The 70566-nt window shown below is 48.4% G+C and overlaps 1 protein-coding gene across 3 annotated transcripts; it reads left to right on the top strand.

Moving 5' to 3' along the window:
* The first annotated feature begins 18292 nt into the window (after positions 1-18292).
* On the top strand, positions 18293-43937 carry SERINC2 (serine incorporator 2). Of its 3 annotated transcripts, none has more exons than XM_077965021.1 (11): positions 18357-18499; positions 21242-21307; positions 29146-29307; positions 30454-30644; positions 31063-31142; positions 31508-31645; positions 32396-32565; positions 34729-34819; positions 35146-35287; positions 42230-42451; positions 43322-43937. In XM_077965021.1, the coding sequence occupies exons 3-11, from the start codon at positions 29272-29274 to the stop codon at positions 43455-43457; spliced, it is 1206 nt and encodes a 401-aa protein (XP_077821147.1). In that variant the 5' UTR covers positions 18357-18499; positions 21242-21307; positions 29146-29271; the 3' UTR covers positions 43458-43937. The 3 variants fall into 3 exon arrangements, with proteins under 3 accessions (XP_014989216.1, XP_077821147.1, XP_077821150.1); XM_077965024.1 differs by having other exon boundaries at positions 18376-18499; positions 21242-21331; XM_015133730.3 differs by lacking the exon at positions 21242-21307 and having other exon boundaries at positions 18293-18499.
* The last annotated feature ends 26629 nt before the right edge of the window (positions 43938-70566 follow it).

Raw genomic sequence — 70566 nt, 5'->3', positions numbered from 1 at the left:
TGGGATTACAGGCTCCCGCCACCACGCCCAGCTAATTTTTGTATTTTTATTAGAGATGGGTTTTCACGATGTTGGCCAGGCTGGTCTTGAACTCCTGACCTCAAGTGATCTGCCTGCCTCGGCCTCTCAAAGTGCTGGGATTACAGGCGTGAGCCACCGTGCCTGCCCGGCCTTCTGTCACCCCATATCAGCGTCTTTGCCATTTACCAAACATCGTCACACATCTGATTACCCTCTTTTTCTGCGTAGAGAGGAAGGGTGGCGCGGCCTGGGGTTAGACCTGAGCTTCAGTCTTGGACCAGCTACTCAAACTCACCTGGTTACACAATCACTTTGTGCCTCGGTTTCCTTATTTTAAAGCAGAGATCATAGTTCTTATTTCACAGGGTTGTTGAAAGGATTAAAAAAGGTAGCACAGCAAGTCCTTGGGAACTTTTCTTTTTGAGACAGGGCCTTGCTCTGTGTCCCAGGCTGAAGTGCAGTACCGCGATCGTTGCTCACTACAGCCTCCACTTCCTGGCTTCAAGCAATCCTCCTGCGTCAGCCTCCAAGTAGCTGGGACCACATGCGGCTCCATAATGGCTAATTTTTTATTGTTTTATAGAGGCAGGGTTTTACTTTGTTACCCAGGCTGGTCTCCAACTCCTGGGCTCAAGCGATCCTCCCATCTCATCCTCCCAAAGTGCTGGGATTACAGGTGTGAGCCTACTCGCCTGGCCCTTGGGAACTTTTTTCATGATTGAAACCTGCACAAGCATCGTAGGAGAGAGATGGAACTGCCTTCACCTTACACTGGCAGAACTGAGGCTCTGAGAGGCTCTCAGTGAGGAGCCATATGGGAACTTTTTATTTGAGCGCCAGGTGTGATTGACTTACGGGTATAAGAGGTAGAACTTTCTTTCTTTTCAATCCGGAGCTGTGTCTAAGCTGGGATGAGAGATAAATTTGTGTGCAGCTAAGGCTTGGTAGGTCCATATGTGTTCTCAGGCATGTTTTCTAAATGGGTCACCTTGCAACACCCATTGTCCTTTTTGCTCTGAGTGGCTCTTCTGGGGCTGACATCTCTCTCTCTCTGCTTCTTCTGGGCATTACTAGAAAGGCAAGAATTGTTCTGCGGAGTTGGGTTCACAGTACAGCTCAGGGTCATTTGGTCACTGGGCTCTGGCCACCATCTGCAGAGCCAGAGGTGTGTCTGCAGTTACCATTCACTCCATCTTTCCTCCCCTTCCAGCCTGGGAAGCCTCTTGTTTGCCTAACAGACAATCTGCTTGAATTGGGCGAGAGAGAGTAGCAAAAGGGAAAATACCGAGAGAGAAACAAATGCATCAATGATTTAGATACCTATTTCTGGAGTGCCTTTTATGTAGTACTGTTTTAGGCCCTGGGGTTATAGCTCTGTGCAGGCTGACACAGTCTCTTCTCCCAAAGTGACCTCCAGGGGGCAGACAGTGATTGTCATAGTACTTAATATGCATGGAGCCCTACTATGTGCCAGGCCCTGTGTCATCTCATTTAGTACTTCCAACAGCATAATGATATAAATGCTGCTGTTATTGTCATTATATAGGTGACGAAACAGAGGCACAGGGAGGCTCTGTAACTTGCCCAAGCTAGTAGCTAATAGAGGTAGGATTCCAACTCAGTCTGAAAATTAAGCAAGGCCGTGGGGTGCAGAAGGGTTGACTTCTTCAGGGAGGAATTGGTCTTCTAGCTGAGACCTGCCTAATGAGAAGCAGCCATGCCTAGATCTGGGGGATGAGTGTTGCAAGCAGTAAGAAACAGCATGTGCAAAGGCTGAGACAAGAATGAACTTGATGTGGTCAAGAGATGGAAAGGAAGCCTCTATGGCTAGGAGGGCAGGAATGAAGAGGAGAGAGTGGAAGGAGGTGAGGGGAAGGGTGGATGGACCCAGGTTGGCAATCTAAAACCCCTTAAGGGGTTTGCAGCCATTGGGCTTCTTCCCTTGCTTGGGGAAGGCCAAGCCCTATGCCCATAAACCCCAAGGGGTCATTATCTTTCTATCTCCATGGGTGGCTAGGGCACCCATTGAGGGGCTGCCTCTAATCTCCCACTAGTCTCACTGGTCCTGGGACCCTGATGACCATCCACTTTCTGGAATGTTGGGGAGGACACCAAGGAAGGGCCTAGGGCCCAGCGAAACCCTTTAAACTAAATGCGGGGTGGGCAGGAGGCATTGACCCCAAGTCAGAGGCCAGGTAGTGCAAAGGCACTTTAATTGGGGTCATTAAGATCACCAAGCTTTGATGCCCCAACCCTGAGTCAAGCCGTCCCGTTGACCCCCCTTAACTTCCTGGCCTGACTGCTTGCTACCCCCAGTGACAGGAGAAGTCCCTTTGAGGGCACTAATTAGAACTTCCTCTTCTAGATTCCAGGGCTTTCTCCCTGACAGGGGTCAGGGAAACAGCTCCTTCCAGAGATCAGTCATGGCCCCACCCCTCCCACTTCCTCCAGATTCTGGCTGTTCCACTGAGGCTGGTACAACCACAATCCCAGGGCCTCCTAGCCCTGCCCACAGTGAATTCTTGCCCATGGGTGCCGTTCCTTCTACTTGGAATGCCTTTTTGACTTTTGTTTACATTGGCAATTCCACCTACCTTACTCTTCAAGGAATAACAGACTCCTCCCTTTAATTCATGCCATCATTCTTTCTTTGTTTTCATTCATTCATTCATTTCATTCATAAAATTTAGGCTTTCACGTGGTTCCTGCCAGGCACTGGGGATACAAGAGGGGGTGGGACTGACCCTGAGGTCAAGGGGTGTCTCATCCTCTGTGAGAAGCACAAGGTAAACCAGCAGGACCTGCTACATAATTGGCAGGTCCCAGTGCAGATGAAAATGCAGAACCCCTTGTCCAAAATTTAATATGAATTTCAAAACAGTGACAGCAGAGCATCAAACCAGTCCAGGCCCTTCTTAACCGTAGGGTTCCTCTGCAAGGTCATACACCCACAAAGCTGGCCCTATAAGCAAGTGATTTCATGAGGGATGCGTGGTGGAGGTGAGCCTGAAAGTCATCAGAGAGGAGGTGATGTTTATAACTGCCAGAGCCAGGAGGAGAGAAGTCACATGGCTGTTTCTGGAAACTGAGTTGTCCAAACAAAAGGGCCAGAAGCAGCTGGAGTCAGACTGTGTGGGACTTTGTGGACCAGTTAGGGAGCTGGGTCTTTATTCTCAGGCAGTGGAGAAGCTCTAAAAGTGTTAACCAAGAGCATGATTAGATATTTTTAAAAATTTTATTTATTTATTTATTTATTTATTTATTTATTGAGACCGAGTCTCTCTCTGTTGCCCAGACTGGAGTGGAGTGGCGCGATTTAGGCTCACTGCAACCTCTGCCTCCCAGGTTCAAGCAATTCTCCTGCCTCACCCTCCCGAGTAGCTGGGACTACAGGTGTATGCTACCATGCCCGGCTAATTTTTGTATTTTTAGTAGAAACGGGGTTTCACCATGTTGGCCAGGCTGGTCTCGAACCCCTGACCTCAAGTGATCCACCCTCCTCGGCCTCCCAGAGTGCTGGGATTACAGATGTGAGCCACCGTGCCTGGCCAGATTTTTTTTTTTAAAGATCATTCTGGCACCAGATATGAATTACAAATAATAAGCATATGAAAAATACAAATAATATATATGAATAATACAACAAATAAAATACAATGGAAAGAAGTTCAACTTCATTAGCAATTAAAAAAATTAAAGAATAATGTGGCAAGAAGAAAAACATAAGAACAATGTAGGCAAGGCCGGGTGCGGTGGCTCACACCTGTAATCCCAGCACTCTGGGAGGCCAAGGTGGGTGGATCACTTGAGGTCATGGATTCGAGACCAGCCTGATCAACATGGTGAAACCCTATCTCTACTAAAAATATAAAAATTAGCTGGGCATGGTGGTGTGTGCCTGTAATCCCAGCTACTCAGGAGGCTGAGGCAGGAGAATCAATTGAACTTGGGAGGCAGAGGCTGCAGTGAGCTGAGATCATGCCACTGCACTCCAGCCTGAGCAACAAGAGCGAGACTTCGTCTCAAGAGAAAAAAAAATGTAGGCAAAATGGTGAAAAGAAAACTTTCCCACCAGCAGTGGGTGTATCAATTAGTGCAAATTTCTGGTGGCGATTTGTTTGGAAAACCTCAAAAATATGCACCCTAAGATGTTTTGGGAAGGATACTTAAGAAACTGGTGCCTGTGGTTGTTTCTGGGGAGGGGACCTGAGGGCAGGGGAAGAAATAAACTTTACTTTTCTCTGTACACCCTTTGAAATTTTGTGCAACGTGTTTACATTTTCAATGTGTATCCTTCAACCAAATCGTTCCATCTCTATGCATTTTTCTTAAGGAAAAAAATAACAGGTGCACAAATCTGTACAAGGCTGGTTATCACAGTGTCGTTTATAATATAAAAACATTACAAATGACTTTAATCCACATACTTCAGGCTGGCACCCTTGCCCTCAGAGGTACTGAGTCGTGTGTTAGGGTGCTCTAAGCAATATGGTAGACATGGTGCACATTCAAAGGGAGTTGGTTTTACTTGATGGTGACTAATTTAGAACAGAAACTTTGTATTAAAACCAATATAGCAGGTCACACCACTAGAATGACCAAAATAAAAAAGACAGATGATAGCAAGTATAGCTAAGGATGTGGAGAAATTGAAGCCCTCTTACATTGCTGGTAAGAATGTAAAATGGTGTGGTTACTTTGGAAAACAGTTTGGGAGTTCCTCAAAAAGTTAAACATTGAATTACCATATGACCCAGTAATTAAACTCCAAGGTATATACCCAAGAGAAATGAAAATAGATGTTCATATAAAAACTTGCATATGAATGTTCATAGCAGCATTATTCCTAAGAGTCAAAAAGTGGAAGCAACCTAAATGTCTAACAATTGATGAGTAGATAAACAAAGTATGATTTGCATTTGTACAATGGAGTCTTGTTTGGCAAGTAAAAAGAATGGGGCACTGATACAGTGATACCTGCTGCAACATGGATGAGCCTTGAAAACATTATGTTAAGTGAAGGAGACGGTCATAAAAGAAATGGCTAGAATAGGCAAATCCATAGAGACAGGAAGTAGATGAGTGGTTGCTGGAACCTAGGAGGAGTGTGATTGAGGGGTGACTGCTAAACGAGCATGGGGTTTCCTTCTGGGGTGATGAAAATGTTCTGGAATTAGTGGTGGCGATTGCACAACCTTGTGAATGTACTAAAAACCACTGAATGGTTTCTTAACATAGGTGGATTTTATGGTATATGAAATATATTTCAATAAAGCTGTTTTTTTTTAAATGGATATGATATGGCATAGAATTAGGGTGACCAATTGTTCTAGTTTGCCCAGTACTAAAAGTTTTCCCAGGGGCCAGGCATGATGGCTCATGCGTGTAATCCCAGCACTTTGGGAGGCCGAGGTGGCTGGACAGGGGTTCAAGACCAACATGGCCAAACCCTGTCTCTACTAAAAATACAAAATTAGCCGGGCATGGTGGTGAATGCCTGCAGTCCCAGTTACTTGGGAGGCTGAGGCAGGAGAATCACCTGAACCTGGGAGGCAGAGGCCAACATGGTGAAACCCTGTCTTTACTAAAAATGCAAAATTAGCTGGGCATGGTGGTGCATGTCTGCAGTCCCAGCTACTTGGGAGGCTGAGGTGGGAGAATCACCTGAACTTGTGAGGCAGAGGTTGCAGTGAGCTGAGATAGTGCTGTTGCACTCCAGCCTGGGCAACAAGAACGAAACTTGATTTCAAAAAAAAAGTTTTTCCAGGACATGAGACTTTCAGTACCCAAACAAGAAAGGTCCCAGACAAAGCAGGATGAGTTGGCCACCCCACATAGAATGCAGACTTTACATTCATGTTAATAATAACATATAGGCCGGGCGCAGTGGCTCAAGCCTGTAATCCCAGCACTTTGGGAGGCCGAGACGGGCGGATCACGAGGTCAGGAGATCGAGACCATCCTGGCTAACACGGTGAAACCCCATCTCTACTAAAAAATACAAAAAACTAGCTGGGCGAGGTGGCGGGCGCCTGTAGTCCCAGCTACTCGGGAGGCTGAGGCAGGAGAATGGCATAAACTCGGGAGGCAGAGCTTGCAGTGAGCTGAGATCCGTCCACTGCACTCCAGCCTGGGTGACAGAGCGAGACTCCATCTCAAAATAATAATAATAATAATAATAATAATAATAATAATAATAATAACAACAACAACAACATATAAGACTTAAAAGGGATTTCTTGCTTACAGTTCACTAGTGCTATTGCAGAGGGAACGTTTAAGGAGCACTGACCTCAATGTCCAACCACAGGAAGTAGTTTCGTTGGTTCATTCATTCATTCACTCCCCATTATAGTGCAAGCTCTGTGAAAGCAAGGACTTTTGTCTGTTTGTTTCACTGCTGTCCTCCCAGGGCCTAGAATTGTGCCTGGCACATCAGATATTCTGTAGATGTTTGTGGAGGGGGACTGTGTTCTGGAAGTGAGCAGTACATTGTTCTTAACTGCCTCATCCTGAGTGTTCCCAGAAGTCTGGCTAAAAAAGTGGCTTCTGGGTGGAGGACATCTACTGACAGCGAGTATGGAGCCATCTCAGTGCTGTTAAGAAAATATTTTAATGGCAAGGAAAAATGCTCATGATGGAATGTTATGTGAAAAAGACAGGACATGAAATTATGTAGGTAGTGTGAGTCCAGATTGTTTAATAGTGTTTAAGTGGCCAGGCACTGTGGCTCACACCTGTAATCTCAGCATGTTGGGAGGCCGAGGTGGGTGGATCACTTGAGGTCAGGAGTTCAACACCAGCCTGGCCAACATGGTGAAACCCCCGTCTCTACTAAAAACACAAAAAGAAGCTTGGGTTGGTGGTACACACCTGTAATCCCCACTACTCAGGAGGCTGAGGCGTGAGAATCGCTTGAACCCTGGGAGGCGGAGGTTGCAGTGAGCCTAGATCGTCTCACTGTACTCTGGCCTGGTTGACAGAGCAAGATTCTGTCTCGAAAAAAATTTTTTAAATTGATTTTTATTTAAAAAGCGTTTAAGCATTAGAATAGACGAGAATGGGACATATCAAAGTATGTCGAGGGTGGGAATCCATTGGTGAATTCTTTTGAATTTTTAAATTCTTTTCTTTTTTTTTTTTTTGAGATGTAGTCTCGCTTTGTTGCCCAGGCTGGAGTGCAATGGCGTGATCTCAGCTCACTGCAACTTCCACCTCCTGGGTTCATACGGTTCTCCCACCTCAGCTTCCCAAGGAGCTGGGCTAATAGGTGTGCACCACCATGTCAGGCTAATTTTTTCATTTTTAGTAGAGGCAGCATTTCACCATGTTGGCCAGGCTGGTCTGGAACTCCTGACCTCAAGTGATTCACCCACCTCAGCCTCCCAAAGTGCTGGAATTACAGGTGTGAGCCACCACACCTGGCCTAAAATTCATTTTTTATTCAGCCTCTGCGATGCCCTGCCAGATGCAATTCTGGGAGTTGAGATCCTGTGGTGAACCAGGCAGACAAGATCCCTGCTATCGTGGAACAGGTAGGATTTTATAACTGGAGGGAATGAAACCCAGAGTAAAGGAGCAAAGTTACTTTTTAAAAAGACTGATGAAATTCTGGATGTGCTGAAGAACCAGCTGGAAGCTTGTAGTTAGGGGCTGTTCCAGCGGCAGGGCAGACTGGGGTGTGGGGGTGAGGGCTTGTTTAGGAAGAAGCAGGAAGCCAGAGAATGCCTCTCAACGCACACCCATTGTGTGTGCTCTGGTAAGTCCCTTCTTCTGTCTTGGCCTCAGTTTCTCCATCTGTTAACTGAGAGAAGGCACTAGATGTGTGTGTTTATTTCTTTATTATTCAAATCAGAGAACTTTAAAAAATTTAATTGACAAATACAAATTTATACATTTATAGTGTGCAATATAATGTTTTGAAATATGTATATATTGGCCAGGCACGGCAGTGCATGCCTGTAATCGCAGCACTTTGTGAGGCTGACGTGGGCAGATCACGTGAGCCCAGGAGTTCGAGACCAGCCTGGGCAACATGATGCGACCCCCTCTCTACAAAAAATACAAAGATTATCTGGGTGTGGTGGTGCACACCTGTAGTCCCAGCTACTCGGGAGGCTGAGGTGGGAGGATGGCTTGAGCCCAGGAGGCGGAGGTTGAAGTTAGCTGGGATCACACCACTACATTCTAGGTGACAGAGTAAGACCCTGTCAAAAATAAAAAAATAAAAAAAAATAAATATGTATACATTGTGGAATGGCTAATTGGGCTAAGTTGCATTACCTCACATACTAATTTTTTTGCAAAGAGAACAGTTAAAATTTACTTAGTGATTTTGAAGTATATAATACATTGTTAATAACTATAGTGACTATGTTGTACAATAAATATCTTGAATTTATTCCTCCTGTCTAACTGAAATTTTGTATCCATTGACTGACATCTCCTCAATCCCTTCTCCTGGGCCTGGCCCCAGCCCCTGTTAACCACTGTTGTGCTCTCTGCTTCTATGAGTCCAACTTCTTAAATTTCACATAAGTGAGATCATGCAGTATTAATCTCCCTGTGACTGGCTTACTTCACTTTACATAATGTTCTCCAGGTTCATCTATGTTGTCGCAAATGACAGGATGTCCTTCTTTTTAAAGGCTGTATAGTATTCTATTGTGTGTATATCACAATTTTTTGTTGTTGTTCTTTGTTTGAGACAGAGTTTTGCTCTTGTTCCCCAGGCTGAAGCGCAATGGTGTGGTCTTGGCTCACTGCAACCTCCACTTCCCGGGTTCAAGCAGTCCTTCTCTCTCAGCCTCCCAAGTAGCGGGGATTACAGACATCTGCCACCATGCTCGGCTAATTTTTGTGTTTTTAGTAGAGACAGGATTTCACCATGTTGGCCAGGCTGGTCTTGAACTCCTGACCTGAGGTGATCCACCCACCTCGGCCTCCCAGAGTGCTGGGATTATAGGCGTGATGTGATGCCACCGTGTCTGGCATCACAATTTCTTTATCCATTCATCCCGTGATGGACAGTTAGGCTGTTTCCATATCTTGGCTATTGTGGATAATACTGCAGTGAACATGGGAGTGCAGATACTTCTTTGACTTACTGATTTCATTTATTTTGGATATATAACCAAAAGTGGGATTGCTGGATCATGTGGTAGTTCTATTTTTAGTTTTTTTTAGGAACTTTCATACCATTTTCCATAATGGTTGTACCAGTTCACAGTCCCACCAGAAGTGTACAAGTGTTTTCTTTTCTCTACATCCTCACCAACATTTGTCTTTCTTTTTAAACATTTTTTTAAAAAATTACTTTTTATGAGGCTGGGTGTGGTGTTTTCATACCTGTAATCCCAGCATTTTGGGAGGCTGAGGCAGGTGGATCACCTCAGATCAGGAGTTCAAGACCAGCCTGGCCAACATGGTGAAACCCCATCTCTACTAAAAATACAAAAATTGGCCGGGCATGATGACGGGTGCCTGTAATCCCAGCTACTCGGGAAGCTGAGGCAGAAGAGTTGCTTGAACCTCAGAGATGGAGGTTGCAGTGAGCCAAGATTGTGCCATTGCACTCCAGTCTGGGTGACAGGAGTGAAACTCCATCTCAAAACAAAACAAAACAAAACAAAAAAATATATATATGTTTTGTAGAGATAGAGGCCTCGCCATGTTGTCCAGGCTGGTCTTGAACTCCTGGGCTCAAGCAGTCCTCCTGCCTCAGCCTCCCAAAGTGCTAGGGTTACAGGCATGAGCCACTACACCCAGCCAACACTTGTCTTTCATCTTTTCTTTTCTTTTTCTTTTTTTTTTTTGAGATGGAGTTTCACTCTTGTTGCCTAGGCTGGAGTGCAATGGCGAGACCTCAACTCACTGCAACCTCTGCCTCCTGGGTTCAAGCAATTCTCCTGCCTCAGCCTCCAGAGTACCTGGGATTACAGGCATGAGCCACTGCGCCCGGCCCATCTTGCTTTTTTTTTTGAGACGGAGTCTCGCTCTGTCTCCCAGGCTGGAGTGCAGTGGCTGGATCTCAGCTCACTGCAAGCTCCGCCTCCCGGGTTCACGCCATTCTCCTGCCTCAGCCTCCCGAGTAGCTGGGACTACAGGCGCCCGCCACCTCACCCGGCTAGTTTTTTTTGTATTTTTTAGTAGAGACGGGGTTTCACCGTGTTAGCCAGGATGGTCTCGATCTCCTGACCTCATGATCCACCCGTCTCGGCCTCCCAAAGTGCTGGGATTACAGGCTTGAGCCACCGTGCCCGGCCCATCTTGCTTTTTTTTTAAAAAAAATAACTCTCCATTCTGCTGTCTTCCCAGTCCCTGCAACTACCACTGTACTTTCTGTCTCTACAAATTAGAGTACTCTGGGTACCTTGTATAAGTGAAATCATACAGTTTTTGTCCTTTTGTGTCTGGCTTATTTACTTAGCATAACATCCTCAAAGTTCAGCCATGTTGCAGCATATGTCAGAGTTTCCTGTCTTTTTAAGGCTGAATAGTATAGTATTGTACATATATACGTGAGATGGCTTTAGAGCTTTCTTCAGCTTTGAGGTTGTAGGAGTCTCAATGCCAGGTCTCCGTTGTTCCTCAGGGTGGACTGCTGCCTGTAGGGCGAGTGGAGGTCCTGGCTTCAGACAGACTTTCCTTCCTGCTTATGTCACCAGAACCTTCCCTGAGTCCAGTGGTCCTGGGAGACCCTGGGGAGGGATCCTAGGAATGAAAGGCTTTGGCTAAACGCCTGCTGCCTTCTCTCTGAGGCTTCAGCAGCTGGGTCAGGGTTGAGTGCTGAGCAAGGGAGGCGGGGAGTTAATGATGGCCTGCCAGGGGCTTGGTTGTCCAGATGAAACGGGCCTTGCTCTGAGGCCTGGCCTGATTACAGGGAACCCTGTGCTTGCCCTCCCCAGGGCCCAGGCCTGGCCTTGCAGCAGCCCCTGCATGCCCAGCTGTTCTGGAGCAGCTGCAGAGGTAGGCAGAGCTGAGGAATTTGGGATAGTAGCTGCCAAAATACACTGGCTTTGGGGTCTGGCACAAGAGATACAACTCATGGTGAAGTCGGCGAGTTCACGCTGGTTCTCATCTGAGGGCTAACTAGTAGTAACTGTCACTGTTGCTTCAAGTTTTAATATGTTCACCACATACCAAGCACTGGCCATGAATTATCTCAGTTAATTGTCACACAGCTGTAGGACGTTGGTATCGTTGCCCCCATTTTACAGATGAGCAAGCTGAGGCTTGGAGAGCCTTGCCTAGGTCTATGCAGTTGGTAAATAGCCCATCTGGAATTGGGCCCTGGTTATGTGCTGAAGGCTGGTTTTTTGTCCACTCCTTCTGTGATTTGGTGGGACATTCTTTGGCCAGCTTCTTAGTGGAGAGTGGGTGAGGGGCCAAGATCCACCTGCCTTCCCCATGTGGGCCAGGAGAGCTCCTCTTATAGCTACTTAGGGATTCTGCTTCAAAACATTATTTGAAAGCCACTGTTAGTAGTTCAACCAATTTTTTTTAATTTATGTATCTTTTTTGTGTGTGTGAGATAGGGTGTCACTCTGTTGCCCAGGCTGGAGTGCAGTGGTGCAATCTTGGCGCACTGCAACCTCTACTCCCCAGGCTCAAGCGATGCTCCCACTTCAGCCTTCTGAGTAGCCGAGACCACAGGTGTGCACCACCATGCCTGACTATTTCTTTGTGTTTTTAATAGAGATGGGAGTCTTGCCATGTTGCCCAGTCTGGTCTCGAACTCCTGAGCTCAAGTGATCTGCCTACCTAGGCCTCCCAAAGTGCTGGGATTTCAGGTGTGAGACACTGCTCCCGGCCTCAACCCATTTATTTACAGATGGAGAAACTGAGGCCTAGAGAGGGGCAGGGGGCTATCTAGGGTCACTCTAACAGGGTTGGTGGCTGAGCCAGGACCTACCTCTCAGCCACCTGCTGTTTTTGGTGCCCATCTGTCTTCCTGGATTTTGTATGTGACCTCCTCAGGCAGGAGGGCACTCTGGGGCCTCCCCTGCTAGGTCTGCTGGGCCTGGAGCCCATTCTGTAGGACCCCTGTAGGCCTTGGCTGGTGGACAAATGACTGAAGGAGGGAGATGCAGAGATGGCAGGGAGTAGGGGCAGAGATTAGGACCCAGGCTGGATCTCAGGCTGGCTCTGGGCTGACTTGCTGTGTGGCCTGAGTGGCTGCATTATCTCCAGGCCTCCATTTCTCCATCTATCCAATGACGGGGTATTGACCGCTTGGGCCCACAGGCACTGAGCAGGGGAGGATGAATGGTCTCGACAGGAGATATAAATGTATGGGGAGGAAGAAAGGAGTCACTGGGCCCAGGAGGGCTATGGACATCCTGCCTTTGCCCCATCCTCCTCCTCCAGGAAACAACCTCCCACACTCTCGCTGCTGGCCGGAGGACGCCGCTTGGCCTGAGCGTGTCCAAGCCTCAGATGACAGAGTTCCTGGTCCCCTATGCTGCCCTGGGGCTAGTGGCTGCCCTTCTTCAGTCCTAAGACATCCTCCTCACCTCAGAGTGGTGCTGGCCCCAGTGGGGCTTGGAGGAGGCTGAGCTCTCTGTGTGGGCACTCACATGGGTGTCAGTCTGACCCACCCACGTGTGCTCACATCCCTGACACGTGCACATACATGCAAACCCATACACACATGCTACATAGCAGGAGCTCACAGACGGAAAGAGCCAGGCCACTTCCTTTTTTTTTTTTTTTTGAGATGGAGTTTCGCTGTTGTTGCCCAGGCTAAAGTGCAATAGTCCGATCTCAGCTCACTGCAACCTCCACCTCCTGGGTTCAAGCTATTCTCCTGCCTCAGCCTCCCGAGTAGCTGGCATTACAGGCATGCGCCACCATGCCTGGCTAATTTTGTATTTTTTAGTAGAGGTGGGGTTTCTCCATGTTGGTCAGGCTGGTCTTGAACTCCCAACCTCAGGTGATCTGCCCACCTTGGCCTCCCAAAGTTCTGGGATTACAGGCATGAGCCACCACGCCTGGCCGAGCCAGACCACTTCTGTCTTTTAAGTCTCCTGGTAATTTAAAAATGAAGAAATGCCTAAATAGGATGTTCACAATGTGGTATGTTTTTATTTAGCAAATTAATGTTTTTTAACACTCACATGCACCCACACACATCCAATGCAATGCAATTGGCACTCACAAGATCATCACAAGAATTATAAAAAATGTGATTTCACATTGCTGTGTGGTCCAGTGATTAGATGTAAGTTTCAAATGGCATGAAGAGCATTCTGTTTTTCCCATCTCATCCATGATTCTCCGGGGCTAGACATCCAGCCCACTTTGGGTGCACCTTGTATTATGAAAAGTGTCAAGCCTCCAGAAGGGTTGAAAGAATGGTACAGTGAGCACCCGTACACTCAGCACCTGGGGGCTACAATGAACATTTTGCAGCATCTGCTTTATCACATATCCATTCCCCTGTCCAACCCTCTATCCATCTTTCTGCACAGCCAGCCCTCTGCCTATCCATCTACCTAGCTATCCATCCCTCTCTCCCTTCTTTCATTCCATCTCATTTTTGGATGCATTTTTGAGGCTTCTGAATGTGAGACCTGGGCCAAATGGCCCTCTCTTCTCTCCTTTGCAGTAACAGGCCCTGCCACACACATAGGCATACCCCTACCTCTACATGTAAACCCTACATGTGTACACACCACATATGACTTACCCATGTCCCCACATTTATACATGTACATTCCATGCACATATCCACATAACCACACACGCTCACCTGTGCACATATACCTAAACACCCCCGCTCCCCAACACACACACAGCCCACATGTGCTTTCACAGAAGACCCTGGACATCTGTAAGGAAAGCGTCTGGAGACCTTTGGGAATCCTCAGACCTGTGACTCTCGTGGAGCTGGTGCCAGGCCCTGGCTCTCTCCTCCACACATTTCTGGCAAGTGCCAGAGGCTCCCTTGAGCTACCTACCTCAGATGTCCTACCTTTTCCACTCTTACCCATCTTCTCTCTCAACCCCTAGTAGCTTCCCACGAAGGAAACGGATTCCTTCCAGAGTGTTACTGCGCATGGGAAGCAGATCCCACAGACCATCCACTCCACACAGGCTGGGACTGTGTCTGCCCTATTCACACTGTATTCCCAGCTCCTGGCCCACTGTGGCCCTCTCTAAGTGTTGATTGGAAAAAAGTCACCAGAGCAGCACAGAGGCACATACACTGGGCAGCCACAGGGGTACTCCCACCCCACACAGTTACATCCATGCACACAGAACACCCTGTGTGTGTGTATGCATGCTCAAGTTTGCATCACTGTGTGCCTGCACGTGTGTGAACACACATTGTGTCTGCCTGTCTCCATACTTTCCAGATAGAGTCCCTGCCAGGACCTGGGTCCTTTCACAAGATCACCTAAGACCACTGGGGGCTCATCTGCTGGCATGTGAGATCCAGATGTGGCCCCATGACAGCTCAGGGCTCCTGGCTTGGCCCTGAACATCTGGGCAGCAGGGGTTTAGAGCACCAACTTTGGAATTCCATTCTCCTGAGAAAACCTGGGTTCCACCCTGGCTCGGCACATGATCACTGTGCATGTTCCCCATATGATTTATGTACAAGTTACCTAACTGCTTGGAGCATCAATTTCCTTATTTGCTAAATGGGGGCAATAGTTCCTACCTTAAATGCATCTTAAAGGAGATAATCCCAGCAGAGTGCCTGGCATGTTGTAAGCTCTTAAAAATGCATGCTGTGAATATGATTATTGTTACTTTAGCCTTTGCTCCAAAATCCCATGCACACTTTGTGAGGAAGGACAGCCTTGGCTGGGGGGTGTTTATGGGGAGAGCAGAGTGGATGGTGCCTACGTGAATACCTCTCCCCAGATGCTCCCCCAATCCCAAGCTCTCATTATCCTATATGCATATTCATAAGGGATGGCCTCAGCCCTGCTCTGTAAATGGGTCAGAAGCAGGAAATAGAGGCCAGTACAGACAGTGAAGCCCAAGGGATAGGAGGCCTCAAAGCCGGCACACATCTGAGTCCTCATGGATGGGAGGATGGTAAGAAGGGATGGGGTGAGAATGAATTGGGGGCACTGGGGCCGGGGCAGGAGTTCGTTCCTATGTTGCAGACTTAAAAACTCAGGCCCAGTGAGATCAGATTAGGGAACCTTGGGATGGGTGGTCCAAGAAGTCAGAGCCTGCTTCCTTTGGGAACTGGAGTTGAGCATCTGTCTGGGCTGGGTGATGGGCACAGGGCAATGGACCAAATGACCCCTACATGTTTATTTCAAGGGACATGGTTTACATGGCATTGGGTGGAGAAGCTGAATCCTGAATTCCAGCCCTTCAGTGAGGCTCCGAGTGGTTGGGTGATTTGCCAGTATCACATAGCTGCTGACTGTGACCGTGCTTTTGGGGGTGCAAGAGACAGAGCTATTCTGGCCCCATGCAGGAGGTTCAAAGCTGGGAGTAAAGGCTGATGGGCTGGCCAGGACACCAAGAAATGAAGCTCTTTATCTATGTCCTCATTTCATCTCCTCAGTAGTCCCCTGAGATAGCTGGGGCAAAAAAAACCATATCTTTATTTTCCAGATGAGAAGCATGAGGCTGAGAGAGGAGGAGTCACCGGGACCCAGCCACACAGTGAGTTATGCCCTCCATGCCGGGCATGTGAGAGCCCAGCTGGCCTTGGTCTTGGGCAGGCGGGAGGCCAGGACAGTGGCAGCACATTACCTTGCTCTGGAAAATTTTAGCCTGAAGCCAGAGTGGCTGTCCCTTTACACATACAGTCATCTTAATCCCTCGTTCCTTGCAGATAACTGCTTATTTCTGAGAATGCTTTCTCAGATGCTCACACTTGTTCAATGAGGTTAAACAGAACAACCCTCCCTATTTCAGGGAAAGGGATGGACGGACACCCCTTGTGGGGTGAAGTGGCCCCCCAAGGATGGCATAGGGCATGGTCATCTGTGGCAGAACAAAAATCCCAGGGGTCGTTCCTCTTGGTCTTGGGTGCTTTCTACTGTTCTAGGTCATGGATAGGGAGGGGTTGTGGGATGAAAAATTCAGCTCTTGGAGCAGAAGTGTCCAAGGGAGCTGACCCTGGGATGGGAGTGAGGGGGGCTCACTTGAGACTGCTTGGTGGCATTTCAGCCTAAAGGATTTCTGTGCAGAAGATGACTGTGTAGGGCTGTTTTTGGATCAGACTGTCAGTCACAGCAGAAGGAGGAAAGTGGACTTAAGGTAAAAGGTCAGACATTCATCCAGCAAGCGTTCACTGCCAGGCCCTGTACTGTGCTCTGGGTAGGAGAGGGGATGGCTAGATAGCAGACTGTTGTTGGGTGGCTCACAGTCTCCTAAAGGCCTTCGGTTAGGGAAGCACTGAAATATTACTGGACAGAAAAATAGGAAGACTAGATATTGTCACCTCTACTTTTTCAAGGGAAGCAGTAGGACATCAGGGTGAAAGCCAGGCCAGGTGGCCTTCCAGCTCTGCTTCTTCTGAGCCGTGTGGCCTTGAGCAACAGTGACAACCACCACTGTGATCACAGTCAACGTTTATTCAATGCTTGGTTTACATTTAGCATGTCACTACTTCTTTGTTCCTCGGTTTCCTCATCTGTAAATTGGAGTGGGTGGGGAATTAATCAACTTCTCAGGGCTGTTGTGGGGCTCAAATGGTACCATGGGGAAAGTTGAGCATGTGCTCAGGTTGTTTGTGAGGCCATAAGGGAGGTCCATATTGTTTGGAAGCTTGGGGGAATCAGGAGAATGTACATTCCTAATGGAGCCAGGTAGTGGGTTGGGGGGGTGATGGTGGTGGCTCTCTTCACTGAGAGGTATGGCATGTGAGCAAGCTTCAAAAGGGAGAAAGAGGGATAAGGAGAAGGATCTTCAAGAGGAGGGCATCTGCCAGGTGCAGTGCCTCACATCTGTAGTACCAGCAATTTGGGAGGCCAAGGCAGGAGGATTGCTTAAGCCCAGGAGTTTGAGACCAGCCTGGGCAATGTAAGGAGACCTCACCTCTACAAAAAATTTTAAAAAAATTAGCTGGTCGTGGTAGTACACACTGCTGGTCCCAGCTACTTGGGAGGCTGAGGTGGGAGGATCACTTGGGTCCAGGAGGTTGAAGCTGCAGTGAGCCATGATTGGGCCACTGTGTTCCAGTCTGGGTGACAGAGTGAGACCCTGTCTCCAAAAAAAAAAAAAAAAAAAAAGAGGAGGGCATTGTGTGGGCAAAAGTGCGGAGGAGGGAAAGTGTAGGGTGTGTTTGTGGAACAGTCCTGGTGCAATTAATGGCTAAGCCTGGCATCCAGTGAATCACCCAAGGATGCAGTCAACCAGCTCCTTGGCCCTGGGGCCAGCTTTGAGGCCCAGAGACTTCTTTCCCTAACATTGTCTCGTCCAGAGGTGGCTGAGGACAGGGCTAAGGGTGAAGGGAGAGTAATTACAGAGCCCTACTTCTGGGTCTCTCACACCTACCCCTGGAGAGTCATCTGCCAGGAATGTGGCTGCCCCTCCCGGCCTTCTGACCCCCTTAGCTAGGGACCAGAGTTTGGGCATCCCTAGGGAGTGATAAGCCACCAAGCAGGGGTGGCTGTAGGGAGTGTGTAGCTCCCGGCAGGCTGTTGGGAGTCAGTGGAGTTTGAAGAGCAGATGGAGAGAAGGGAGGATGGGTTTAGAGTGAGAGGCTGGGGTCTTAGAAGAAGCGGTAGGTGGGCATGGTGGCATGCACCTGTTGTCCTAGCTACTCAGGAGCCTCAGGCAGGAGGATCACTTGAGCCCAGGTGCTATGATTGCACCACTGCACTCCAGCCTGGGTGACACAGCAAGACCCTGTCACTTAAAAAAGAAGAAGAAGAAAACAGTGACGATGGGGGCTTACATTTGTCAAGCACCTACCATGTGTTGTAACCATCCTATGAGGTATGTATCCTCACTTTACAGACCAGGAAACTGAGGCTCAGAGAGGTGCAGTGACTTGCCGAAGTTTCTTTTTCCAGTCATTCAGCATTCAACCTCAGCACTTATTTATTGAGCAGAGGCTCTGCACCAAGCACTGAGGAGTCAGCGGTGACCACCTCTTGGCTTCTGTCCCCAAGAGTGACAGTGGCCTGAGGTCACACGGGCTCAAACCGAGGTCGCTTTGCGAATGCTCGCTTTGGAGCAGGATGCGAGCTCGGGCCAGGGTTGGGTCAGGTTGCGCGGCTCGCGTGGCCGCGGGAATCCCCGACCGCCCCCTTTGTCTAGGGTCCCTCCTCCCGGGCACCTGCCCCAGGTGAGTCTGGGGAGGCCCCGAGCGCCGCCGGAAAGCGTCGAGCGGCTTCGGTAGCTGGGGCGGGGCCGGGGCGGGGCCGGGACCGAGGAGGGGCCTGGCCCGGCACCCGGATCCCGAGGTCCGCGCCCCGCGCCTAGCGCCGGGCGCCCGGAGCCTGGAGCCGCCGCCATGGGGGCCTGCCTGGGAGCCTGCTCCCTGCTCAGCTGCGTGAGTCCCAACCCCGGCGCCCGCCCGCGCGCGCCGCCCGTTCCTGCTGCGGGCCCTCACTTTCTTCTGTTGTGCTTCGAGTAGTTTCTTCTTTTTCCTTCCTGCAAACTTGTCTTTCTGGGCCGGTGCCCCGCCTGCTCGCCCTCCGGACCCTCACTCGGCACCCCGATCCCGCTGCCCGCGTCCCCCTGCTCAGTCCCGACCGGCAGGCGCCGGGCAGCTGCGGTCCCGGCTCGGGTTTCCGCGGGCAGGAGGCGAGTGCCCTCGGCGGGCGCCCTCCTGGGACCTGGAGAGATTGAGTCTGGAGCCCGGGGTCTGGGCAGCTCTGTGGGCCCTCGTCGCCCCACTTGGGACGGTCCTCGGGGTGGCCTCTGTCCCCGTCCCCGACCCCCTGGTTCTGTGTGTGGGTCGGCCGGGCCCCGTCCCTCCTGGCGAGTGCCCTGCCCTGCCCCTCTGGCCGCCTGCCAGTCATTCTGTTCCTGTCGCTCGGGCTCCGCCTGTCCTTTCGTACTTGTCTGGTTCGTGTCTCTGTCCGTCGTTCCTCCGACTGTCTTTGTCCGTCTACTGTCTTCTGTCCGTCAGTCCGTCCGTCCCTCAGTCTCTGCGGTCCCGTCCGCCGTCCTCAGTCTGGCTCGCGCTGCCTCCCAGGCACTTCCCCAGCTCGCCGCGGACCCTCTGGGCCCCAGCGCGGAGACTGGGATGGGAGGGGAGGGAGCCCCGGACTTTCTTAGCTGCCCTCGAGTGAGGAGGGTGCAGGTCGTCACGGACCACCGGGCAGAACTCTGGGTTGGGACAGCAGGAATCGAGGGAGGTTCAGGTGTGCGCGGGGAGTGCCCGGTCGCGGGTTCGGGACCTGGGGGGAGGCCAGCCTCTGTTCTGTGGCTGCAGCCACAGAGGGGAGGGGCTCCAGCAAGACCCCGGCTGGGAGGCCCGTTCTCCCCTCCCTTTCCCCGGCCCCCTCCTTCCCTCTTCCCCTCATTAAATCTGAGGTTCATTCAGGCAGCCCCCTCCCCCTCTGGCCCCACACAAAGAGGCCCTGAGAGGGAGAAGGGGCTCCAGCGGCTGCTGAATCTCGGGACTCGCTTTCCTTTGTCCCTGACGGGTGTGTGTGTGTGTGTGTGTGTGTGTGTGTGTGTGTGAGAGAGAGAGAGAGAGAGAGAGGAGGGGATGTAGGGGAGAGCTGGGGGTCTAGAGATTTACTTCACAGCCATTTTCTGAGAATGAGATCAGCATAGACAGGACAGAGAGGCAAGAGAGCCTCTTGCCTCACTAGGCCTCCATTTTTCGTGTGTGTGTGTGCGTGCGTGTGCGTGTGCGGGAGAAGGAATCAAGCTGGTGCCTGAAATCCCTCCCAGCCCAAAGAATTCAAGGTTTGGGCCAGGTCTCTGCCCACAAAGGTTTGCTTCCTGGTGAGGGAGGCAGAGCTTCCACAGTGGACCTGATTTCCATCTGTTGCTCCCAGCAGGCTGTTGGGAGTCAGTGGAGTTTGAAGAACAGATGGAGAGAAGGGAGGATGGGTTTAGAGTGAGAGGCTGGGGTCTTAGAAGAAGCAGTAGGTGGGCATAGTGGCATGCACCCTGTAGTCCCAGCTACTCAGGAGCCTGAGGCAGGAGGATCACTTGAGCCCAGGAGATGGAGGATGCAGTGAGCTATGATTGCACCTGGTGAGGCACAGGCCCTGCTGGGCTGGGCTGGCGGTGGAGATGTTGAGGGGCAGCCTGCCAGCCCTGTGTGCCTTGGTCACCCCATCTGGCAGTTGACAGTAACAGGACCTTTCTCACAATGCTGTTAGGAGATGAGGCACAGCTCCTGGCACATCGTAAGTGCTCCCTGTGGGAATTATTGCTAACATCAAGGAAAGGTGGGTGGAGATTTCCATTTGGAGACAATGCAAAGCCAAGTGCTGGTCTCTGAGTCACAGCATTCTACAATGCTGAGAGCAGATAGGCTGGCTCAAACCGTCTGTTTACAGATGAGAAGGCTGCGGCCCAGAGAAGTTAGCTGACTTGCCAAAGGTTGCACAGGGAAAGGATGGAGAACTGCATAGTTAGGGTCAACATCTGATTCCTGGTCCAGGCTTCTGCCCACACCTTCCCTCCTTTCCCCACATCCTGGCTGCCTGAGGCATAGGGTTGGTCCAGGGAAGAATTGGGAGGTAACTTAGTGAGTAATATCAGCAAGGGACCTGGCCCTCCCTTCAGTGCCATCCCCTTGGGGTTCTGGCCTCTGTCATTTACTGAGGTTCTGGCTTCTGACATTTACTGAGCCAGGTACTGTTCCAAGCCCCTCACCATGCCATCTCATTGGCTCTCCCCACCTCCTCCACCCTATGAAATCGTTAGCCCATTTTACAGATAACTATCCCAACACTCGTGGCATGGAGCTGTCCAGCAGTGGCCTAGGCCCCACACTGCAGTGAGCAGTATGTATGTGTGTGTGTGTGTGTGTGTGTGTGTGTGTGTGTGTATATATCTCCATTTAATCCTCACAACAACCCCACCGGGTCAGTTAATATTGTTCCTGTTTCACAGATGAGGAAACTGGCTCAGAGAGTGAAGGTGACTTCTTCACAGCCACACAGCATTAAGTGGCGCAGTTGGGCACTTCTGGACACCAGTACCATCCTGTTGCAGTGAAGACTTGCTGCACAGGAGTGAAGTTCTATGTGGCATTTCTGGGCAACTTTAGGAGGGACTTTTTTGCATGCATGGGTCAGTGGGGAAGACTTTTGTACCCTCCCAGGTGTGACTCATCTTCTGATTGTGCTTCTCAGCATTGGAACTGGGCTGAAGGTGAACTGGGCTGAAGGTGGGTCCTGCTTTGGATGGGGAGGTAAGATGGGTCCACAGGGGATGGGGCCACCAGGCAAGTCAGCACATGATGACTTGGCCAGTCTGCAAAGAGGGTCTTGTACATCCTAGGGAGTGTGAAAGGCCTTTGGGTCAGACCACTGGACTCGGATTCTAGCTTTGCCTCTTCGCATCTCTGTGACTGTGGGCAGTCACTTGCCCATCCGCTTGTCTGTAAAGTGGAGAGAACAATGGTGTCTGCCCCTTAGCCTGTTGTGAGGATTAAATGGGACTGAGGTTAGTACAGCTGCATAGTTAGCACCAAGCTGGTGTGCAGTGGCCAGTCCATAAACACCCCGCAGTGGTATATGACTCAAGACCACATGCAAGGAAGTGCTGAAGCCAGTGAGACCCAGGGCTGCCTAACTGTAGAGCCTGGGCTCTGAGCCACTGTCCTCTCCTGCCCCAGGAGATCATTTTATAGACGAGGAAACTAAGTCCCATGGAGGGGAGGAGAGACTTGCTTGAGGTCAGACTACAAGTTGTGGCAGAGCCAGCATTAGGACCTGCATTCTTGGCACTGCATAGGGGAAGTAAGTGTACCTTGGGACATTTCCAGCTGACCTCTTCTCTGCTGTGTTTTGACTAGCCCTGGGGTGGCTCAGCCAGTTATGGAGTTGTTCATGAAAGCGGCAAGGTGCACGCTTGCTGGGGCCAGTTTTGCATTTTTTAAATTGTGATGAAATATATGTTTAAAAATTTACTCTTTTAACCTTTTATTTTAGTCTTCAAGGAGTTTGTGTGTTATTTTATTTTACTTCACTTTATTTTTTTGAGATGAAGTCTTGCTCTGTTGTCCAGACTGGAGTGCAGTGGCACCATTCCAGTTCACTGCAACCTCTGCCTCCAGGTTCAAGTGATTCTCCTGCCTCAACCTCCCGAGTAGCTGGGATTACAGGCATGCGCCACCATGCCCAGCTAATTTTTGTGTTTTTAATAGAGACAGGGTTTCACCATGTTGGCCAGGCTGGTCTCGAACTCCTGACCTCAAGTTATCCACCAGCCTTGGCCTCCCAAAGTGCTGGGATTACAGGCATGAGCCACCACACCCGGCTTGTAATTTATTTTAGAAGACACGTATATTAAAATGGAGATCTAATAAATACAACCGTAATAAAAATAAATCCCGAATGAATGGCATTGTCAGAAGGAGTAGTGCCAGCACACAATAGGCACACAGTAACTCCAGGACATCTTCTTACTGTCATCCCTCATCTGGATTACTGACAACAGCCCCTGACTCTTCCCTTCCCCCAAAGGTACCACACACCACCCCGTGGCCTGTCTTTTTGTGGTCAAAGTGAGATTTCTACAATGCAAATTTGCTGCCATTCCTCTTCTTTCGCAATCATTCCCCGTTGCTTTCAGGGTGAAGTCCAGACTCCCTGGCATGGCATACAGGGACACTGGCCACCACTTCCATGACCTCTGCAGGTTTTCTCACCCTTTCAGCTGCCCTGAAAATACAGTGTCCCTGTAGCTCTGCACGTGTCATTCTCTTTGCTGGGAATACCCTTTCCCCTCTTCCTGCTCTTCTTTGAAAACTCCCTGCCCCCTCCCTTAAAAAAAATTGAGGTAAAAGATGCATAATGTAAAATGTACCATTTTAACAATTTTTAAGTGTAGCGTTAAGTACACTGACACTGTTTTGCAACCATCAGCACCATCCTTCTACAGAACTTTTTCGTATTGCCAGACTGAAACTCCCACTAAACAGTAACTCCGCAGCCCCTCATAACCACCAATTCACTCACTGCTTTTCTCTCTGAGTTTGGCTACTCTCTCCATCTAAGTGGAGTCATACAATATTTGTTCTTTGATGTCTGGCTTATTTCACTTAGCATAATGCCTTGAGGGTTTATCCATGTTATAGCATGTGTCAAAATTTCATTCCTTTTTTTTTTTTCTTTGGAGACGGAGTCCTGCTCTGTTACCCAGGCTGGAGTGCAGTGGTGCAATCTTGGCTCACTGCAACTTCCACCTCCCGGGTTCAGACAATTCTCTTGCCTCAGCCTCCCGAGTAGCTGGGACTACAGGCATGCACCACCATGCCTGGCTAATTTTTTTGTATTTTTAGTAGAGATAGGGTTTCACCATGTTGGCCAGGCTGCTCTCAAATTCCTGACCTCAGGTGATCCACCTGCCTTGGCCTCCCGAAGTGCTGGGATTGCAGGCGTGAGCCTCCACGGCCAGCCTCATTCTTTTTTAAGAACAAATAATATTCCATTGTATGGGTATGGATATACCACATTTTGTTTATCCATTCATCTCATCCACCAATGGACATTTAGCTTGTTTTCACCTTGTGGCTACTGTGAATAATTCTGCTATGAACATAGGTGTGTAAATATGTGAGTCCCTGCTTCATTTCTTTTGGATATATATCCAGAAGTGGAGGGCCACTTTGTTTTATATTTTATTTTATTTTATTTTATTTTTTGAGACAAGTTCTTGCTCTGTCACCCAGGCTGGAGTGCAATGGTGTGATTCAGCTCACTGCAACTTCTGCCTCCTGGGTTCAAGCAAGTCTCCTGCCTCAACCTCCTGAGTAGCTGGGATTACAAGTGCCTGTCACCATGCCTGGCTAATTTTTGTGTCTTTAGTAGAGATAAGGTTTCACCATGTTGGCGGGATGGTCTCAAACTCCTGACCTCAAGTAATCTGCCCATGTTGGCTTTTCAAAGTGCTGGGATTACAGGCATGAACCACCATGCCCAGACGGCCAGTTTGTTTTAAATAGAAAAATTCAAAATTGTCATCCAGTCCTCAGCTGCCTCTTCTCCCCACCCAGCGCCCCATGAGTGGTTCTAGGAACTTCTGTCCCTGACTCTAAGGACAACCAGGAGACAATGTGAATGACTCAGTGACAGACTGTTCACATAATGCCAAACCACTTACTTCCCCAGAGCTACCTGCCTTGCCTTGGGAGGTAGTGAGCTCCTTGTCACTGGCAGTGTGCAAGCAGCAGAGCATGGCCAGATGCTTTCTGTGTGGTTCTTCATTGGAAAGAGAATGGATTCGTTGAATGCCAAGGAACCTTGCAGCTGTAAGACTCTAAGGCCCGGGGCTTCTTAAATTCTGAGTTCTTCGTTCTGAGAACCTGGGCTGGTGCTAAGATTCAGCCACTGTAAGTGTTCTGGGGCTTTTCCGTTGCTGCCCTTGAGCGCATCTGCAGGAAGAGGGGAGTGGTTGGAATCGTAGTGTGGGAACCGTTTTCCAGTCTGCCTGCCTTTCACGCTGCATCACAAGCATTATTCCATGTTGCTCTGGAGCCAGGGACTCCGTCTTTCTGGCTCTGTAGCGTTCCGTGGAGTGAAAGGGCCACAGCTGTCCCCAGGTGTTAGACATTTAGGTTATTTGTAGTTTCTTGAGACTCCAATAGGCTCACAAAACCTAAAACTTATTTAAGTTTTTTCTTTATATAAAATCTTTATATTTGTAAATTTAACTTAATTGAAGTATTATTTATATACAAGTATTTATATACAATTAATTATATACAATTTATATACATTTAATTTACCTACATATTTGCCCCATTCAGCAGAGACGTCCGTTTTATGGCGTACCATGGTGTATTGATGGGTGTTTTGTTATTTTCAATTTTCCCCTAGTGGCCAGGCATGGTAGCTCATGCCTATAATCCCAGCACTTTGGAAGGCCAAAGTGGGAGGATCCCTTGAGCCCAGGAGTTCGAGACCAGCCTGGTCAACATGAGAAAACCCTGTCTCTACCGAAAAATACAAAAATTAGCCAGGTGTGGTGGTGCATGCCTGTGGTCCCAGCTGCTTGGGAGGCTGAGGTCGGAGGATAGATATCCAGAAGTGGAGGGCCACTTTGGAGCCCAGGAGGTTGAGGCTTCAGTGAGCTGAGATCACACCACTACACTCCAGCCTGGGTGACAGAGCCAGACCCTTTCTTGAAACAAAACCCAAGAAACCAAAACCAAAAATTAGCTGGGCATGGTGGCTGGTGCCTATGGTCCCAGTTACTCGGGAGGCTGAGGTGAGAGGATTGCTCGAGCCCCAGAGGTGGAGGTTGCAGTGAACTGAGATGGCACTACTACACTTTAGTCTGGGTGACAGAATGCGGCCCTGCCTCAAAAACAATTTTTTCCCCTATTATTTTCCTATTATGATCAGTGCCACAATGAATTTCCGTGTGTTTGTGTTTATGTGCACACATCTACCCTTACTCCCATGGTCTGGCATTTCTGTAGGAAGAGATTTAAATATATATAAAATGACATTTTGGTCAAATGGAAGAGGTTCTTGTAGGAACCATTCCGGGGTGGAGTGAATGCACCAAGGTGGATGAACATTTCCAAGGATGCTCTGGAAGCAGTGTGTGTTTTTCTCTTTGACCTGGTCTCTCTGACTGCTGATCAGGCCCTTGGAAATCCTGAGGTTTCAGGCATCAGGAACACCTGGAGGTTTGATCTTTAAGAACCAGAGCGAACTGAAAGGCCACGCGCTCTGAAAGCGGAACAGCTTTCTTGTGTCTTAGATGTCTCAAATTGAAATTAAATGGTAACAAGCCAGAGTCAGGACCTGACGGGGCACCCGGGCACCTGGCTCCTGAGATCAGTACCCACTGGCCTCCCTTGGTTTTCTGGTCTTGGGGTTTTTGTGTGTGTGTGTGTGTTGCTTTTTTGTTTTTTCATCACTGGAATGTATTTAAATTAAATGAGATGACCATCAGTGAATTAGCAAGCTGGGAACCAGCGTAGTCCTATAGGCAGAGCCTGGCCCTTGGTGCACACAGATCTGAATTTGCATCCCAGCTCCTCAGCCTACTTGCTGTGTGACCTTGGTCATGCCACCTATCTGTCTCAGTTTTCTCATTTGAAAATGGGAAGTTACCACAAAATTCATAGCATCAGTGAAGCTTAATGTAGATAAAGTGCTTATTAGAGAGCCTGAGACTGAGTAACCCTCTGTAAATGGCAGCTGTCACTAATACTACTTGAATCTCAGTGCTGTTATCAACTTGCTGTATGGCCTCTGGTAAGTCTCTTAGCCCCTCTGGTCTCAATTTCCACATCTATAAAATGGGACTAATAACCCGCTCTATCTGATAACCAGAATGTTCTTTATAGCAGGGGTCCCCAACCCCTGGGCCATGGACCAGTATCTATCCATGGCCTGTTAAGAACTGGGCCACACAGCAGGAAGTGAACAGCAGGTGAACAAGCATTACTGCCTGAGCTCTGCCTCCTGTCAGATCAGTGGCAGCTTTAGATTCTTATAGGAGTGCGAACCCGGTTGTGAACTGTGCATTCTAGGGATCTAAATTGCGTGCTCCTTATGAGAATCTAATGCCTGATGATCAGAGGTGGAATAATATCATCCCAAAACCATATTTGCCCCCTGCCAGCACCCCTGCTGCCATCTGTGGAAAAGTGTCTTCCCTGAAACTGGTTCCTGGTGCTAGAAAGGTTTGGGACCACTGCTTTATGGCTATAAAACATTTTTCAGGCGTTTCTTATCCTCTCACCCACCAAAACAGCCACGGATAGGAGGCAGGTCTTGGGGTGGCAGCTGCAAGATGTAAACAGAAGTTGCTGGACAGGTAGACTGTTTTGATTTAGACCATGAGGAATAGTTTCGTTTCCAAAGCATTTTGTTTAGCATCTGTGTGAGCGAGAGAGAGGCTAGGAGCATTTCTAGTCTGGGGGAGAGTAGGAGGGGAGGCAGATACCTCCCAGCAGGGCATGCTGTGTGCCTTGTGACCAGTCCAGAAAGAAGGGCGGAGGTCTGTGAGGAGCAAGGGGCCCCTGCCAGCCTGCTCTTTTCAAAGCTCATCTTTCAATTCCTGACCCTTGGCTCCAGCCCCTCGAGTGGGTGCCCACTGCTCTTAGGATGAAAACCAGGGTCCTGTTCCTGACTGCTGGTGCCTATGTGGTCTGGCCTTGCCAGCCTGTCTAACCTCATACTCACCGCTGACTGTCTGCACACCAAGCTTTGGCCACAAGGGCCTTCTTTCTATTCCTCAAATGCCCAGCCCCTACCCACCCCAAAGCCACCTGTCTGAAACTTTCTTTCCTCCCTTTGGTCTGGCAGTGTCTCCTCATCCCTCTGCTCTCAGATTATTATTTTATTTAAAAATATTTCTTTCTAAAAGGCCAGGTGCAGTGGCTCACGGCTGTAATCCTAGCACTTTGGGAGGCTGAGTGGGCAGATTGCTTGAGCCCAGGAGTTTAAGATCAGTCTGGGCAACGTGGTGAAACTCCATCTCTACAAAAAATACAAAAATTAACCAGGCATGGTGGTGTGTGCTTGTTGTCCCAGTTACTCAGGAGGCTGAGGTGGGAGGATGGCTTCAGCCCAGGAGGCAGAGGTTGTAGTGAACTGAGATTGTGCCACTGCACTCCGGCCTGGGTGACAGGGCAAGACCCTGTCTCAAACAACAACAACAACAAAACAAAAGCAAACAAGAAAAACCTTCTTTTTAAAATATCCGGTCTCGCTATGCTGCCCAGGCTATTCTCCAACTCCTGGGCTCAAGCGATCCTCCTGCCTTGGCCTCCCAAAATGCTGGGATTACAGGTGTGAGCCACCGCGCCTGGCCTGCTCTCAGCTTAAAAGTCACTTCTTCAAGGAGGGCTTCCCTGACAAGCCACCCTCAATCAAACCTAGGCCGTGTTAGCACTCTTCTGGCAGTGGGCACACGTCCTTCTTAGCACTTGTCATGATGTGAGTCACGATTTTAGTGTTTTTCCTGCTTGTGTAGGCTCCAGGAGGGCGGGGCCTATGTCTCTTGCTCTCTAGGCTCTTAAATCCCTGAGTGAGGAGTAGGGGCTGTTTAGGGGAAGATAAAGTTTATCAGAGGTATCTGGATGTGGGGCTTGTTTCCTCAAAGGCTGGGCTGTGGACTGGGCTCCCAGGAGGGAGAGTCTCCATTTCAGGTGTGGTGTAGTGTGGCATCACCAGCCCCTGAATGATTTCAGCCAGCCCAGGGGAAGGGCTGACCGCAACTGGGGCAAAGGACCCTGGAGAGGGAAAGGGTTAGACCGCCACCTGCTGTCTAGTGCTGGTACAGCCTCAGAGCCGAAAATCATTCCATTCATCGGACTGATGTTTATTATGCACTTGCTGTTTTCTGAGGTCTTAGCATGTGACTGGTACTATGCTAAACACTTCACGTTCCTTCAACAGATAGCCTGTAAGCTCCTGCTGTGTGACAGGCACTGTTCCAATTTCTAGGAATATTACAATGAACAAAACACAAAAATTCCTGCCCTGCTGGAAAGCGGAGGCTGACAAAACATAAAGCCTCGCTGACGGCAGGAAGTCCCGGGGGTAGGGGGGGAAATTAAGTGGGGAAGGGGAAAGGGAGCCCATGGGGGCTACAATATGGAATTTCCATTTCATTCTCACAACTGCTTTGTGAGGAGTACATACCACTATGTTACGGAAGAGGACACTGAGAGGTACAGAGAGGTTGAGTGACTTGTATAAGGTCACAAAGGTAATCAGTGATGGCTGGCTTTGTGATTTTTTTTTTTAAAAACCACTCTCCCTTCATAAGAAACAGTGTGACCTGCTGGCTCTCTCTCTCAAGCCACAGTATCACTTGAGATAGACCCAGGTTTGAGTCTGGGTTCTGTGGTTACTGGCTGTGTAGCCCTATATGACCCAGCCTCCCTCTCGGACCTGAAGTTCAATGGGCTGGTGTCTGGGGAACAGTGTGCTCCTGCCTAGCGCAGCACAGATCCGCTGACCTCTGGGCAGGTGGTGGGAGGTGTGCGCTTGGGCAGTGAAGAGGAGAGGGGAGAGTGACAGTGCTGTCTTGCAGGCGTCCTGCCTCTGCGGCTCTGCCCCCTGCATCCTGTGCAGCTGCTGCCCTGCCAGTCGCAACTCCACCGTGAGCCGCCTCATCTTCACGTTCTTCCTCTTCCTGGGGGTGCTGGTGTGCATCATTATGCTGAGCCCAGGCGTGGAGAGTCAGCTCTACAAGGTGAGTGCCCCAGGGGTGGCAGGGCGGCCTCCAGTGAGGGGCCTCAGTGGCTCCAGGATAGAGGGTCCAGGCTTGGGGTCACAGCTCATCCAGAAGAGGAGGCAGGGTGTTTGGGTGCACTGATGATCTGAGGTTGGAAATGAGGGGAGGAGGGCTTGAGCCTCTTGTGGGGATTCTTCTTTCTCTTAGGCCACAGTCTCCTTGGAAAGTCTTATTGATCATTATTGGCCCCCTGGACACTGGCCTAGTGGATGCTTTTCTCCCGCTTAGTGCTCAAGCCCAGGTTTGGGCTCCTAACTTTTCCCTTCATCTCAGTGTTTTACAGCCAAGCACAGACCCAGGGGGACGTGGGCATCACCATGCATGCCTTATACACATTTTAGTTTATATAAAGATGAGACTCCCTGAGGAGTTTGTAGAAATGCAGGTTCTCAGACCCCACCTTGAGGCTCTATTCCATGGGAGAGGGGCCTCAGAATCTCTGTTTTCCCAAGCATCTCAGGTGGTTCTGATATAGGTGGTGGGTGGAGAACACTTTGGGAACCCCTGCTTTATTGATTGATTGATTGATTGAGGTGGAGTCTCGTTCTATCACCCAGGCTGGAGTGCGTTGGCGCGATCTCTCTGGAAGCTCCGCCTCCTGGGTTGATGCCATTCTCCTGCCTCAGCCTCCTAAGTAGCTGGGACTACAGGCACCCGCCACCAAGCCCGGCTAATTTTTTTTTTTTTTTTAAATTTTTGGTAGAGATGGGCTTTCACCATGTGAGCCAGGATGGTCTCGATTTCCTGACCTCGTGATCTGCCCACCTCGGCTTCCCAAAGTGCTGGGATTACAGGCGTGAGCCACCATGCCCGGCGGGAACCCCTGCTTTAGACAGCGCAATAGTTACTGAGGCTATGGGAAATAAACATTAACGATGTAATTGGGGAGCTGCCTCCCAGGGCTTCAGCCCCAGAGAGGGCTAGGAATGGAGGTGGAGGCAGTGGAGACAGAGGTGGGGGGCTCCCCTCCCTGCCTGGTCCAGCCCCTGCTGGGAGAGCCTCTTTCCTGGCCAGCCTTGGGAGATCAGGGCTTTGGTTTATAAAGGGAGCTGCCAGGGTTCTGTGTGGGGTGGGGCCTTGACGCTGCTCTGTCTGTCTCCACAGCTGCCCTGGGTGTGTGAGGAGGGGGCTGGGATCCCCACCGTCCTGCAGGGCCACATCGACTGTGGCTCCCTGCTTGGCTACCGCGCTGTCTACCGCATGTGCTTCGCCACGGCAGCCTTCTTCTTCTTTTTCACCCTGGTCATGCTCTGCGTGAGCAGCAGCCGGGACCCCCGGGCTGCCATCCAGAATGGGTGAGAGAGGGGTCCCTGCCTGCACCCTGGGACCTTCCCCCAGTGCCTTGCCTGCTCCTCTGCCTGTTCACGGATCTGCACAGCATGCAGAACAACTCTGAGTTATATCCATTTCTCAGATGAAGAGTAAGGCTCAGAAAGGGTGGCAGCAAGCCTCAGGCCCTGCAGCACTTCAGTGACACAGCTGGGGCTGGACCTGGGTGACCACCCTCACCGCTGCTTGGTCCTTCCTCCTGCCCTTTAGCATTTTTCCAGGGCCAGGAGAGACTTCCTGTGCCCATCAGACCATCAGACAGCCTATCCTCACCCCTCCCAGCACCTGCTCTTTGTGGGAGGGGGCTCTGGGGCAGGCCCAATCTGACTTCCAGTTTCCCTGCCTGCACTCAGCTTCCTTGTCCATCCCCCACCCTTTCCATAGGTTTTGGTTCTTTAAGTTCCTGATCCTGGTGGGCCTCACCGTGGGTGCCTTCTACATCCCTGACGGCTCCTTCTCCAACAGTAGGCGGGCTTGGCAGGAGGCATGGGGGGCTCTGGGGAGGGAGGCAGGGCAGCAGGTTGGAGGAATGTGGTGGGACTGCTCTTTGCTGGGACACACGAACCCCAGGCTGCTGGCTGGGTCCTTACTCCCCACCCATGAGACAGCACTGTGGTGCCTGGCCACATGGCCTTTGTGCAACCCAGGGGTAGGGGGAGCTGCCTTGCCATGACCCATATCCTTCCCTCTGTGCATAGCTAGGGGCTCCCTGAGGGCAGGGACTCTGTTCTTCTCAGTGTCCCCAATGCAGGGCGTAGCAGAAACACTTGTTGAATGAGTAGATGTGAGAGAGGGACTCTCCTCGCCTCACTCGCCTCTCCCCACCCAGTCTGGTTCTACTTTGGCGTCGTGGGCTCCTTCCTCTTCATCCTCATCCAGCTGGTGCTGCTCATCGACTTTGCACACTCCTGGAACCAGCGGTGGCTGGGCAAGGCTGAGGAGTGCGACTCCCGCGCCTGGTACGCAGGTCAGTGCTGCCACCCTGCCTCTGTACGGGGACTCGAGCCTGGACAGGGCTGGGGCCGCCTGAGAAATTGAGGGTCTCTGAAGCTAGATAAAACTGGGGGGCATCCCCAGCAGCCACTACCTTAGGGCAAGATTCTAATTGTCTCAGGCAGATGGGGGGAGCCAGCTGATCCCGGGTGACTTCTGGGGGATCCGAGGAGAGCCGACCTGGAGAGGCCTTGGAGGGGTCTTGTTTGGGGGTTCCTGCAGGGTGGGCCATGCACAGCCAGCAGCGTGTGAAGCCCTTTTGGTAGTGCCCAGGCTGAACTTCAAGTGACACCTGGTCCCTGAAACCCCAGTAGCAGGGTGAGTCCCTGGTTCTCTTTCAGTTCTGAACACAACGAGGAGAAAGGCTCACCTGGGCGCTGTTTGGTTTCCACATCTCCCTAAACTTGCCGGTCTCTCTTGGACAGGGAGGGCGGGTCAACAGCAGACCGCTCTGTACCTGGTTCAGTTTTTGCAAGACTGTTTTGAGTTCATTGTATTTATTGTCACAGTTCCCTTATTACAAGGTAGCAGGTGAACCATGTTAGCTCAGGGTGGGGCAATGACTCACAAAGGTGTTGGTGAAAGGTAGTGACATCATTCTTCAGATGGGGAAACCGAGAGCTGGAGAGGGGGAGAGCTGCCAACAAGGCCCCTTGAAGGAGTGGGAGTGCTTATTCCTCCTGCCCCACCCCACACCTACCCTCTCACTAACCCTCTGGCCCAGGCCTCCTCTTCTTCACTCTCCTCTTCTACTTGCTGTCGATCGCGGCCGTGGTGCTGATGTTCATCTACTACACTAAGCCCAGCGGCTGCCACGAGGGCAAGGTCTTCATCAGTCTCAACCTCACCTTCTGTGTCTGCGTGTCCATTGCTGCTGTCCTGCCCAAGGTCCAGGTTAGCCTGCCTGTCCCTCCCCGGCTTGAGGCCCAGCCCCTTGGTGGGTGGGACTTCTTGTAGGAACCCGGGTCCTGGGGCCAGGGCTGTCATCACAGAGGCTCAGCCTGAGTGTGTGGGCTCCCAGGTCAGCCTCCCCAGGTTACAGACAGGCTCTCATGGCTTCATGCTGGGTGTCTTTAGGAGGTGCCCTAACCTCTCTCTGCCTCTCAAATATAAAATGGAGATAATAAGACCTACTGTTGGAGTTATTCTCAGGATTGAGATCCTATTTGTAAACACTCCATGCCTGGCCTGTAGATTTCCCTCAGACATTAGCTATTATTGTAGTTATTATTGTTGTCATTTTTGTTTTTATGCAAATCAGTAGAACATTACAGGGAGTCCCTGGGTGATGATTCCTAGACACCTCTGGAAGTAGCGTAGGAAGGTGCAATTTCACATTTCCAATCCAAGACCATCTGGAATAATGGGCAGGAGCTCCCAGAGGAACTGCGTGTTCTTCAGAAAGTACCGCTGGAGCCCCTTGTGAGTCCAGTGGTGCTTTGCGGTTTGAGATCTCAGCACACCAGCAGCTTCAAGGGGCTTAGGTAGTCTTCGGGGGTCTTTAGCAGAAAGGCTAGGAACCTTCCTTCTGGTCAGACTCTTATTTCCCAGTAAGAAAAGTTGAAGCCCAGAGAAGGTAATATCTGTATCCCAGGTCACACAGCAATCAGTATTTATGCAGCAGATACCTCTCGAGCACTTCTGTGTACCAGGCCCTCTTCTAGATGTTGGAGATATGGCTGTGAGGAAGGGAGGAAGCAATAATGATGATAGCCAGTAGTTAGTGGCCTCGGACTTGTTATTTGATCCTCACGCCATCCTCATCCTCACTTTACAGGTGAGGAAACGAAGGCTTAGAGAAGAGGCCTAGCCAAGGTCACATGGGGAACTGGGATTCGAACCCAGGCGGACTGGCTCCAGAGTCTGTGCTCTGGTTTTCTTTTTTCTTTTTCTTTTCTTTCTTTTTTTTTTTTTTTGGAGAAAGGGTCTGGCTGTGTTGCCCAGGCTGGAGTGCAGTGGTGTAATCTTGGCTCACTGCAACCTCTGCCTCCCAGGTTCAAGCGATTCTCGTGCTTCAGCCTCCCAAGTAACCAGTGATCTGCCCACCTCAGCCTCCCAAAGTGCTGGGATTACAGGCATGAGCCACCACACCTGGCCTAAAATTTTTTTTGTTTTTGGTTTTTTGAGACAGAATCTTGCCTGTCACTTAGGCTGGAGTTCAGTGGTGTGATCTTGGCTCACTGCCACCAACCTCCGCCTCCCAGGTTCAAGTGATTCTCATGCCTCAGCCTCCCAAGTAACTTGGATTACAGGTGCCCGCCACCACACCCAGCTAATTTTTGTATTTTTAGTAGACAGGGTCTTGCCATGTTGGCCAGGCTGGTCTTGAACTTCTGAACTTCTGGTTTCAAACAATCTGCCCGCCTCAGCCTCCCAAAGCGCTGGGATTACAGGCATGAGCTGCCATGCCCAGCCGCCTGTGCTCTTAATCACAGAGTTTAGGTCCATGTTTTTAAGTGCATGTGTGGTGAGGGGTGGGGAAGGACAGGCAACAGGGGACTAGGCCCAGTGAGGTGATTTTGGGTAATATGTGCAATGTGGACATGAGAGAGGGTGTGGGCTGAAAGGTAGGTGGCTGGCAGGTACAGGGCTGCTGTAGTCAGGGTTCCTAGGGCTCCATGGGAGTCCTGTCTGCATACTGAAGAGAGGCTGCCTGTGCGGAGATGCTGGGAAGGAATATGTCAGAGGGAGGGCACAGCGAAGGCAAAGGCCCTGCAGTGGGAGAGGCTGGGCAGACTCTCCAGATAGAGAGCAGGGAGGAGCCGGGCAGCGGGCCAGGCAGAGATGAAGGAATTCAGAGTGTGATGAGATGGGTTTTCAGCAGGGGAGGAGGGCGGGTAATCTGAGGGGTGTTAAGAGAAAGAAGAATTAGGACTCAGCCTTTGGTTAGTGAGGTGGGTGGTAGGTGGCCTGGCTGGTGTTTTCCCTAAGTGGGGTGTGGTGGGGTATCCTAGGTGGGTGGGAGCTTCTGAGGTCCCTTGGCTGGTGTGAGTGGGCTGGGTGGGGTGGGATGTCTCTGGTCCGGCAGGGATCTTATCAGTGAACGACTCTTGCCAGGACGCCCAGCCCAACTCGGGTCTGCTGCAGGCCTCAGTCATCACCCTCTATACCATGTTTGTCACCTGGTCAGCCCTATCCAGTGTCCCTGGTGAGTATGGGCCCAGGCTCAAGGAGGCCTGGCCTCGTTCCTGGGTCAGCATCGGCCTGCTGTGGGGCTGGGGACCCTCACAAGTGACAGGGACATCCCTGCTCCAGCCCATTCTGAGTCTCAGTCCTCCCATGAGATGGGAGGGCCCGTCTGTTCCTGAGTTGTCTCTCTGCCCTTGTGACTGCTGAGCACTCTGTTGCTGGGAGTGGGGTGGTTGGCTGTGCATCTGTCTGTCTATTGGGGTGGCTCTCTAGCCATCCTCAGGGCCACTTGGCTACCTAGGCCTGGCCTACATGGACTGAGGGTGATTGTGCTCTCATCCCCAGAACAGAAATGCAACCCCCACTTGCCAACCCAGCTGGGCAATGAGACGGTCATGGCAGGCCCTGAGGGCTATGAGACCCAGTGGTGGGATGCCCCGAGCATTGTGGGCCTCATCATCTTCCTCCTGTGCACCCTCTTCATCAGGTATGGCCAGGTCTGGATTCTGGGGAAGGATCATGATTCGGGGCCCTGAGCCAGAGTGAGGGGAGGGTGTGGGAGCCAGGATACCAAGCTGGAAGGTGCTCTTCGAATTCAATGTGTCCCACTCTTGCATTGTGCGGGAGGAGAAACTGAGTCCCTCAGAGGACACGGCTTGAATGGGCAACAGAGGTGGGCGTGACCTTGCCTTCTGGCTCATGGCCCTTTCCTGCATACTGGGCCAGTTCAGTTCGGTACAGACAGCTGTGGGGTCAGGGAAGGAGCATGGACTGGGGTCGGTGGATCCAGGGACTGTTTCTCATCTGCTGTGTGGCTTGGGGTAAGTGGCTAAACCTTTCTGAGCTCCTGTTTCCTCCTCAGTAAGAAGAGGATGACAACCTCCATTGTAGTGGATGTGTCTGTGACCCAACACGCTCCCCTGAGACAAGGCAGCTCATGCTGAAGGTCACATAGCGGCTCTTTTCAAAGGGCTTAACATCTTAGTAGGTGTTTATCCGTGTGGACTCCGCAGCCAGACTGCCTGCATTTGAGCCTAGCATTGCCACTTACTGGCTATGTGATCCTGGGCAAGTCACTTAACCTCTCTAGCCTCAATTTCCTTGTCTGTAAAATAGAGATAAAAATAGTACCTCCCTCATTGGATTGTTGAAGGGCTATAGATGAATCAGTATGTGTAAAACACATATAAAGGGGCCAGGCGTGGTGTCTCACACTTGTAATCCCAGCACTTTGGGAGGCCAAAGTGGGAGGATCTCTTGGGCCCAGGAGATTGAGACCAGCCTGGGCAACATAGTGAGACCCTGTCTTTTTTAAAAAAATTAACAAAACAAAACAAAAACACTTAGAAAGGAACTTGGCAAGTAGTAAGTTATTTGTAATCCAAACACTTTGCCACGCTGAAGCAGGAGGATTGCTTGGGCCCAGGAGTTTAAGGCCAGCCTAGGCAACGTAGTGTCTCTAGAAAAAAAAAGTTTTGTAATTAGTCAGGCATGGTGGTGTGCACCTTGTAGTTCCAGTGACTGAAGAGGCTGAGGTGGGAGGATTGCTTGAGCCTAGGAGTTTGCCAGATTAAGTATTGCATATTATTGTGAACATTTGCATAATATTGTTAACATTTGTATATTAGTATGAACATAATATTGTGAACATTTGCACAACTAGGTAGCTGTGGGTGGCTGTTCTTATGAGTCACTAGATCATAAGATTAGGTTTAATTATTGTTTACACTGCATCTGGCAGACCCTGAGTTTGCTTCCCTGTGACCCTGCATTTCTCCAGGCGCCACTTTCCATCTGCCCTTAACTCTAGAGGGAATCTTGGCTCTGCTCCCCTGATCTTTCCCCATCCATCCATCCCAGTTCCAACAGCACCCCTGCCTCCAGGCCCCTGGGCTAGATCATTTTAAGACTCTTTCACATTTTGTTCTGTTTTGGCCTTTTTCAAAACATTTTCTCTAAGTCAGTTCTGTACAGTTCATAAACATGTATCTTCTTTGTCACATTTGATTCCTTTTCAAGCTGGAAAGGCTTGAAGTACCTCTGTGTCCTCTCCTCTACCTTTCCCTCCCCTCCCCTCCCCTCCCCTCCCCATTCCTCTCCCTTTTCTTTTTTGAGACAGGGTCTTCCTGTCACCCAGGCTGGAGTGCAATGGCACGATCACAGCTCACTGTCGCCTCAAACTCCTGGGCTCAAGTGATCCTCCCACCTTAGCCTCCTGAGTCTCTGAGACTACAGGTGCATACCACCATGCCTGGCTACTTAAAAAACTTTTTTTTTTTTTCTTTTGTAGAGACACTATGTTGCCCAGGATGGCCTTTAACTCCTGGCCCTAGCAATCCTCCTACCATAGCCTACCAAAGTATTTGGATTACAGGAGTGGACCACTCCTGGCCTGATTACCTTGATTTTACAGATAGGGAAACTGAGACCCAGGGAGGAGGCCATGAGCACACAGTGGCCGGTGGCTGAAGAGCTTGGAAATCTTTCCCTGCCCCTGGTTCTTTGTCCCTTCCCCTCCCTGACCTGGCACAGCTGTTTTTCCTGCCGCTTCCACACCCACAGCTCCTGGCACATGCACTGCTGAGAGCCTGGGGCACAGGTCTGTTCTTAGCATGGTTCTTACAGCACAGGCAGCAAAGAAGCGTATGTAACCCATGAGGGCCAGGACCACCCAATCTGGGCTCATGCGTGAGATATCCATATGGTATTTGGTAGATAGGGTAGGTAGGGTGGGTAGGGTGGATAGGGTGGTTAGGGTGGGTAGGGTGGATAGGGTGGTTAGGTTGGATAGGGTGGTTAGGTTGGATAGGGTGGATAGGGTGGGTAGGGTGTGTAGGGTGGATAGGGTGGATAGGGTGTGTAGGATGGATAGGGTGGATAGGGTAGTTAGGGTGTGTAGGGTAGGTAGGGTGGATAGGGTGGGTAGGGTGGTTAGGGTGGGTAGGGTGGATAGGGTGGGTAGGTTGGATAGGGTGGATAGGCTGGGTAGGGTGGGTAGGGTGTATAGGATGGATAGGGTGGATAGGGTGGTTAGGGTGGATAGGGTGGATAGGGTAGTTAGGGTGTGTAGGGTAGGTAGGGTGGATAGGGTGGATAGGGTGGGTAGGGTGGTTAGGTTGGATAGGGTGGATAGGGTGGGTAGGGTGTGTAGGGTGGATAGGGTGGATAGGGTGTGTAGGATGGATAGGGTGGATAGGGTGGGTAGGGTGGTTAGGGTGGATAGGGTGGATATGGTGGATAGGGTGGTTAGGGTGGTTAGGGTGGATAGGGTGGTTAGGGTGTGTAGGGTAGGTAGGGTGGATAGGGTGGGTAGGGTGGTTAGGGTGGATAGGGTGGGTAGGGTGGTTAGGGTGGATAGGGTGGGTAGGGTGGTTAGGGTGGATAGGGTGGGTAGGGTGGATAGGGTGGATAGGGTGGGTAGGGTGGATAGGGTGGATAGGGTGTGTAGGGTAGGTAGGGTGGATAGGGTGGGTAGGGTGGATAGGGTAGGTAGGGTGGATAGGGTAGGTAGGGTGGATAGGGTGGTTAGGGTGGATAGGGTGGTTAGGGTGGGTAGAGTGGATGGGGTGGGTAGGTTGGATAGGGTGGATAGGGTGGGTAGGGTGGGTAGGGTGGATAGGGTAGGTAGGGTGGGTAGGGTGGTTAGGGTGGGTAGGGTGGGTAGGGTGTGTAGGGTGGTTAGGGTGGTTAGGGTGGGTAGGGTGGGTAGGGTGGATAGGGTGGGTAGGGTGGGTAGGGTGGTTAGGGTGGGTAGGGTGGGTAGGGTGGATAGGGTGGTTAGGGTGGTTAGGGTAGGTAGGGTGGATAGGGTAGGTAGGGTGGATAGGGTGGTTAGGGTGGTTAGGGTAGGTAGGGTGGTTAGGGTAGGTAGGGTGGATAGGGTAGGTAGGGTGGATAGGGTAGGTAGGGTGGATAGGGTGGTTAGGGTGGATAGGGTGGTTAGGGTGGGTAGAGTGGTTAGGGTGGGTAGGGTGGATAGGATGGATAGGGTGGGTAGGGTGGGTAGGGTGGATAGGGTGGGTAGGGTGGATAGGGTGTGTAGGGTAGGTAGGGTGGATAGGGTGTGTAGGGTAGTAGGGTGGATAGGGTGGGTAGGGTGGGTAGGGTGTGTAGGGTAGGTAGGGTGGATAGGGTGGTTAGGGTGGGTAGGGTGGGTAGGGTAGGTAGGGTAGGTAGGGTGGATAGGCTGGGTAGGGTGGATAGGGTGGATAGGGTGTGTAGGGTAGGTGGGGTGAATAGGGTGGATAGGGTGGGTAGGGTGGATAGGGTGGATAGGGTGTGTAGGGTAGGTGGGGTGAATAGGGTGGATAGGCTGGGTAGGGTGGATAGGGTGGATAGGGTGTGTAGGGTAGGTGGGGTGAATAGGGTGGATAGGGTGGGTAGGGTGGATAGGGTGTGTAGAGTAGTAGGGTGGATAGGGTGGGTAGGGTAGGTGGGGTGAATAGGGTGGATAGGGTAGGTAGGGTGGATAGGGTGTGTAGAGTAGTAGGGTGGATAGGGTGGGTAGGGTGGGTAGGGTGTGTAGGGTAGGTAGGGTGGATAGGGTGGTTAGGGTGGGTAGGGTGGGTAGGGTAGGTAGGGTAGGTAGGGTGGATATGGTGGATAGGGTGTGTAGGGTAGGTAGGGTGGATAGGGTGGTTAGGGTGGATAGGGTGGTTAGGGTGTGTAGGGTGGGTAGGGTGGATAGGGTGGTTAGGGTGTGTAGGGTGGGTAGGGTGGATAGGGTGGTTAGGTTGGATAGGGTGGGTAGGGTGTGTAGGGTAGGTGGGGTGAATAGGGTGGATAGGGTGGGTAGGGTGGATAGGGTGTGTAGAGTAGTAGGGTGGATAGGGTGGGTAGGGTAGGTGGGGTGAATAGGGTGGATAGGGTAGGTAGGGTGGATAGGGTGTGTAGAGTAGTAGGGTGGATAGGGTGGGTAGGGTGGGTAGGGTGTGTAGGGTAGGTAGGGTGGATAGGGTGGTTAGGGTGGGTAGGGTGGGTAGGGTAGGTAGGGTAGGTAGGGTGGATATGGTGGATAGGGTGTGTAGGGTAGGTAGGGTGGATATGGTGGATAGGGTGTGTAGGGTAGGTAGGGTGGATAGGGTGGTTAGGGTGGATAGGGTGGTTAGGGTGTGTAGGGTGGGTAGGGTGGATAGGGTGGTTAGGGTGTGTAGGGTGGGTAGGGTGGATAGGGTGGTTAGGGTGTGTAGGGTGGGTAGGGTGGATAGGGTGGTTAGGTTGGATAGGGTGGGTAGGGTGTGTAGGGTAGGTGGGGTGGATAGGGTGTGTAGGGTAGGTAGGGTGGATAGGGTAGGCAGGGTGGTTAGGGTGAGTAGGGTGTGTAGGGTAGGTAGGGTGGATATGGTGGATAGGGTGTGTAGGGTAGGTAGGGTGGATAGGGTGAGTAGGGTGTGTAGGGTAGGTAGGGTGGATAGGGTGTGTAGGGTAGTAGGGTGGATAGGGTGGGTAGGGTGGGTAGGGTGTGTAGGGTAGGTAGGGTGGATAGGGTGGTTAGGGTGGGTAGGGTGGGTAGGGTAGGTAGGGTAGGTAGGGTGGATAGGCTGGGTAGGGTGGATAGGGTGGATAGGGTGTGTAGGGTAGGTGGGGTGAATAGGGTGGATAGGGTGGGTAGGGTGGATAGGGTGTGTAGGGTAGGTAGGGTGGATAGGGTGTGTAGAGTAGTAGGGTGGATAGGGTGGGTAGGGTGGGTAGGGTGTGTAGGGTAGGTAGGGTGGATAGGGTGGTTAGGGTGGGTAGGGTGGGTAGGGTAGGTAGGGTAGGTAGGGTGGATAGGCTGGGTAGGGTGGATAGGGTGGATAGGGTGTGTAGGGTAGGTAGGGTGGATATGGTGGATAGGGTGTGTAGGGTAGGTAGGGTGGATATGGTGGATAGGGTGTGTAGGGTGGATAGGGTGGATAGGGTGGTTAGGGTGGATAGGGTGGTTAGGGTGTGTAGGGTGGGTAGGGTGGATAGGGTGGATAGGGTGTGTAGGGTAGGTAGGGTGGATATGGTGGATAGGGTGTGTAGGGTAGGTAGGGTGGATATGGTGGATAGGGTGGTTAGGGTGTGTAGGGTGGGTAGGGTGGATAGGGTGGTTAGGGTGTGTAGGGTGGGTAGGGTGGATAGGGTGGTTAGGGTGTGTAGGGTGGGTAGGGTGGATAGGGTGGTTAGGGTGTGTAGGGTGGGTAGGGTGGATAGGGTGGTTAGGTTGGATAGGGTGGATAGGGTGTGTAGGGTAGGTAGGGTGGATAGGGTAGGCAGGGTGGTTAGGGTGAGTAGGGTGTGTAGGGTAGGTAGGGTGGATATGGTGGATAGGGTGTGTAGGGTAGGTAGGGTGGATAGGGTGAGTAGGGTGTGTAGGGTAGGTAGGGTGGATAGGGTATGTAGGGTAGGTAGGGTGGATAGGGTAGGTAGGGTGGGTAGGGTGGATAGGGTAGGTAGGGTGGAGAGAGTGAATAGGGTGGGTAGGGCGGAGAGGGTGGATAGGGTGGGTAGGGTGGGTAGGGTTGTTAGGGTGGATAGGATGTGTAGGGTAGGTGGGGTGAATAGGGTGGATAGGGTGGGTAGGGTGGATAGGGTGTGTAGGGTAGGTAGGGTGGAGAGAGTGGATAGGGTGATTGTAGGGTAGATAGGGTGGATAGGGTGGATAGGGTGTGTAGGGTAGGCAGGGTGGAGAGGGTATGTAGGGTGGGTAGGGTGAATAGGGTAGGTAGGTTGGGTAGGGACGCACTGATGCACAGCAAGGGGTGATTTCTCAATTTGCTGGTGTGGTGGGACTAGAATCCAGCTCTCCTTCTTTTCACTTTTTTTGGAAATGGGAGTTGGTTTTTCAAAAATTTTTATGTCTCAAACTATCAAATTCTGTTGAAAACATCAAGGCTTATCGCAGAAAGCATGACATACAATCATTACTGCTGTTCTTTTTAGTGTAAGCACGAAGGGAAGGGAGGTCATTGGTAAAACCACCTGACACTAATAAAATGGAAACTTAATGGCAAACGAGTGTGATTAATTATTAACATTCTTAATGGATGTAGTACCTGGTATGGTGCTTTGTAGTATTAGGTACTCGATACGTGTTTATGGAAATGGCAAAGGCACAATCCTAACAACAGTGACTGTTGATTGAATTTATATTCTGTGCCAAACACTATGCTAGAGACCTTATGTCATTATTCCATCTAGTCCCCCCAGCAGTCCTCTAGAGCAGTTACGATTATCCCTTATTTTACAGACAAGGAATCAGAGGCTCAGAGAGGTTAATTGTTTTGCTCAAGGTCACACAGAAAATGGGAGTGGGGTTAGGGGTAGAGTTGAGAGGCAAAGCAGTTTGTTAACTCCCGGGCCCAGTAACCGGGTCGCTGGCCTCTGAGGCTCTGGGACCATTTGTGTCCAGTGTTATGACCAACGCCAGGGCTATCTATTTGCCCACCTTCTCCCTCCCCTGCAGTCTGCGCTCCTCAGACCACCGGCAGGTGAACAGCCTGATGCAGACTGAGGAGGGCCCACCTATGCTAGAGGCCACACAGCAGCAGCAGCAGCAGGTGGCAGCCTGTGAGGGCCGGGCCTTTGACAACGAGCAGGATGGCGTCACCTACAGCTACTCCTTCTTCCACTTCTGCCTGGTGCTGGCCTCACTGCACATCATGATGACGCTCACCAACTGGTACAAGTGCGTAGCCCGGTGGGGCATGGACAGAACCCAGGGGTGCGGGGTGCAGGTCTACACATCTCTCCTCACTGGGTTTTCCTGATGTCTGCTTAAGGCTTGGGGGTGGGGGTGTGTATTGAGGACCCTCCATAGAGCCTGCCCCTTCCCTGCTCCAGTTTCCCCACCAGTGCCTTCATCTGCTCAGCTCCCGCACCTTCACTAGGAGACTGAACCGGGGAAGGCACAGCAGCTGGTGCTGGGCCTGTGCAGGGCAGGTGGGGTTTAAAAATCAGGGGTCATGGGGTCAGATTTGGGCTTCATGGTTGGAAGGTTAGGATGAGGATGTGGAGTTCAGAACCAAAGTTACAAGTCAAGGATAGAAGTCATGAGGTTCTAGGGCTGGGATTGTGGTCATTTAGTGTCAAAAATTTGGTCATTTGGTTAAAGTTAAAATTGATAGTAGGAGGCCATAAAGCCAGGATTGAAGTGGCAGGGTCAAGGAGCTAAATGACGGTAATGAGGTCAGGAGCTACTCTTAAGTTACAGGATCAAAGGTCAGAATCAAGGGTAACGGTCAGGACTAAGGTCAGGAGCTCCAGGGTCTGAAGTTCAGAGGCTAGGATTGAGGTCCCAGAATTAGGATCACAAAGTTGGAGACCAGGAGGCAGGTCACGATCTCACGGACTAACACTGGACTCAAGATGGGAGTCGAGGTCAGGAGCTCTGTCCACAGTCACAAGGCCAGGTGTTAAAAATATCAGAGACGGATTGGAGTTACAGTGGAAGAGCCAGAGTTGAAGTCCGGGGTCACAACTGGGTCATAAGGCCAGGGGCCAAGACGGAAGTCACCAGACTGGGCACCGGGCTCATGGGGAAGATGGTGTGTTCCAGGCCGGGCGAGACCCGGAAGATGATCAGCACGTGGACCGCCGTGTGGGTGAAGATCTGTGCCAGCTGGGCGGGGCTGCTCCTCTACCTGTGGACCCTGGTAGCCCCACTCCTCCTGCGCAACCGCGACTTCAGTTGAGGCAGCCTCACAGCCTGCCACCTGGTGCCTCCTGCCACCTGGTGCCTCTCGGCTCAGTGACAGCCAACCTGCCCCCTCCCTGCACCAATCAGCCAGGCTGAGCCCCGACTCCTGCCCCAGCTCCAGGACCTGCCCCTGAGCCAGGCCCTCTAGTCTTAGTGCCTTCAGGGTCCAAGGAGCCCCATCCCCCTGCCACACCCACGTGGTGGAGCTGCCTCTTCCTTCCCCTCCCCGCTGTTGCCCATACTCAGCATCTCGGGATGAAAGGGCTCCCTTGTCCTCAGGCTCCATGGGAGCCAGGCTGCTGGAGACAGCCGCTCAGAGCCGCTGGAGGGCAGAGAGCTCCCACCACAGTGAGGCATCCGGCACTGAGGCCACAGTGTTCCTGGTCACATCCCCCAGGGGACCCTGCCCCCTTCCTGGACTTCGTGCCTTACTGTGTCTCTAAGACTTTGTCTAATAAACAAGCCAGTGCATGTACCATGTTCTGTGCCCCTCACCCTCAGCATGGAGCCCCACTGCATGGGGGCCGGTGTGGGGTTTGGGAATGGAATGTTAGGGCAGAGGGGGCTGGGACATCAGGGCCAGACCAGGAGGAGCCTCAAAGGCAGACAGAATGGCCTGGGCTCTGTCTTCTGGGTCATGGAGCGCCTGAGGGGAGGGGGCCAATGAGGAAGGAGGGGCAAACCAGGGTTTTGGGAAAGGGATGTGTCTGGTGGTCAGAAAAGGAGACCCTGGAGGCAGTGGGGCCAGCAGGAGGCTGCCCAACCATCTGATCATCCGAGGAAGAGCAGTGAGAGCGAGTCACGGGGCGTGGAGGGGGCGATGACAGGGCCAGAAGGTGGTCTTCAGGGCCCCTCTCACCAGGGCCTGCCTCAAGGTCCTGCCCACCTCTGACCTGCCTGGAATCATTACCACCTTTGGTACCTGCCCTGATGAGTCAAACCCCAGGCCTTGGGGTGCCGTGGGGAGGAGCTCTTGAGTCAGCCAGGCTGGCCCCAATCCCTCTGTACCACGGAAGCCGTGGGGCTGCTGTCCAGCTCCAGATGGGTCCTTCTCTTCCCTGGGCCATTCATTGGGAACGATGCCACCCACTCCTAGGCTGTTGTGAGGATCAGAGGAAGCAGCCCATGCAAACTGCCTGGCACAGCGGGTTCTTGAGAAATAACATCAGCCCCCATCTCTCAAGGGCAGAGAGATGTGAGGGCGACTGACAGGTTCCTGGCTAGGGCCCCAAGGCCTGGTCTTGTTACGACGATGGACCGCAGGCCATTCATCTCTTCCATTTGTGGGGATAAAAAATAGGTATGAAGGTGCTGGGGATGGGTGCTGGGGACACAGCCTGCCTCTAAGGCTCTCCTGGGTTCTGGGGTGAGTGCACTGGTGGGGCTGCACAGGGACCTGTAGGGTCACCGAGGAGGCAGGACAGGCATCTGGAGGATGTGTAGGAGTCAGCTGGGCCAAGAGGAGCCACAGCGCTGAGGGCAGGGGGACAACACAGGAGCTGAGGGTATGGGGTTCAAGGACCAGGGAGAAGCCAAGGTGGCCAGAGCGCAGAGATGGGTGAGGTGGGGAGGTTAGTATGAGCTTGGAGACATGGGCCAGGCCAAATCACACAGGCCCTTGAGAGTCATGGTGGGGAGACCTGCTGGTAGTGGGGAGCCATGGAGGGTTTTAGAGCATGGGAGAAGTGGTGAAGGTGTGGGCTGACCATGGAAAGATCCTACATGATTTGGAGCACAGCAGGGGCATGTCATTTTAAGATTGCCGTTTTAGAAAGGTTTTCCTGGATGAGATGGAGGGGAGTGCAGCAGCTGGAGGCAGGTGCCAGGGCTCAGGGCAGAGGGAGTTGGGACCTGCTGGGGCAGGGGCCGAGAGGGCTTCTGTCGCTGCTGGAATGGATCTTGCAGATGTTCTTGTCCCTGATGCCTTTCAGCTAACAGAGACCCCTCTCTTCAGAGCAGCCTGAACCTCCTTCCCCCAATCACAGATTTTGCTGCTTTTCTTATTTCACCCTTGGGAGAAAAAGCCCACATTGTGCTCTTGATAACCTTTTCTTTGCATTTGTGCAAGTGGGCTTTTTTTTTTTTTTTTTTTTTTTTTGAGACTGAGTCTCACTCTGTCACCAAGGCCCGAGTGTGGTGGCACGATCTCAGTTCACTGCAACCTCCGCCTCCCAGGTTCCAGTAATTCTCCTGCCTCATCCTCCTGGGCAGCTGGGATTACAGGCACACACCTCCACGCCCAGCTATATATATATATATTTGTATTTTTAGTAGAGACGGGTTCATCATATTGGCCAGGCTGGTCTTGAACTCTTGACCTCAGGTGAGCCACCTGTCTCAGCCTCCCAAAGTGCTAGGATTACAGACGTGAGTCACCACGCCCGGCTTAAGTGGGCAATTTTGTCCAGCTTTTGTAGCCTTGTTGCTTGCTCTATAGGTTTTAAATTATTCATTCAACAAATGTACTGAGCATGAGTTCTTTGCTGGGCTGGGCTGGAGTGGGACTGGCTGGGAAGGGGCAGGGGCCAGGCTGAGGAGCCTGGCTAGGGAGCTGCAGGTCCCCAGTGTGGAGGTCACCACCTTTGGGAAGTCACCTCTAATCCCCCAGGTAGGGCTTACCCCTGTGTCTCCTCAGCCCCTGTTCTTCCCTCCAGGCATTGGCTATGCTCGTGAACCTGCTGGTCGATGTCAGGCCTGACCAGCTGCCCACCTAGGACCCAGGACGTCCACCTAGCCTGTCTGCTGGGTGCCCCCTTGTCTCCTGCTGCCCAGCATCGTGGTTTCCACATACCCTCCTGTCTTCCCTTCTCCTCCATAACCCTCATCTTTCCTCCACCTCCTGTTCTCCATCACCTTTTCTTTCTCAGTCACCTCCTCTTCTCCATCATCCTCTCTGTCACTTCTTTTTCCTCTTACTCTCCTTTGTCACCTCCCCTCCTTTGTCAGTAGGTGGGAGAGGCCCATAGGATTCTGCTCTTTTTGTCTGCCAGCCCCTGACACATTGGGCTTCGCTGCTGGACTGGTAATGGGGAAAACACCGCCCTCGGCCCTGAGGGCCCATGCTCTGCCCCTGGACACTGTGCCACAGTCCCCAGGCCTGGGCAGCTATCACTGCAGAAATACCAGTGGCAGCCGCAGCTCTGCCTGTCCTGGCGCATCTTTGGACCCAGGCTGTGGAATGAGTATCTGGGCAGAGTGAGTGCAAAGCTTATAGGTCATGTCAGGAACAGAGGCAGTGTGGTGCATGCGAGGAGCCTGCCATTCCCAATCCCTGTGCCCTTTTCTGCCTCCATCACCAAGGCTGGAAAAGCCAGGTGGTCACTTTGAAGCTTCCCTCAGAGTTAGGAGCCTTCAGGCTAATTAGATCTAAGTGGAAATGTTCATGGACATTTCCAGGAGTTTTTGCTTTCCTGTTACACAGCACTGCTTCTTCCTTCTCCTCTTTGGACACAACCACAGTGCCTGGGGCTGCAGCAGCTGTCTTGGGACAATGAGGCAACAAGTCTGAGGATGAGAAACCAACCTGGAGAAGATGCTGTTCAGAAAAATAGGAAGTTGGCCGGGCGCGGTGGCTCATGCCTATAACCCCAACACTTTGCGGGGCAGAGGCAGGAGGATCACTTGAGTTCAGGAGTTCAAGACCAGCCTGGACAACTGTGAGGTCCCATCTCTACAAAAAATAAAAAATTTGGGCTGGTCACGGTGGCTCGTGCCTGTAATCCCAGCACTTTGGGAGGCCAAGGTGGGAGGATCACGAGGTCAGAAGTTTGAAACCAGCCTGACCAACATGGTGAAACCCCGTCTCTACTAAAAATACAAAAATTAGCTGGGTGTGGTTGTGTGCACCTGTAATGCCAGCTACTCAGGAGGCTGAGGTAGGAGAATCTACCTCAGGAGGCAGAGGTTGTAGTGATCTGAGATTGCGCTACTGCACTCTAGCCTGGCAACAGAGCGAGACTCCGTCTCAAAAAAAAAACCACACACACACACACACACACGCACACACAAACACAAACAAAACACTTGTAATCCCAGCACTTTGGGAGGCCAAGGTGGGTGGATCACGAGGTCAGGAGATCGAGACCATCCTGGCTAAAACTGTGAAACCCCGTCTCTACTAAAAATACAAAAAATTAGCTGGGCATGGTGGCGGGCGCCTGTAGTCCCAGCTACTCGGGAGGCTGAGGCAGGAGAATGGCGTGAACCCGGGAGGTGGAGCTTGCAGTGAGCCAAGATGGCACCATTACACTCCAGCCTGGGCAACACAGCCGGACCCTGTCTCAAAAAACAAAAAAGGAAAAGGAAAAAAAGTACTGGTCTCAAACTGCTAACCTCAAGTGATCCGCCCACATCAGCCTCCCAAAGTGCTGGGATTACAGGCATGAGCCACTGCACCAGACCTCAAATCCACTCTAAAATAATTTTAGATATAATGCAAGGTTATGGTTTGTTTGTTTGTTTGTTTTTACTTTTTCTTTTTGAGACAGAGTCTCACTCTTGTTGCCTAGGCTGGGGCACAATGGTGCAATCTTGGCTCACTGCAACCTCTGCCTCCCGGGTTCAAGCGATTCTTATGCCTCAGCCTCCTGAGTAGCGGGGATTACAGGCATGCGCCACCACACTCAGCTAATATTTTTGTATTTTTAGTAGAGACAGGGTTTCACCATGTTGGCCAGGCTGATCTCAAACCCCTGAGCTGAAGCAATCCACCTGCCTCAGCTTCCCAAACTGCTGGGATTACAGGCATGAGCCGCCACGCCTGGCCTCTCTTTGCATTAAAGCACTCCGTGCAGGGTTTGGATGCATCTTCTTTGACTATGAGCTGTTCTGGAAAACTCGATCACTTTCTCATTTGTTTAACATGCCAGGGTGTGAGGGTTTGGCCAACTATAGCTGAGATGGAACACAATCCACAAGATCACCCTCACTTCTTCTTCTCCTCGTTTTTTTTTTTTTAGCTAGAGATGAAGTTCTGCCATGTTGCCTAGGCTGGTCCCCAACTCCTGGGCTCAAGCAATCCACCTGCCTGGCCTCCCCAAATGCTAGGATTATGGGCATAAGCCACCGTGCCCAGGCAACCACCCTCACTTCTTTTTTTTTTTTTTTTTTTTTTGAGACAGAGTCTCACCCTGTCACCCAGGCTGGAGTGCAATGGCGTGATCTCAGCTCACTGTAACCTCTGCCTTCCGGTTCCAAGCGATTCTCCTGCCTCAGCCTCCTGAGTAGCTGGGATTACAGGCGTCCACCACCACACCCAGCTAATTTTTTGTATCTTTAGTAGAGACGGGGTTTCACCATGTTGGCCAGGCCCACCCTCACTTCTGACATCAATTGCAAGTCCAGGAATTTCCAAAACCATCCTTAAATTTTGTTATTCACTAGGACTCACAGAATCCACTGAAAGTTATTGGGCTCAGGGTTATGGTTTATTACAGGGAAAGGATAAAGATTAAGGTCAGTTAAGGGAAGCTGTGCATAGAGCAGAGTCTAGGGAAGTATCAGATGTGGAGTTCCCACTGTCCTCTCTCTCTGAAGCCAGGATGCGTTACTTCCCAGCATCCACATATGACGATGTGCATGGAGTATTGTCAACCATGGAGGCTCGCCTGAGCTCTGGAGTTCAGAGTTTTTATTGGGCCTCCATTACACAGGCAGCATTGATTGATTGCCCATGTGGTTGATTTCAGTCTCCAGATCAACTGAGATAGTGTGACCCAGAGCTCCTCCCCTAAATCATGTGGTTGGTCTTCCAATGCTACATCCAAGTGTTGCTATCTGGCTAGCCCAAGACCCCCAGACAAACAGAGATTACTTACCAAGGACAAAGGCCAGACCTCTTTTTGGCAAGCTTAAAGTCTTTACTGTACACAAGGTCAGCCTGGAAGAGGGACCTGACTTGTGCCCCTTGGAAGATCCCAGAGGAGCCACCTGGCCTCTACCCTCTCTTACAGCCTGAAAAGTCTGGGGCTGGCAGGTTAAGGGCATAAGGTAAACAGTTCATACTTACTGAGCACTTGTTATGTGCCAGACAGTGGCTCCACCATTTCCATGCATCATGTCAACTAACTCTCCCACCCACTCCCTGAAGTAGACATATTCATGCTTCTATTTCATGTATGAGAAAACTAAGGCAAGGAGAAGTGTCATCCAAGGCACACAGTCAATAAGGTGCTGAGCCTTGGATTTGGACACAAGTCGAGGTGACCCCTAAGTCCACACTCTCTGCTCTGCTACCTTCTATATTCTAAAAGCATGGGTTCGGACTCAAATATATTGGGTTTGTTGACCAAAATTAAGGCTGTTAAGGCAGAAGTAATTTGATAAAAGTTTGTCAGAAACCAAATGTGAGGATTGACCTGGAAGACACACCAACACCATTAGGCATCTTCCCAAGTCTGTAACAAGTGGGATTGCTTTTATAAGAAAGTTTAGGAGAAGGGGCAGGGGGCTCCTCATTTCAGATTTTTCCTTTCTCGTTGGAGGGCACGATACAGAGGTTACAATCATTGACCACAGGTTATATCACACAGATGAAAATGCTCTACATGTAAGGCAGTAAACTTCATGATTCAGACACAAATCAGTGTCCTTTTCCATGTCAGTAGGTTACATATTAATCAGCACGTCAACAGTTGGAGGAAGTCACGTAAGATTTGAGGGACTTGTGATAAGATTCTTTATTCAGGGACAGGATATTGCCATGAATCACAAGACCTTTCCCTGGAGGTGGATTGGGAAGCCTGCCAAATGTGACCTGTAGGTTATCAGGTTCAAATTCTAGGCTTAGCTGCATCTGGGTTGGGTGGCCTCAGCCAGGTCAGGGATCCTCTGAGCCTCAGTTTCCTCTTTGATAGCAGTCAAGATGCCCTCTCAGGGGCCCTTGCCTCCTTGTTGGCCTCCTGACTCTGTTGAGATTGTTTACCTAATGCCCCCACAAGCTAGGGATTGCTCAAGTTGGGGGGAGGAATCATAACTGATGCATTCTGTCACCTTCCACTCCCCAGGGCCTGGCAGAGAGCAGACTTCTGTAAATGTTTGCTGTTGTTGAAGTACATTGGAACACGCCCCTGAACCACCAGGATCCAGAAACTGCTGAGCAGTCAGAGGGTGGTGGAGGCCCAGAACTTTTGGGTGTCCTCAGGGCTGGGTGCCCAAAGTAGAAGGATACCCCAGGTAAAACCTAAGACCCTCGTCACACCTCAAGTAGAAAACATGGACCCTAATCCTGGAGACCTGGCTGGGGTTTAAGTCAGTGCCACTGACTTGTAGTGTGGCCCTGGGAAAGAGGTAGAACTCTCCTGGCCTGGCTTTTTTCATTAGTAAAATAAGGGGTAGTTTTAGGCGATTTGACAGCTAACATCTATTTCCTGTCTTGGCCCAACGGCCCTTAGGATCTCTGGTCCAGGTCCTCACAGAAGAGTCTGTGGTGGTCTCTTTGAGAATGCCTCTTTCCGTCTGGTCTCAATGGCCTATTACTGGCCCAAGTGTCCTCCCATCACACACACACACACAGATTCACATACACATGCATGCATGCACATATGCACACATGTGCACATTGCATATGTACACACATGGACATGAGCATACTTGCACACAGCAATGCATTCAACAGACTGACATTCAATATCATTCACCCCACTTTTCTGTGCCTTTGTCCTGTGCTGCAGGGGTTTCTCAGTTAGAGCCAGGGTTCCCCTCACATAACAAAATTAACCATTTTAAAGATACAATTCAGTGGTATTGAGTACATTCATAATGTTAAGCAACCACAGCCTCTATCCCGTTCCAAAACATTCTCATCACCGCAGAAGGAAACCTCATACCCAAGAAGCAATCACTCCCCTTTCCTCCTCCCCTCAGTTTTTGCAGCCACTAATCTGCTTCCTGTTTCTGTGGGTTTGCCTATTCTGGATATTTTATATGAATGGAATCATACACTCTGTGACCTTTTGTGTCTGGCTTCTTGCACTTAGCATAATGTTTTTAAGGTTCATCCATATTGTACTCCCTCCCTTCCTTCCTTCCTTCCTTCCTTCCTTCCTTCCTTCCTTCCTTCCTTCCTTCCTTCCCTCCCTCCCTCTCTCTCTCTCTCCCTTTCTTTCTTTGTTTCTTTGTTTGTTTGTTTGTTTGTTTGTTTCTTTCTTTCTTTCTTTCTTTCTTTCTTTTCTTTTCTTTCTTTCTTTCTTTCTTTCTTTCTTTTTCTCTCTCTCTTTCTTTCTTTCTTTCTTTCTTTCTTTCTTTCTTTCTTTCTTTCTTTCTTTCTTTCTTTCTTTCTTTCTTTGTTTTTCTTTCTTTCTTTTTTGAGACAGAGTCTCACTCTGTTGCCCAGGCTGGAGTGCAATGGTGTGATCTCAGCTCACTGCAAGCTCTGCCTCCTGGGTTCACTCCATTCTCCCGCCTCAGCCTCCTGAGTAGCTGAGATTATAGGCGCCCGCCACCACACCAGGCTAATTTTTTTTTTTTTTTTTTTTTTTTTTTTTTTTTTTTTTAGTAGAGACAGGGTTTCACCGTGTTAGCCAGGATGGCCTCGATCTCCTGACCTCGTGACTTGCCCTCCTCAGCCTCCCAAAGTGCTGGGATTACAGGCCTGAGCCACTGTGCCCAGCCTACTTCATTCCTTTCTATGGCTGCATAATATTCCATCGTATGAATATTCACATTTTGTTTGTCTACTCATCATCCATTGATAAATTATTGGGTTGTTGCACTTTTTAACTGTTATGAAAAATGCTGCTGTACACATGCATGCACAGGTTTTTATTTGATATCTCTTGGGCATACACCTAGAAGTGGCATTTAACATTGTGTTTGTGAATATGTGGATGTCTCACATGGAAATCGGGCTACACCATGCCACTGGCTGCTCAGAGAGGTGCAAGGGAGGACACTGTGACTTCCTTCACCCTGACTCTCCCCTGAGCAGAAAACCAGAATGTCCGCTAAGCAGGTCTCTTCCTGAATTGGACCACAACAACAAAATCTTAACTTGGCTTGTGCCTAGGACAGATCAGCTTGAGCCATGCCCTCATCTTACTATATTTACAAGGCTTTTCTGTTCAGATCACCTAGGAACATCTGAATAAGATGCCTCCCCCACTGAGAGTCTTAGAACTTTCAGTAACCAAGGCAGGACAACTCATCTACTCCCTAGTAAGATCTGAACCCTGAAGTGCATTAGTAACCACCCGCGAGTAATGGGACTTTGGACAAATTTCTCAAACAAAGGAGACTCAGTTTCCTGACCTGTAAAATGCAATGATAGTGCCTTTTTCGTTCCTTCATCCTTCCTTCATTCGTTCATTCATCCACTAGCTGTGTGTCACACACCTATTCTACAGCAGGCCTTGTTTACACAAGGGTCTGCAGCAGATGTCACGCCTGCCATTGTGGGACTGAGATCTGGTGGAGGAGATGGTGGAGGAGATGCTTTTTACATTTAGAGATATGATGGAGTTTGTGTGGACCCAGTAGCCACACAAACGTGTACGTTGTAAATGTGTTAAGGGCCATGATAGAAAGACAGCCAATGTTACGCACTTGCGTAACAGGTGAGCTGGGGTCCAAAGCAGGGGTATAGAAGTATCTTGTGATTTTATTTTGCATCTCCTTCATGATCACTGACGTTGGACACTGTTTCATATGCTTATTGGACTACTGAATATTCTTTTTTGCTGTGTGTAAAGTGCCTATTTAACTCTTTAGTCCATTTTTAAATTGGGAGGTTTTCTCCCTGCTGATTTGTAGCAGATATGTGGGAAGTGAGTCCTTGATGTATATATATTTTGCAAATATCTTCTCCTAGTCTCTGTCTTATCTTTTTACCCTCTTAATGTTGTCTTCTGATGAACAGTGATTCTTAATTTCAATGAAGTCTAATTTTTAAATCTTTTATTTTTAAAATCATTTATTTATTATTTTTTGAGATGGAGTTTTGCTCTTGTCGCCCAGGCTGGAGAGCAACGGCGCGATCTTGGCTCACTGAAACCTCTGCCTCCCAGGTTCAAGCAATTCTCCAGCCTCAGCCTCCCGAGTAGCTGGGATTAGAGGCGTGTGCCACCACGCCCAGCTGATTTTTATATTTTTAGTAGAGACGGGGTTTCGCCATGTTGGCCAGGCTGATTTTGAACTCCTGACCACAGGTGATCTGCCCGCCTCAGCCTCCCGAAGTGCTGGGATTACAGGCGTGAGCCACCACACCCAGCCTAAATCTTTTCTTTTATGATGCTTATTTTGCCCTTATTAAGAAAATTTTGCCTCCCTCCAAGGTCGGATATTATTTTATTTTTTCTTCTGGAATCTTTATTGTTTTGCTTTTTACATTTAGAGATATGATTATGATCTATCTCATTACTTCTTTTTATAGTGTGAAGTAGAAATCAAAGTTCATATTTTTCCATATCGACCCAGCGCTACTTATTGAAAAGACAATCCCTTCCCTCCCACAGGAGAACTGTCATCAATCAAGTGGTTGTATACGTATTACTGTGTCTGGGCTCTCTGTTCTGGTTATTGGAGGGTTTTTTTTTTTTTTTTTTATTTTATTTATTTATTTATTTTTTGAGACGGAGTCTCGCTCTGTAGCCCAGGCTGGAGTGCAGTGGCCGGATCTCAGCTCACTGCAAGCTCCGCCTCCCGGGTTCACGCCATTCTCCGGCCTCAGCCTCCCGAGTAGCTGGGACTACAGGCGCCCGCCACCTCGCCCGGCTATTTTTTTTTTTTTCTTAGTAGAGACGGGGTTTCACCGTGTTAGCCAGGATGGTCTCCATCTCCTGACCTCGTGATCCGCCCATCTCGGCCTCCCAAAGTGCTGGGATTACAGGCTTGAGCCACCGCGCCCGGCCTATTGGAGGGTTTTAAACAAGCCTCAGACTTTCCTTCAGAAATGCTCACTCTGGATGCATTGTGGACAGTGGATTGGTGGTGGAGTGGATCTAGGTGAATAGGTAGGAGAATATTGGCAGTCCAAGAGGAGATGATGGTGGCCTGGATGAGGGTAGTGGTGGTGGAGGGAGAAGATGGAGGTGAAATCAACAGGGCTTGGTGATGGATTGGAAATGAGTGGAGGTAAGCTGGTGAAAGGGAGTTTCAACAGTTTATCAATAGTGTGGCTTTGAAAGGTAAAATAGTGGTGTCGTACAACATGATCCATATTAGCTGGTTTAAGTAGAAAGGAGTTTATTAGGGTGTTAAATGATTAAACACGTATTTTGGCTCATGGCTTTGTGTATCATTTAGGATGCTTTGAAGTATAGCCAACAGAAAACACAATTCAAACTGGTTTAAAAAATAAAGACTTCACCAAAGGCTGAAGAAACAGACTTTGAGTTGAAGTTTCGGGAACAACTCCCAGGACTAGGCCGTCAAGATAACTGCTGTAATCAGAAAGTCACTGGCTCCAGAATGCATCACAGCTACCACCAGGGAGCCGCCATTATCAGGAGGCTGCCACTGATGTGCCACACCGTCACCGTGCCTGCCACAGTCCTTGGCAGCAGAATAAATGGGTGTTCTTGTCTTATTCTTTATGTCCACTAAGCTAGGAAAACCACATCTTTACCAACTGTACGGCAGAAAAACCAGATGTCTCCACAACTGTGTAGTTAGCAGAAACGGCAAAAGCAACAGGAAGATGACCTTCACCTTCCTTCCATTTTCTACATCTTGTGTAACTGAATCTGATTGGCTGAATCTTAATTGCCAGAGTCCTGGCTGCTAGGGACCGTGGCATAGCATGCTGGAAGGAGGTTCTGACTCAATATACCCATCACATCACACCACACCACACAAAGTATAGTGACACTATGTTCTTTTCTGTCTTTCTTACTGGATGGAGTGGGTTCCAGGAGGGCAGAGTTCTATCATATTAACTTTTTTTTTTTTAAGACAGTCTCGCTCTGTCACCCAGGCTAGAGTGCAGTGGCACGATCTTGGCTCACTGCAACCTCCACTTTCCAGGTTCAAGCAATTCTGCCTCAGCCTCCTGAGTAGCTGGGACTACAGGCATGCACCACCACGCCTGGCTAATTTTTGTATTTTTAGTAGAGACAGTTTCACCATGTTGGCCAGGCTGGTCTCAAACTCTTGACCTCAAGTGATCTACCCACCTTGGCCTCCCAAAGTGCTGGGATTACCGGCAGGAGCTACTGCATCTGGCCTCTATTAACCTTTGAGTTTGTCTAATGGCTTGGTATAGTGTAGGTGCTGAGTAAATGTTTGTTGTATGGATTGATTAAACATGTGTTTTGGCTCATGACCTTGTGTATCATTTAGGACGCCTTGAAGTATAGCCAACAGAAATCCCAATTCACACTGCTTTAAAAAATAAAGACAATTTATGGATTCATATGACTAAGAAGGTCAGAGGTAGGTCTGGCATCAGATGCGACTTGATTAAGCTGTTTGACAGTGTCACCAAGAGCCTGATTTCTTGTCATCTCCCTGTTCTGACATCTCTGATGTTGGCTTTATTTTTCTTCTTCTTAATTTCAAATTCGGAACTTTATGACTAAATCTATAGACTTATAACAAACACCACATACCACATATGATTCTACATAATAATCAATACCATTATTTGAGTAACTTCTAAGTTTCAGACACTGTGATAATCTCTTTATGTGACATGTCTCATTAAATCCTCACATAATTCTGTTAAGTAGGTACTATACAATTTTCTCTTTTATAAGCAAGGGAACTGAGGCTTTAAAGAATATTCATGATTACAAAACGCCAGTGTTTTATCAGGCTTCAGGTCCTCCTTACAGAGGAAGCTACCCAGGAGAGCTAATGTGTCTGTTATACATGTTCATTCATTCACTCATTCATTTTTTTGACAAGTATTTCTTTTTTTTTTTTTTTTTTTTTTTTAGTTTTTTATTTCCATAGGATTTTGGGGAGCAGGTGGTATTTGGTTACATGAGCAAGTTCTTTAGTGGTGATTTGTGAGATTTTGGTGCACCCATAACCTGAGCAGTATATGCTGAATCTAATTTGTAGTCTTTTATCCCTCACCCACTTCCAACACTTTCCCACTGAGTCCCCAAAGTCCTTGTGTCATTCTTCCACCTTTGCATCCTCATAGTTTAGCTCCCACTTATGAGTGAGAACACACTATGTTTGGTTTTCCATTCCTGAGTTACTTCACTTAAAATAATAGTCTCCAATCCCATCCAGGTTGCTATGAATGCCATTAATTCATTCCTATATGGCTGAGTAGTATTCCATCATATATATATATACCATATACCACAGTTTCTTTATCCACTCATGGATTGGTGGGCATTTGGGTAGGTTCCACATTTTTGCAATTGTGCTGCTATTAACATGCATGTGCAAGTTATCTTTTTCTTTTTCTTTTTTTTTTTTGAGACAGAGTCTTGCTCTGTAGCCCAGGCTGGAGTACAGTGGCCGGATCTCAGCTCACTGCAAGCTCCGCCTCCCGGGTTTATGCCATTCTCCTGCCTCAGCCTCCGGAGTAGCTGGGACTACAGGCGCCCGCCACCTCGCCCGGCTAGTTTTTTTGTATTTTTAGTAGAGACGGGGTTTCACGGTGTTAGCCAGGATGGTCTCGATCTCCTGACCTCGTGATCCACCCGTCTCGGCCTCCCAAAGTGCTGGGATTACAGGCTTGAGCCACCGCGCCCGGCCACAAGTTATCTTTTTCATATAATGACTTATTTTCCTCGGGTAGATACCCAGTTGTGGGATTGCTGGACCAAATGGTAGTTCTACTTTTAGTTCTTTAAGAAAGCTCCACACTGTTTTCTATAATGGTTGTACTAGTTTCCATTATCATCAACAATGTAGAAGTGCTTACTTTTCACTGCATCCGCACCAACATCTATTATTTTTTTACTATGGCCGTTCTTGCAGAAGTAAGGTGGTATTGCATTGTGGTTTTGATTTGCATTTCTCTGACCATTAGTGTTGTTGAGCATTTTTTCATATGTTTGTTGGGTATTTGTATATCTTCTTTTGAGAATTGTCTATTCATGTCCTTAGCCCACTTTTTGATGGGATTGTTTGTTTTTTTCTTGATAATTTGTTTGAGTTTGTTGTAGATTCTGGGTGTTAGTCCTTTGTCAGATGTATAGATTGTAAAGATTTTCTCTCACTCTGTGGGTTGTCTGTTTACTTTGTTGGCTCTTCCTCTTACTGTGCTAAAGCTCTTTAGTTCAATTAAGTCCAACCTATTTTCATTGTTTTTATAGCATTTGCTTTTGGGTTTGTGGTCATTAAATCTTTGCCTAAGCCAATGTCTACAGAGATTTTTCTGATGTTATCTTCTAGAATTTTCATAATTTCAGGTTTTAGATTTAACTCCTTGATCCATCTTGAGTTGATTTTTGTATAAGGTGAGAGATAAGGATCCAGTTTCATTTTCCTACATGTGGCTTGCCAATTATCCCAGCATCATTTGTTGAATAGAGAGTCCTTTCCTCACTTTTTGATTTTGTTTGCTTTGTTGAAGATCAGTTGGCTGTAAGCATTTGGGTTTATTTCTGGGTTCTCTATTTTGTTCTATTGTCTAAGTGCCTATTTTTATACTAGTAACATGCTGTTTTAGTGACAATGGCCTTATAGAATAGTTTAAAATCAGGTAATGTGATGCCTCCAGATTTGTTCTTTTTGTTTAGTCTTGCTTTGGCTATAAATGAATTTTGGTTCCACGTGAATTAAAAAAATTTTTTTTCTAGTTCTGTGAAGAATGATGGTGGTATTTTGATGAAAATTACATTGAATTTGTAGATGGTTTTTGGCAGTATGGTCATTTTCACAATATTGATTCTGCCCATCCATGAACATGGAATGTATTTCCATTTGTTTGTGTCATCTATGATTTCTTCCAGTAGTGTTTTGTAGTTTTCCTTGTAGAGGTCTTTCACCTCCTTGGTTAGGTATATTCCTGAGTTTTTTTTCAGCTGTTGTAAAAGGGGTTGAGTTATTGATTTCATTCTCAGCTTAGACGCTGTTGGTGTATAAGAGAACTACTGATTTGTGTACATTAATTTTGTAACCTGAATCTTTGCTGAATTCATTTATCTAGGAGCTTTTTGGAGGAGTCTTTAGGGTTTTCTAGGTATATAATCATATCATCAGGAAACAGGCACAGTTTGACTTCCTCTTTACCAATTTGGATGCCCTTTATTTCTTTCTCTTGTCTGATTGCTCTGGCTAGCACTTCCAGTACTATGTTAAATAGAAAAGTGCTGAGAGTGGGCATTTTGTCTTGTTCCAGTTCTCAGAAGGAATGCTTTAAACTTTTCCCCATTCCGTATTATGTCGGCTGTGGGTTTGTCATAGATGGCTTTTATTACATTGAGGTATGGCTCTTGTATGCTGATTTTGCTGAGGGTTTTAATCATAAAGTGATACTGGATTTTGTTAAATGCTTTTTCTGCATTTATTGAGATGATCATGTGATTTTTGTTTTAAATTTTGTTTATGTGGTGTATCATATTTATTGACTTGTGTATTTTAAACCATCCCTGCATCTGTGGTATGAAACCTACTTGATCATGGTGGATTATCTTTTTGGTATGTTATTGGATTCAGTTAGCTAGTATTTCATTAAGGATTTATGCATCTATGTTCATCAGGGATATTGGTCTGTAGTTTTCTTTTGTGGTTAGGTCCTTCCTTGGTTTTAGTATTAGGGTGATACTGGCTTCATAGAATGATTTAGGTAGGATTCCCTCATTATCTTGTGGAATAGTGTCAATAAGATTGGTACCAATTCTTCTTTGAAAGTCTGGTAGAATTCATCTGTGAATCTGTCTGATCCTAGACTGTTTTTTGTAGGTAACTTTTTATTACCATTTCAATCCTGTTGCTTGTTATTGTCTGTTCAGGTAGTGTTAGAAACAAATGCTTGTTCCTCAATGACACAAAGAAATAGCACTTGAACATAAATTTTATTTTCTCAGCAAGGCAATTTTTACTTCTATAGAAGGGTGTGACTCGCAGATGGAGTAATGGTGAAAGCATGCCTGAACAAGGTAAGGGAAGCAGTTCTTATTCCTGATGCAGGTAGCCCCTGCTGTTGTGTCATTCCACTATTGGCTAGGATTGGACTGCACAGTCTCAGCTAATTCCAATGGGCTATTTTAAAGAGAGCAAGGGTAGGAGCCAGAGTGGCGGGGTGAGTAGTTTGGCCGGAAAGGCGGTTACAGAACAGGTGACTCAGGATGATTCAGGTCAGAGCAGGTGACCAGTGGAACAGATGTGAACTACTGATTAGAACTGGCAGGAAAGTTGTTTACTGAAACTAGGGGCAAGAGGGGCAAGAGAACCGGGAAGTTAGACTTTAAAACGGAGAACAAAGAATAAGAGAGCTGAACATACAGACATACTGATTCTTTGAAAAGAAAACTTGGAGTTCACTACCTTTAACAAGGGTATCTAGTTCTTCCTGATTTAAGCTAGGAGGGTTGTATCTTTCCAGGAATTTATCCATCTCCACTAGGTTTTCTAGTTTATGTGTGTAAAGGTGTTCATAGCAGCCTTGAATGATTTTTATATTTCTGTGGTGTCAGTTGTAATACCTCCTGTTTTATTTCTAATTGAGCTTATTTGGATTTTTCTCTTCTTTTCTTGGTTAATCTTGCTAATGGTCTATCAATTTGATTTATCTTTTCAAAGAACCAGCTTCTTGTTTCATTTATCTTCTGTATTTTGTTGTTGTTGTTATTTGCATTTCATTTAGTTCTGCTCTGATCTTGGTTATTTCCTTTCTTTTGCTGGATTTGGGTTTGGTTTGTTCTTGTTTCTCTAGTTCCTTGAGGTGTGACCTTAGATTGTCTATTTGTGTTCTTTCAGGCATTTTGATTTAGGCATTTAGGGCTTTGAACTTTTCTCTTAGCACTGCTGTATTAGTTTGTTTTGATGCTGCTGATAAAAACATACCTGAAACTGGGAACCAAAAGAGGTTTAATTGGACTTACACAGTTACACATGGCTGGGGAGGCCTCAGAATCATGGGGGGTGGCAAAAGGCACTTCTTACATAGTGATGGCAAGAGAAAAAATGAGGAAGAAGCAAAAGTGATAAACCCATCAGATCTCATGAGACTTACTCACTATCACAAGAATAGCACGGGAAAGACCAGCCCCCACGATTTGATTACCTCCTCCTGGGTCCCTCCCAAAACATGTGAGAATTCTGGGAGATGCAATTCAAGTTGAGATTTGGGTAGAGTCACAGGCAAACCATATCATTCTGCCTCTGGCCCCTCCAAATCTCATGTCCTCACATTTCAAAACCAATCATGCCTTCCCAACAGTCCCCCAAAGCCTTAGCTCATTTCAGCATTAACCCAAAAGTCCATGGTCCAAAGTCTCATCTGAGACAAGGCAAGTCCCTTCTGCCTATGAGCCTGTAAAATAAAAAACAAACTAGTCACTTCCTAGACACAATGTGGGTATAGATATTGAGTAAATACAACTGTTCCAAATGGGAGAATTTGGCCAAAACAAAGAGGTTACAGGGCCCATGCAAGTCTGAAATCCAGAGGGCCAAATTTTAAAGCTCCAAAGTGATCACCTTTGACTTCAGGTCTCACATCCAGGTCATACTGATGCAAAAGGTGGGTTCCCATGGTCTTGGGCAGCTCCACCCCTGTGACTTTGTAGGTTACAACCTCCCTCCCAGCTGCTTTCAAGGGCTGACATTGAGTGTCTACAGCTTTTCCAGGTGCATGGTGCAAGCTATTGGTGGATGTACCATTCTGGGGTCTGGAGGGCAGACAGCTCCACTAGGCAGTGTCTCAGTAGGAACTCTGCATGGGGGCTCCGACCCCACATTTCCCTCTGGCACTACCCTAGTAGAGGTTCTCCGTGAGGGCCCTGCCCCTGCCACAAACTTTTGCATGGGCATCCAGGCGTTTCCATACATCTTCTGAAATCTAGGCAGAGGTTCTCAAATCTCAATTCTTGACTTCTGTGTACCCACAGGCTCAACACCACATGGAAGCTGCCAAGACTTGGGGCTTCCACCATCTGAAGTCACAGCTTGAGCTATACATTGGCCCCCTTCAGCTATGGCTGGAGTGGGTAGGACACAAGGCACCAAGTCCCTATGCTTCACACAGCATGGGGACCCTGGGCGTGGCTCATGAAACCACCTTTTCTTCCTGGGCTTCTGGGCCTGTGATGGGAGGGGCCATCTCTGACATGGCCTGGAGACATTTTCCCCATGGTCTTAGGGATTAACATTATGCTCCTTGTTACTTACGCAAATTTCTGCAGCTGGCTTGAATTTCTCCCCAGAAAATGGGTTTTTCTTTTCTATTGCATAGTCAGTCTGCAAATTTTCCAAACTTCTATGCTCTGCTTCCCTTATAAAACTGAATGCCTTTACCAGTACCCAAGTCACCTCTTGAATGCTTTGCTGCTTATAAGTTTCTCCTGCCAGATACCCTAAATCATCTTTCTCAAGTTCAAAGTTCCACAAATCTCTAAGACAGGGGCAAAATACCACTGGTCTTTTCGCTAAAACATAGTAAAGTCACATTAACTCCAGTTCCCAGCAAGTTTTTCATCTAAGACCATCTCAGCCTGGATTTTATTGTCCATATTGCTATCAGCATTTTGGGCAAAGTCATTCAACAAATCTCTAGGAAATTCCAACATTTCCCACATTTTCCTGTTTTCTGAGCTCTCAAAACTGTTCCAATCTCTGCCTGTTACCCAGTTCCAAAGTTGCTTCCACATTTTCAGATATCTTTTCAACAACGCCCACTCTACTGGTACCAATTTACTATGTAAGTTCATTTTCATGCTGCTGATAAAGACACACCTGAGCCAGGTGCGGTGGCTTACACCTGTAATCTCAGCACTTTGGGAGGCCAAGGCAGGTGGATCATGAGGTCAGGAGTTCGAGACCAGCCTGGCCAACATGGTGAAACCCTGTCTCTACTAAAAATTCAAAAAATTAGCTAGGAGTGGTGGCATGCACCTGTAATCCCAGGTACTCGGGAGGCTCAGGCAGGAGAATCGCTTGAACCCAGGAGGCAGAAGTTGCAGTGAGCTGAGAACATGCCATTGCATTCCAGCCTAAGGCACAGAGCAAGACTCTGCCTCGAGAAAAAAAAAAAAAAGGACACACGTGAAACAGGGAACAAAAACAGATTTAATTGGACGTACACAGTTCCACATGGCTGGGAAGGCCTTGTGATCATGGTGGGAGGTGAAAGGCACTTCTTACATGGCAGCAGCAAGAGAAAAATGAGGAAGAAGCAAACACAGGAACCCCTGATAAACCCATCAGATCTTGTGAGACTTATTCACTATCACAAGAATAGCACGGGAAAGACTGGCCCCCATGATTTGATTACCTCCCCCTGGGTCCCTCCCAAAACACATGAGAATTCTGGGAGATACAATTCAAGTTGAGATTTCGGTGGGGTCACAGCCAAATCATATCAACTGCCTTTGCTGTATCCCAGAGGTATTGATAGGTTGTGTCACTGTTATTGTTCAGTTTGAAGAATTTTTAAATTTCCATTTTGATTTCATTGTTGACCCAATGTTCAGGAGTAGGTTATTTAATTTCCATGAATTTACATGGTTTTGAAGGTTCCTTTTGGAGTTGGTTTCCAGTTTTATTCTACTGTGGTCTGAGAGAGCACTTGATATAATTTCAATTTTCTTAAATTTATTGAGACTTGTTTTGTGGCCTGTCATAGGGTCTATCTTGGAGAAAGTTCCATGCACTGATGAATAGAATGTATATTCTGTGGTTGTTGGGTAGAATGTTCTGTAAATGCTTGTTAAGTCCATTTGTTCCAGGGTATAGTTTAAATCCATTGTTTCTTTGTTGACTTTCTGTCTTGGTGACCTATCTAGTGCTGTCAGTGGAGTATTGAAGTCCCCTACTATTATTGTGTTGCTGTCAATCTGATTTCTTAGGTATAGTAGTAGCTGTTTTATAAATTTGGAAGCGCCAGTGTTAGGCGTATATATATTTAGGATTGTAATATTTTCCTGTTGGACAAGACCTTTTATCATTATATAATGTCCCTCTTTGTCTTTTCAAACTGCTGTTGTCTTAAAGTTTGTTTTGTCTGATAAAAGAATAGCTAGCTACTCCTGCTCGCTTTTGGTGTCAATTTACATGGAATGTATTTTCCACCCCTTTAACTTAAGTTTATGTGAGTCCTTAAGTGTTCAAGAACAGACCTTATGTGTTAGGGGAGTCTCTTGAAGGCAGCAGATAGTTGGTTGGTGAATTCTTACCCATTCTGCAATTCTGTATCTTTTAAGTGAAGCATTTAGGCCATTTACATTCAATGTCAGTATTGTGATGTGAGGGACTATTCCATTCATCTTGCTATTTGTTGCCTGTATACTTCTTTTAAATTGTATTTTTGTTTTATAGGTCCTGTGAGATTTATGCTGTAAAAGGGTTCTGTTTTGATGTGTTTCCAGGATTTGTTCCAAGAATTAGAGCTCCTTTTAGCAGTTCTTGTGCTGGCTCAGTCGGTGAATTCTCTCAGCATTTGTTTGTCTGAAAAAGACTTTATCTTCCCTTTATGTATGAAGCTTAGTTTTGCTAGATACAAAATTCTTGACCAATAATTACTTTAAGAGCTGAATATAGGCCCCCAGTCCCTTATAGGGATTGTGGAGTTTCTGCTGAGAAATCTGCTGTTAATTTGATATGTTTTCCTTTACAGGTTACCTGGTGCTTTTGCCTCACAGCCCTTAAGATTCTTTGCTTTGTCTTGACTTTAGACAACCTGATGATAACGTGCCCAGGTGATGATCTTTTTGTGATTAATTTTACCAGGTGTTCTTTGAGCTTCTTGTATTTGAATGTCTAGGTCTCTAGCAAGACTGAGGGTTTTCGTCGATTATTCCCCCAAATATGTTTTTTTCAAACTTTTAGATTTCTCTTCTTCCTCAGAAACGCCAATTATTCTTATTTGGTTGTTTGACACAATCCCAAACTCTCGGAGGCTTTATTTTTTCCTATTCTTTTTTCTTTGTCTTTGTTGGATTGGTTTAATTTGAGAACCTTGTCTTTGAGCTCTGAAGTTCTTTCTTCTTCTTGTTTGATTCTATCCCTGAGACTTTCCAGAACATTTTGCTTTCTCTAACTGCATTTGTTATTTCCTGAAGTTTTGATTGTTTTTCATTTATGCTATCTATTTCACTGAAGATTTCTCCCCTTGTTTCTTGTATCATTTTTTTGATTTCCTTAAATTGGACTTCACCTTTCTCTGGTGCCTCCTTGGTTAGCTTAGTAACTGACCTTCTGAATTATTTTTCAGGTAAATCAGGGATTTCTTCTTGGTTTGGATCCATTGCTGGTGAGCAAGTGTGATTTTTTGGGGGGTGTTAAAGAACTTTGCTTTGTCATATTACCAGAGTTGTTTTTCTGGTTCCTTCTCATTTGGGTAGGCTATGTCAGAGGGAAGATCTGGGGCTCAAGGCTGCTGTTCATATTCTTTTGTCCCATGGGGTGTTCCCTTAATGTAGTACTCCCTCTTTTCCTAGGGATGTGGCTTCCTGAGAGCTGAGATGTAGTGATTGTTATCTCTCTTTTGGATCTAGCCACCCAGCAGGTCTACCAGGCTCCAGGCTGGTACTGGGGGTTGTCTGCACAGAGTCCTGTGAGGTAAACCATCTGTAGTTCTCTCAGCTGTAGATACCAGCACCTGCTCTAGTGGAGGTGGCAGGGGGTGAAATGGACTCTGTGAGGTTCCTTAGTTTTGGTTGTTTAATGTACTATTTTTGTGCTGTTTGGTCTCCTGCCAGGAGGTGGTACTTTCAAGAGAGCATCAGATGTGGTAGTATAGGGAGGATCAGGTGGTGGGCAGGGCCCTAGAACTCCCAAGAGTATATGCCCTTTGTCTTTAACTGCCAGGGTGGGCATGGAAGGACCATCACGAAGGGGCAGGGCTAGGCATGTCTGGGTTCAGATTCTCCTTGGATGGGTCTTGCTGTGGCTGCTGTGGGAGATGGGAGTGTGGTTCCTAGGTCAATGGAGTTATGTTCCCAGGAGGATTATGGCTGCCTCTGCTGTGTCTTGCAGGTTGTTAGGGAAGTAGGGGAAAGCCAGCAGTCACAGGCCTTACGCAGCTCCCACACAACCCAAAAGGCCAGTCTCACTCACACCATGCTCCACCCCCAACAGCACTGAGTCTGTTTCCAGGCAGTGGGCGAGCAGGGCTGAGAATGTGCCCCAGGCTACCAGATTCCCAGCTGCGAAAGCAAACAGGGCTTTCTGCCTCCCCAACCTGTGCAGTCTGCCCACCGGATTCATGTCCTCCCCCAAGATCTGGCCAGGAGACTTTGCGTTTGGTTGGAATTGTTACAAAGTTCAGCTGAAGGTTTCCTTCTTCCTGTAGTCTTTTCCTAGTACCTCTGGCAGCCCTCCCCAAGAACCCCTGTGAGACAATGGCAGAAATGGCTTCCCAGGGGACCCAGAGAGCCCACAGGGCTTTTCCACTGCTTCCTCTACCCCTGTATTTTGCTGAGCTCTCCAAATTGACTTAGCCCCGGGTAAGGTCGGAGGCTTCTCCCGTTATCTAGACCTTCCGGTTCCCCAGTGAGGGTGTGTGTTCGGGCCAGATGATCCCCCGTTCCCAGTTCCACAACTTGTGCACTGACAGTATTTGAAGTGTCTCCCGGGTCACGTAGGAGCAATCTGCTTCCTTCAGAGGGTCTGTGGGTTATCTCAGCTTTTCTGGTTTATTCCTGCAGTAGTTCTGGAGCAAAAGTTCATGATGCGAGTCTCCACACACTGTTCTGTCTGTCCAAGTGGGAGCTGCAATCTGGTCCTGCCTGCCGTCCGCCATGATGTTCTTGAAAACCAACAAGTACTTCTTAAATGCTGACGTATCATTTTCCCATGTCTGAGGGAGTATGGCAGTGAACAAAACAGACCAAAATTTCTGTTTCCATTGATTTCATTTTCTAGTAGAGATGCACAGATAATTTTAAAATGAAGACTATATAGTATATTAAAAGGTGACAATGCTTGAAATATAAACAAAACAATAAAATAATAAATAATAAAATAAAAATAATAAAAATAAAACAAACTGGGGGTTGGAGCCAGCCAGTGGTTCTTCATCTTTTCTGTGCCATAGGCCTCTGGCCACCTGGGGAAGCCCAAGGATCCCTTCTCAGAGTGTTTTTATTTTTGAATTAAATTAAATTAAAATTTATTATTGTTGTTATTATTATTATTATTATTAGAGTTAGGTTCTCACTATATTTCCCAGGGTGGTCTTGAACCTCTGGCCTCAAGTGATCCTCCCATCTTGGCCTCTTAAAATATTGGGATTTCAGGCATAAGCCACCACACCAGGCCTCAGAATGTTTTTAAATGCACAAAGTAAAATGTATAAAATCACAGAGGAGGCTGGGTATGGTGGCTCATGCCTGTAATCCCAGCACTTTGGGAGGCCGAGATGGACGAATCACTTGAGGCCAGGAGTTCAAGACCAGCCTGGCCAATATGGCAAAACCTTGTCTCTACCCCAAATACAAAATTAAGCGAAGCATGGTGGCACACACCTGTAGTCCCAGCTACTAGGGAGGCTGAGGCAGGAGAATCACTTGAACTCGGGAGGTGAAGGTTGCAGTGATGGAGATTGTGCCGCTGCACTCCAGCCTGGATGACAGAGAGGGACTCTGTCTCAGAAAAAAATCACAGAGGAAAAAAAATATATTAAAATATAGCTACCAAAATAATGAATAAACAAACTTCCAATAGAGTAATATACATTTTTGAATTAATACATTACTTAATGAGACAGTATATTACAAATATAGGCAAGTCAAAGTTTTAATTTTATTTTAAAATGACACATCAGTGAGGGTGGTTATTACTAAGCTTTAATGAGAGTGTTAAACTGTGAAGTGCTCTTTGACTCACCTCCTTCCACTGATTGATAAACTAATGTGAATAGGGGATCCTCGAAAGCAATTAATATGTCTGGGTCACCAGTGTGAGAATGTGAGACATCGTTGTCCCATGGCAAAGAATTGTCTGATATTGGCTAGCAACACTGCAGAGGCATCAGATGAAAAGACTTTGATCACCTGTATGCAGCAGCAAATGTAATAATTACCTTACTTCTGAGATGTCTGCAACAACTGTCATGTAATATGAATATCCATAATTTCCTCTGGGTCACAATTAGTCATATTGCTAATGTGACTGTGGATGCTTCTTGTATTCATAATCAAAGAAAATGACAAATTTTAGTGGGACCCTGGTGAAAATAAAGATGCAATTACTTTCCTATATGAGTTCATGCACCTCCTTGAATTCTGCCAGTGGTCTGCAGGTCAAGAATATAAGTCATTCATTACCAGCCCACCCAGAGGTGAGATCAGTGTTATCCAACTTCTAATGGCTGGAAAATTCTGGTATGGGAAGAAACGACAACATGGAGGATGGATGCTGGGGAGGCCCCAAAGCAGGATTCCTCCCCCACATTCCACTTCTGTGGGTCATTCATGAAAGTGTTAGAATTGGTCATTTGTACTTCCCTTGTTTTAGCAGTGAAAGTCCCACATCTCAGGAAACCCATCTGTCTTGAGCAAACCAGGAAAGTTCATCTCCCTAGCCATACAGCCTTCTCTGTGATCTCTGGGCATCCATGAGTTCATGAATTTTATCCATGTGAACTTCCACTTACCCTGGTGATAAATTATATAGAGCAAAAATTGACAGATGCACAAGGAGAAATCAGCAAATCTACAATTTGAATGAGAAATTTAGATGTGCTTCTCTCAGTAAATGATATCAAATAGACAAAATGGGTAACAATAGAGAAATTTGAATGACATTTTCAACAGTGAATGACATATAGAGAAACAGGGAAATAGAAACCTTAAAAATTAGTAAGGCTAGTAGGGTGCTGTGGCTCACACTTGTAATCCCAGCACTTTGGGAGGCTGAGGCAGGTGGATCACGAGGTCAGCAGTTTGAGACCAGCCAATATGGTGAAACCTCATCTCTACTAAAAAAAAAAAAAATTAGTAAGGCTAATGACATTTTGTGCTGGCAAGATTCCTGGGAAAACAGGAATTCATATATATCTAGCGCTATTATTTTGAAAGGAAATGTGGCACTATCTGGGAAATTTTAAGATGAGCACATCTATGATTCAGCAATTCCACTGATAGATGTTTATCGGGGAGAAAACTCACCCAACTCACCCATGTGCACAAGGAGACATTGCAGCTCTGCTCATAATAGCAAAAAGTCCAAAAAGCTAATCAGCACTCAATTAAGGATGGGTAATTTGAGCCGAGTGCAGTGGTGTGCACTTGTAGTCCCAGCTACTCTAGAGGCTGAGGCAGGAGAATTCCTTGAGCCCAGAAGTTTGAGACCAGCCTGGGTGATATAGTGAAACGACAACAGTGACGATGATGGAGGAGGAGGAGAAGAGGAAGAGGAAGGAGGAGAAGAGGAAGAGGAAGAAGGAGAAGAAGAAAAGGAGGAGGAGGAAGAGGAGAAGGAAGAGGAGGAGGAGAAGAAGAAGAAGAAAGTGAAAAAATGGAAAAATGTATCATGCAAACAGAAATCACAAGAAAGCTGGTGTTGCTCTACTAATATTACAGAATAGACTTGAAAACAAAAAATGTTACTAAAGAGAGACATTTTATAATCATAAAAGGGTCAATGTGCCAGGAAGATATAACAATCATAAACATATATGCACTTAACAACAGAGCCCAAAAATAAGTGAAGTAAAAACTGACAAATGAAGGGAGAAATAGGCAATTCAACAATAGCAGTTGAATACTTTCAATAATGAATACAATATGTTGGCAGAAGACCAACAACGAAATAGAAGACTTAAACAACACTATAAACCAACTATACCTAAAAGATATCTTTAGAACACTGCATCCAATACATTATACAAGAAAGAAGAAAAATTGACCTTTGAACAACACGAGTTTGTGTTTGAACTCTGTTGGTTCACTTATATGTTACTTTTCTGCTGCCTCTGCTACCCCTGAGATGGCAATACCAACCCTTCTCTCTTTCTCCCTCTTCCTCCTCCTCCTCAGCCTATGCAGCATGAACACAATGAGGATGAAGGCATTTATGATGACCCCACTTCCTCTTAATAAACAGTAAATATATATTCTCTTCCTTGTGATTTTCTTAATAACATTTTCTTTTCTCTAGCTCATGTTATTGTAAGAATTCACTGTATGATACATATAATATACAAAAAAAGAATGGGTAGATAACCTGAGGTTTATTCAAACAGTGGACTACTTTATAATATTTGAAATAAATTTAAGTAGAGTTACATGAACCAATAAGGATAAAACTTAAACACACTAAAAACTGAAAAAAAATCAGGTTGCAAAATGATATGGTATGATACCATTTATTTTAAATTTTTAAAAACACACAAAATTGTAGGGAAAAGAAAGAAAGATCAGACTGTTACTGTGTCTATGTAGAAAGGGAAGACATAAGAAATTCCATTTTGACCTGTACCTTGAAAAATTGCTTTGCTGAGATGCTGTTAATTTGTAACTTTGCCCCAGTCACTTTGCCCTAACCTTGTGCTTACAGAAACATGTGTTGTATGGAATCAAGGTTTAAGGGATCTAGGGCTGTGCAGGACATGCCTTGTTAACAAAATGTTTACAAGCAGTATGCTTGGTAAAAGTCATCGCCATTCTCTAGTCTCAATAAACCAGGTGCACAATGCATTGTGAAAAGCTGCAGGGACCTCTTCCTTGGAAATCCGGGTACTGTCCGAGGTTTCTTCCCATATGGTAGTCTGAAATATGGCCTTGTGGGATGAGAAAGACCTGACCATCCCCCAGCCTGACACCCATAAAGGGTCTCTGCTGAGGTAGATTAGTAAAAGAGGAAAGCCCCTTGCAGCTGAGATAGGGGAAGGCCACTGTCTCCTGCCTGCCCCTGGGAACTGAATGTCTCGGTATAAAACCCGATCGTACATTTGTTCAATTCTGAGACAGGAGAAAAACTGCCTATGGTGAGAGGCGAGACATGTTGGCAGCAATGCTCCTTTGTTATTCTTTACTCCACTGAGATGTTTGGGCGGAGAGAAACATAAATCTGGCCTACGTGTATATCCAGGCATAGTA

This window comes from Macaca mulatta, chromosome 1 (assembly GCF_049350105.2).
Source record: "Macaca mulatta isolate MMU2019108-1 chromosome 1, T2T-MMU8v2.0, whole genome shotgun sequence".
NCBI classification, from domain to species: domain Eukaryota; kingdom Metazoa; phylum Chordata; class Mammalia; order Primates; family Cercopithecidae; genus Macaca; species Macaca mulatta.
This window is presented reverse-complemented; position numbering and strand designations above follow the sequence as displayed.

Excerpts from the sequence above, each read along its gene's own strand:
- SERINC2 (XM_015133730.3), top strand. The coding sequence starts at position 18,461 with ATGGGGGCCTGCCTGGGAGCCTGCTCCCTGCTCAGCTGC. Across the intron at positions 18,500-29,145 it reads CCTGCTCCCTGCTCAGCTGC|GCGTCCTGCCTCTGCGGCTC; the intron begins GTGAGTCCCAAC and ends GCTGTCTTGCAG. Across the intron at positions 34,820-35,145 it reads AGCCCTATCCAGTGTCCCTG|AACAGAAATGCAACCCCCAC; the intron begins GTGAGTATGGGC and ends TCTCATCCCCAG.